Source organism: Coregonus lavaretus (assembly GCF_964263955.1).
Source record: "Coregonus lavaretus genome assembly, chromosome: 6".
Lineage (NCBI taxonomy): Eukaryota > Metazoa > Chordata > Actinopteri > Salmoniformes > Salmonidae > Coregonus > Coregonus lavaretus.
Genome location: NC_139993.1, coordinates 38,350,249 through 38,417,956, shown reverse-complemented (window position 1 = coordinate 38,417,956; position 67,708 = coordinate 38,350,249). Strand labels below are relative to the sequence as shown.

General features: G+C 44.8%; 2 protein-coding genes across 3 annotated transcripts in view; one reads left to right on the top strand and one right to left on the bottom strand.

Annotated features, from left to right (window-relative positions):
• The first annotated feature begins 7,106 nt into the window (after positions 1-7,106).
• On the top strand, positions 7,107-41,846 carry rgl1 (ral guanine nucleotide dissociation stimulator-like 1). Of its 2 annotated transcripts, none has more exons than XM_084162900.1 (17): positions 7,107-7,640; positions 23,031-23,141; positions 30,465-30,673; positions 31,001-31,075; positions 31,276-31,469; positions 33,002-33,135; positions 38,472-38,791; positions 38,902-38,986; positions 39,109-39,198; positions 39,348-39,434; positions 39,649-39,681; positions 39,803-39,924; positions 40,071-40,160; positions 40,409-40,595; positions 40,796-41,044; positions 41,162-41,276; positions 41,364-41,846. In XM_084162900.1, exons 1-17 carry the CDS (start codon positions 7,485-7,487, stop codon positions 41,549-41,551), a joined length of 2,445 nt encoding a protein of 814 aa, XP_084019026.1. In that variant the 5' UTR covers positions 7,107-7,484; the 3' UTR covers positions 41,552-41,846. The 2 variants fall into 2 exon arrangements, with proteins under 2 accessions (XP_084019026.1, XP_084019027.1); XM_084162901.1 differs by lacking the exon at positions 7,107-7,640 and adding an exon at positions 20,708-20,889.
• A 25,165-nt stretch (positions 41,847-67,011) lies between these two features.
• The window catches only part of LOC311131463 (alpha/beta hydrolase domain-containing protein 17A-like), a 7,661-nt gene continuing 6,964 nt past the window's right edge, over positions 67,012-67,708 (bottom strand). Inside the window, exon 5 of the mRNA XM_084164477.1 lies at positions 67,012-67,708. This exon is cut by the window's right edge and continues 2,003 nt beyond it. The gene's annotated coding sequence lies outside the window, so the exon portion shown is untranslated.

Below are 67,708 nucleotides of genomic sequence, written 5' to 3'. Positions count from 1 at the left end.
GGATGCCAGTTCACTAGAAGTCCAGAAGAAATCTGACTTTGGAAGCAACCAGGCTGACACTGCACGCTGTTCACTCACTATTCCTTCCTCTGTCATCTCATTCATGCAAGAACACATTGAACTCTGGCCACACTTATGTTAGTTCACTCTCATTGGGTGTGTCAACGTGAGTTCGGTAGAATGTACAACCCCTGTCATGTTCCCTCCAGTACTCCGAAATCAAACGGCAATAACACTACTAGGAAAGTTTAACTTCAATTATTCAGAGGTTACAGTTAGTGTGCTTCAGTGAAGTTGATGTTTTAGGGGATGGGGTTACACTAGCTAGCTAGGCCTTACTTCCACTACATGTGTCAGAAAATGTGTTGATGTGGATGCGGTGGGTGAGTCAATCGCAGGACACAGAGGATCAGTCAAAGCGACTTTACTGTACTTGTAAATAGACACAAAAAGAAACGGCCTCAAACACAGGAGGCGAACAAAATACGCGCAGTGCGTAAAACACTAAACTCAGACAAGGCACCGAACCTACAACACACGACATGTGGAACAATAACACACAACTACAAAACATAACACAGGGAAACTTATAGGTGACATAATCAGGACAGAATACGAAACAGGTGCACTAAACTAGACATGACCAAACAAACATCGAAAACATCAAACGGTGGCAGCTAGTACTCCGGGGACGACGAACGCCGAAGCCTGCCCGAACAAGGAGGAGGAGCAGCCTCGGCGGTATTCGTGACAGTACCCCCCCCAGCCGTGCGCCGACCCCGGCCTCGGGGACGGCCAGGAGGACGCGGAGCAGGGCGCGTGGGATGGTTACGGTGGAACTCCGTCAGGAGGGAGGGATCTAAGATGTCCCTCCTAGGCACCCAGCACCGTTCCTCCGGACCGTACCCCTCCCACTCCACGAGATATTGTAGACCCCCCATCCGACGTCTCGAATCCACGATGGACCGGACTGAGTACGCCGGAGCCCCCTCGATGTCCAGTGGGGGCGGAGGAGTCTCTCTTATCTCACTGTCCTGGAGTGGACCAGCTACCACCGGCCTGAGGAGAGACACATGGAACGAGGGGTTAATGTGATAATCATTAGGCAGTTGTAACTTGTAGCATACCTCGTTCAATCTCCCCAGGACTTTAAATGGCCCCACAAACCGCCGACCCAGCTTCCGGCAGGGCAGGCGAAGGGGCAGGTTTCGAGTCGAGAGCCAGACTCGATCTCCAGGTGCGTATACTGGACCCTCACTGCGGTGGAGATCGGCACTCGCCTTCTGTCTACGGATAGCCCGCGTTTGCAGCGTTTCACGTCTCCTCCGAGCGCCGAAACCACTCATCCACCGCAGGAGCCTCGATCTGGCTCTGATGCCATGGTGCCAGAACCGGCTGATACCCTAACACACACTGGAAAGGGGTCAGGTTAGTAGAGGAGTGGCGAAGAGAGTTCTGGGCAATCTCTGCCCAAGGGATATAACCCGACCACTCCTCCTGCCGGTCCTGGCAATACGATCTCAGAAACCTACCCACATCCTGGTTCACTCTCTCCACCTGCCCATTACTCTCAGGGTGAAAACCCGAGGTAAGGCTAACCGAGACCCCCAAACGTTCCATGAACGCCCTCCAGACTCTAGAGGTGAATTGGGGACCTCGATCGGACACTATATCCTCGGGAACCCCGTAGTGCCGGAAGACGTGGGTAAACAAAGCCTCAGCGGTCTGTAGGGCAGTAGGGAGACCCGGCATTGGGATGAGACGACAGGCCTTAGAGAACCGATCCACAACGACCAGAATAGTGGTATTCCCCTGGGAGGGGGGTAGGTCAGTGACAAAGTCTACCGAGAGGTGAGACCACGGCCGTTGTGGAACGGGCAGGGGCTGTAACTTCCCCCTGGGCAGGTGTCTAGGCGCCTTACACTGGGCGCACACTGAGCAGGAGGAGACATAAACCCTCACGTCCCTAGCCAATGTTGGCCACCAGTACTTAACACTAAGGCAGTGCACTGTCCGGCCAATACCTGGATGTCCAGAGGAGGGTGACGTGTGAGCCCAATATATGAGACGATCACGGATCTCGAGTGGCACGTACGTCCGCCCCACCGGACACTCTGGAGGAGTAGGGTCGGTGCGTAACGCCCGCTCGATTTCCGCATCGATCTCCCACACCACCGGTGCCACCAGACAAGATTCCGGCAGTATGGGAGTGGGCTCAATGGACCTCTCCTCTGTGTCATACCGCCGGGAAAGGTCGTCTGCCTTACCGTTCTGGGAGCCTGGGATGTAAGTAAGCTTAAAAACAAACCGGGTCAGAAACATGTTCCACCTAGCCTGACGAGGGTTCAGTCTCCTAGCTGCCCGGATGTACTCCAGGTTACGATGGTCAGTCAGAATGAGAAAAGGGTGTTGAGCCCCCTCAAGCCAATGCCTCCACACCTTTAGGGCCTGAACTATGGCTAGCAGCTCCCTGTCCCCTACGTCATAATTTCTTTCCGCCGGGCTGAGCTTTTTAGAATAAAAAGCGCAGGGCCGGAGTTTAGGAGGCGTGCCTGAGCGTTGAGACAATACTGCCCCAATACCGGCCTCTGACGCGTCCACCTCCACTTGGAACGCTAAAGCGGGGTCAGGATGCGCCAGCACCGGAGCCGAGGTGAACAGGTTCTTCAGTTTATCAAACGCCCTGTCCGCCTCAGCCGACCACTGCAAACGCACCGGGCCCCCCTTCAGCAGGGAAGTGATGGGAGCTGCCACCTGTCCAAAACCCCGGATAAACCTCCGGTAGTAATTGGCAAAACCCAAAAACTGTTGCACCTCTTTAACAGTGGTTGGAGTCTGCCAATTACGCACGGCTGACACACGGTCAATCTCCATCTCCACCCCTGACGTGGACAACCGATGACCCAAGAAGGAGATGGACTCCTGGAAAAACAGAAATTTCTCTGCCTTGACATACAAGTCATGCTCCAACAGCCTACCCAACACTCAGCGTACCAGGGCTACATGCTCGGCTCGTGTAGACGAGTACACTAGAATGTCGTCAATGTACACAACCACACCCTGCCCATGCAAGTCCCGGAAGATCTCATCCACAAAGGATTGGAAGACTGAAGGAGCATTCATTAACCCGTATGGCATGACGAGATACTCATAATGACCCGAGGTGGTACTAAATGCTGTCTTCCATTCATCTCCCTCCCTAATGCGCACCAAGTTGTAAGCGCTCCTGAGATCCAGTTTTGTGAAGAAACGCGCTCCGCGTAATGATTCCGTCATACTCGCAATCAGAGGAAGAGGATAACTGTATTTAACAGTGATCTGATTGAGATTGCGGTAATCAATACACGGGCGCAACCCTCCATCCTTTTTCTTCACAAAAAAGAAACTTGAGGACACAGGGGAAGTGGAGGGCCGTATGTATCCCTGTCTCAGAGACTCGGCTATGTAAGTCTCCATAGCCGCTGTCTCCTCTTGAGACAAGGGATACACATGGCTCCGTGGAAGTGCCGCACCTGCCAGGAGGTCTATCGCACAATCTCCCCGTCTATGAGGTGGCAATCACGTCGCCCTAGTCTTGCTGAACACGAGTGCCAAATCCTCATACTCGGGGGGGAATGTGCATTGCGGGCACCTGGTTCGGACTCTCCACCGTGGTCGCCCCTACGGAAACACCTAAACATCGCCCGACACACTGGTTAGACCACTCCTTGAGAGCCCTCTGTTGCCACGAAATGGTGGGATCATGGGCGATTAACCAAGGAAGCCCCAGTACCACGGGATACGCAGGAGAGTCGATCAGATACAACTGAATAATCTCTTCATGACCCCCCTGCGTCCTCATCTTAAGTGGCGCTGTGACCTCCCTAATCAACCCAGATCCCAACGGACGGCTATCTAGGGCATGGATAGGGAAGGGTGCATCAACGGGCAGGAGGGGAATCCCTAACCTCACACAAAAATTACGATCAATGAAATTCCCAGCTGCGCCTGAATCGACTAGCGCCTTATGCTGGGACTGAGATGCAACCTGAGGAAATACTACCCCTCATAGGACTGGCCACCCCTCATAGCCTGGTTCCTCTCTAGGTTTCTTCCTAGGTTTTGGCCTTTCTAGGGAGTTTTTCCTAGCCACCGTGCTTCTACACCTGCATTACTAGCTGTTTGGGGTTTTAGGCTGGGTTTCTGTACAGCACTTCGAGATATTAGCTGATGTACGAAGGGCTATATAAAATAAAATTGATTGATTGATTGAAATACTACAGGTATACAAAAGTGAACAACAGAGAGCTCTGGGTGAGTTGGGCGCCTACTCACCTGGAATGACTCCCCAGTGCGCGACCTGTTGCCTCGAACCCCTGGAGACCCTCCCCAGCACCTAGCCGCAGTGTGTCCTTTACGACCACAGTTGGTGCAGGGGACGGCCTCCCTCGGTATCTCTCTCCTCCTCTCTCTAGCGCCAGCACCCCCGAGCTCCATAGGGCTCGGCTCGGAGGTGCTGGGGGATGGAATGGACGGCCCCAACTCTGGACGTCCGCGGGTGGCCAGCAGGGTATCCAGACGGATTGACATGTCCACCAACTGGTCGAAGGTAAGATTGGTGTCCCTGCAGGCCAACTCTCGTCGAACGTCCTCACGCAGGCTACACCGATAGTGGTCGATGAGGGCCCTCTCATTCCACCCCGCATCCGCCGCTGGAGTCCGGAAGTCCAGGGTGAACTCCTGTGCGCTCCTCTTCCCCTGTCGAAGGTGGAACAGACGCTCCCCCGCCGCTTTACCCTCAGGGGGATGATCGAAAACAGCCCTGAAGCGGCGGGAGAACTCAGCGTAGCTGATGGTGGCGGCGTCTATTCCCCTCCATTCGGCATTGGCCCACTCCAACGCCTTGCCGGAGAGACAGGAGATGAGGGCGGAAACGCTCTCGTATCCCGAGGGCGCCGGGTGTATGGTTGCCAGGTAGAGCTCCACTTGAAGGAGGAACCCCTGACACCCGGCTGCGGTGCCATCATATGCCCTCGGGAACGAGAGCCGAATACCGCTGGACTCCGGAGCTGGTATGGTGGGGCTGGCCGATGGTGGTGGTAAGGTAGGAGGAGGTGTGGGCAAGCCTCCTCTCTCCCATCGGCGCAGGGTGTCCATTATCTCTTGCATGGCAGATCCGAGTTGCTGGATCCTGGCGTCCTGGCAGCTGACCCGATCCTCCAGCGACTCGGTTCTCGCCGCTGCTCCTGCTGACTCCATAGTAAAGAGGTGTGTTATTCTGTCAGAAAATGTGTTGATGTGGATGCGGTGGGTGAGTCAATCGCAGGACACAGAGGATCAGTCAAAGCGACTTTACTGTACTTGTAAATAGACACAAAAAGAAACGGCCTCAAACACAGTAGGCGAACAAAATACGCACAGTGCGTAAAACACTAAACTCAGACAAGGCACCGAACCTACAACACACGACATGTGGAACAATAACACACAACTACAAAACATAACACAGGGAAACTTATAGGTGACATAATCAGGACAGAATACGAAACAGGTGCACTAAACTAGACATGACCAAACAAACGAAAACATCAAACGGTGGCAGCTAGTACTCCGGGGACGACGAACGCCGAAGCCTGCCCGAACAAGGAGGAGGAGCAGCCTCGGCGGTATTCGTGACAACATGGTAGCACAGAGTGAATGGATATGTCAGATTTCACCAGATTGCACGTGAGTGTGTACGTAGTTGAGTTAGGAAACCCATACTAATTAGTGATGACTGGTGTGTGTACAGGGGTCTTTAGAGGGCTGCTCCGGATGTGTTGATGTTTATACAGTGGCTGCTGATTCACCTGAGGACAGGATGCTAGGCCTGAATCCAGAGCTTTGGCAACAATCCGAAGCAACTTTCCTCACGCTCTGTGTCCTATTAACTGTTGTAACCAGGCAGGGCGGTCTGAGCGTAGGCCTACGTGTGTGTGTGTTTGTGTGTGAGCGGTGCCTGGTCCCAGATAATCCTCCTCAGCAACGGCTGTGTTTTACACATGACTGACTCTCATCCCTACTGCACACGCTCACACACACACACTCACACACACACACACACACACACACACACACACACACACACACACACACACACACACACCCACACACACACACACACACATTGTCTTGTACAACTAACCTTGTGGGGACACAAAATTCAGTCCCATTCAAAATCCTATTTTCCCTAACCATAAACATAACCCTAACCCTAAACCTAACCCTAGCTCCTAAACCAAAAACGAACTCTAGCTCCTAACATTAATTCTAACCCTAACACTAACTCTAACCTTAAACCTAAACCCCATAGAAATAGCATCTGACCTTGTGGGGACTAACAAAATGTCCCCAGTTGGTCACATTTTTGTTAGTTTACTATTCTTGTGGGGACTTCTGGTCCCCACAAGTATAGTTAAACACATCCACACACATACACACACACACACACACACACACACACACCTACTCTCTCTCTCTCTCTCTCTCTCTCTTTCTCTGTCCCTATTCATTCCTATTCTTCAGCGTTATACATTTATGACCATTTGAACCTTGCCTCCAGTCTCAAAGGGCATCATCTGCCATGCTTTCTTGAGTGTTGGTTAACAAACCAGTAGAATTAGTAACTACTGAAGCATAGAGCAGTTAGGGTTGTACTGTTACTCTCAGATCTCTGGGACAACCCATACCTCTATCATACTTTACCATGCTCTGTGTTACTTTTCTCATAATGGCTGTGGCTGTGGCGCTGAGTGGTTTGAGTGGTGTATGTAATTTTGGCTCAGGTATCACAGAAATGGGGCCATCCAAGTTAACATCATGGAAAACATCCATTAGAATATATTGGAAATCCTGAAACCCCCCTTCTCTCTTTTCCCATATTTCATCAACATTTTTAGTCACTAGATAGTTAAGGGGCTTATCCTATGCTCCTCCCACTCTTGGCTGAGACAGAGAGAGCGAGGGAGCGAGGGAGAGAAGGAGAGATAGACAATAGAATTGAATCACTCATGTGGTTAGAGCTGGTAGGCTACAGCCAAGCTCCACACGCACTGAGAGGGGAAAAGAGAGAGAAGGAGTGTGAGTTTAAAGGAGAAGAGAAAGAGGAAACAGTGTCAGTTGGAGAGGAAGCCTCACTCACAACTCCAGGCTCACAGCGAAGAGGGAACTGCAAGACCGGGGACACAGCAACCTAGCCTGGGAGCAGGAGGACTGACCAGCCTACTGAACCACACAGGCACCTATAACAGAAAATATAACCGAGCCCTTTGGGTACAGAAGACCAGGGACAACAGCCACTCTGAGCCAGTGGACCCACAACAACATTCTACCACCCTGATCCAGACACTGAGGAACGAGAGACCCAGAGATCCAGAGGAACCCCCAACAGCACTCTCACGCTGCCTTCCAGAGTAGAGTATGTCCTGCCAGCCCAGCCAACCCTGCCGCTGAGCCGCTGGGGCACCATGATATCCCACTACCCCCTGGCCACACTGTTGCCCTGGCCCCACGGCCCCCACGGACACTGTTCCGACATGGAGGCCTCTCTGCTGGATGGGAAGGGAGGGGTGGCCCTGCAGAGGTACCAGGCTCGATCACCAGAGAGCAGCCCCCGACACTGGGTCAGTAACTACCGGAGTGGGTTTGTGTGTGTGTGTGTGTGTGTGTGTGTGTGTGTGCATGTGTGTGCATGTGTGTGTGTGTGTGTTTGAGCATGTGTGTGTAGCTGTCTTTCATGTACCTTTCACTGTGTGTCCCTATGTCAATCGGTCTGTCTGTCTCTATCTATGGTTGATAGTCTTTAATGTTAGGGAAACATTGTTTCACACTCTCTGGTGTGTCCTTACAGTATGATGGACTGGTCTTCTCATCTGAAGTGGGTCTATTCCTTTTCCTGCTCTGTCTCTCTGTCTGAGTTGTCTCTGTGTTCAATCTCTCTGTGATGCTGTGTTCAGGTCTGCAGGGCCTAATTCATGGAGATATGTTTTGGTAGTTTCATATTTGGGCTGAGGTGTGAGAGAGACACTGTACAAAGGGATTCAGGAAATTGACAGAAAAGTAGACAGTGGCAGACCATTCAATGTCCAACGTCTATAGTGTACTAGAAGGAACAGCCCAATGTGATTGTGTACAGTAGTGATGGTAGAGGGCAGACAGACAGGGGGACAGATCCACCTTCACAGAGAAGTGTGACCTGTAGTTCTGCTGAGCTCTGTTTATTCCTCAAAGGTCGGTCTGTGTGGTTGTGGTGATTCTGAGGAAACGGAGGAGGGAAAGAGGGGAGGAGAAGGAGGGGGGTGGTTGTTGAGCGGGAAGCGAAGCCTCGTCTCTAGCCCCCGTCAGCAGTTCTGCTGCACAGAAACATGCAGCCTGCGCTGACCGCTGGTAACACACGGTCACTCTCTCTGACCGCTCCTGACCGCTACTGACCTGCTGAGTGGTCATCCATCCATTCAGGGAACCTGTATCACTGCTGCCATCCACACAGTTCAAGTACCGACTACCAAGAAGTGGTTACATCAGAGTCTATCAGCCATGTAGCTGGAACATGAACCATGGTTGTGTTTACATGTGATGTGCTATTAGTGTGTGTTTATGGAGAGGTAATAACAGTTTATTAACCATGTCACTTTTAGTGTTTGCATGAGATAGATGTTTTGTGTACCTATTTGAGCCCTGAATCTTTTAAATCTGGCATTTACCTAAACATTGTTGATGTGGTGTCTAAGAATAGAGGTCTTTGGGTGGTCTGTGTATGTTCGACCAATACAGTGTAGATACGGCAACTATTAGTAGGTCTGTGGCCCAGTACTGAAGTACATACTGTTGATATGGTGAATATGAATGGAATCTGAATGGAGGTCTGTGTGTGCTAAGTAGATAGAGCGTGTGACATAGTGTATAGGGGTGGCAGGTAGCTTAGTGGTTAAGAGCGTAGTGCCAGTAACCGAAAGGTCGCTGGTTCTAATCCCTGAGCCGACTAGGTGAGAAATCTGTCGATGTGCCCTTGAGCAAGGCACTTAACCCTAATTGCTCCTGTAAGTCGCTCTGGATAAGAGCGTCTGCTAAATGACTCAAATGTAAATGTGTATGTTTGTGTTGTTCCTCCCCTGGTCCTCTTATCTGACTTCCTGGCTGACGTCTCTTCCCGACTCACTGGACAGTTTCCGCCCATTGTTCCCCGAACAGAGAGGCCAGGCCTCTCCCTCTGACCACTGCTCACACAGATTCCAAACATACAGATTTGTGATTTCACACAAACAGATAAAAATATAAATACACACACACAGATTTTGCGTACATACGCACGTGTACACACAATCACAGTGTGTAGGCTAATTGGCCTAAGCTAGTTTTGGCCTTGACACACCAAACAATGAGTCTGTTTGTGTTAAATGCAGTCTGAATGCTGTTTGTTTGATTGTTTATCAGGGAATGACCAACCTCACTGTACTGATAGCGCACTCTGTTTCCCTATAATGTTTACATATCTTGCATTATTCATCTCATATGTACAGTTGAAGTCGGAAGTTCACATACACTTAGGTTGGAGTCATTAAAACTCGTTTTTCAACCACTCCACAAATTTCTTGTTAACGGACTATAGTTTTGGCAAGTCGGTTAGGACATCTACTTTGTGCATGACACAAGTACTTTTTCCAACACTGTATCACAATTCCAGTGGGTCAGAAGTTTACATACACTAAGTTGACTGTGCCTTTAAACAGCTTGGAAAATTCCAGAAAATGATGTTAAGGCTTTAGAAGCTTCTGATAGGCTAATTGACATCATTTGAGTGAATTGGAGGTGTACCTGTGGATGTATTTCAAGGCCTACCTTCAAACTCAGTGCCTCTTTGCTTGACATCATGGGAAAATCAAAAGAAATCAGCCAAGACCTCAGAAAAGAAATTGTAGACCTCCACAAGTCTGGTTCATCCTTGGGAGCAATTTCTAAACGCCTGAAGGTACCACGTTCATCTGTACAAACAATAGTACGCAAGTATAAACCATGGGACCACGCAGCTGTCATACCGCTCAGGAAGGAGACACGTTCTGTCTCCTAGAGATGAACGTACATTGGTGCGAAAAGTGCAAATCAATCCCAGAACAGCAAAGGACCTTGTGAAGATGCTGGAGGAAACAGGTACAAAAGTATCTATATCCACAGTAAAACGAGTCCTATATTGACATAACCTGAAAGGCCGCTCAGCAAGGAAGAAGACACTGCTCCAAAACCGCCATAAAAAAACCAGACTACGGTTTGCAACTGCACATGGGGACAAAGATTGTACTTTTTGGAGAAATGTCCTCTGGTCTGATGAAACAAAAATAGAACTGTTTGGCCATAATGACCATCGTTATGTTTGGAGGAAAAAGGGGTTGGCTTGCAAGCCAAAGAACACCATCCCAACCGTGAAGAACGGAGGTGGCAGCATCATGCTGTGGAGGTGCTTTGCTGCAGGAGGGACTGGTGCACTTCACAAAATAGATGGCATCATGAGGAAGGAATATTATGTGGATATATTGAAGCAACATCTCAAGACATCAGTCAGGAAGTTAAAGCTTGGTCGCAAATGGGTCTTCCAAATGGACAATGACCCCAAGCATACTTCCAAAGTTGTGGCAAAATGGCTTAAGGACAAAGAAGTCAAGGTATTGGAGTGGCCATCACAAAGCCCTGACCTCAATCCTATAGAACATTTGTCGGCAGAACTGAAAAAGCGTGTGCGAGCAAGGAGGCCTACAAAGCTGACTCAGTTACACCAGCTCTGTCAGGAGGAATGGGCCAAAATTCACCCAACTTATTGTGGGAAGCTTGTGGAAGGCTACCCGAAACATTTGACCCAAGTTAAACAATTTAAAGGCAATGCTACCAAATACTAATTGAGTGTATGTAAACTTCTGACCCACTGGGAATGTGATTAAAGAAATAAAAGCTGAAATAAATAATTCTCTCTACTATTATTCTGACATTTCACATTCTTAAAATAAAGTGGTGATCCTAACTGACCTAAGACAGGGAGTTTTTACTGGGATTAAATATCAGGAATTGTGAAAAACTGAGTTGAAATGTATTTGGCTAAGGTGTATATAAACTTTCGACTTCAACTGTATATACTGTATTCTATAATATTCTACTGTATCTTAGTCCATGCCGCTCTGTCATTGCTCGTCCATATATGTATTCTTAAATTCCATTCCTTACTTAGATGTGTGTGTATTAGGTATATGTTGTGAAATTGTTAGATATTACTTGTTAGATATTACTGCACTGTCAGAGCTAGAACCACAAGCATTTCGCTACACCCGCAATAACATCTGCTAAACACGTATATGTGACAAATACAAATTGATTTGATTTGATATATTCGTTTCTCTCCTCCCTATCTATTTGAATGTCACAGGCACATTTAGTATTTCATATTTTTCCTCCTGTTATTGGTCACAGGAGAAACATTGTTCCAACTTTACAGACTACAGTTACATAACATTTATGCCTGTTATGCATTTAGTCCCGTGTAGCTCAGTTGGTAGAGCATGGTGTTTGCAACGCCAGGGTTGTGGGTTCGTTTCCCACGGGGGACCAATATGAAGAAAAAAAAAATGTATGCACTCTAACTGTAAGTCGCTCTGGATAAGAGAGTCTGCTAAATGACTCAAATGTAAATGTCCAGAAGAACTTTGAGACTTTGACTGTGCTGCTCCCTTGGCTTGTGAAGCTTTGTTGTAATGTAAACTATTATCTATCTGTATCCCTTCCTCCTCTCTTCTCCCCTTCTTCATGATCGGTTACGAAACCAGGCCAGCCATAAAGTAAAGCAGTGATTGAACTAATCTGTGTTTTAATGGCCCTGTTATGTGGTCCTGATGATGGGCGTCAGGTTCAAAGTGCAGGTCAGAGAGAGAGATGTAACGCTGAGGTGTCCCTGTTCCATGTTACTGGGCACTTAGAGCCTCATAAAGACAGATAGAGCTGCCTCCTAGTTCCTGGCTCCTGGAAGATGATACTGTGTTCTGTTCTCCCACTCACAGCCACAGAGAGTGTAACAGAGCAGCTTGGTGATAAAGCACGCAGGTCAATAAACTAGAATACAGGCAATATTCAGCAAAACCCAATGACTGGTAATAAACCCAGCAGGGCCATTCGATAGTGGGTCATCGAAATAGCAGAAGCAATAGCAGACCACGAGAGTAAATCCACAATGATGATGTGGTTTCCAAGGAAGAATAGAAAAGCTGACCAAGCAGTCCTCCTTCCCGTTTTTTTCTTATTTTCTTGTGCTTTTATTTTTATGTGACGTTCAAATGTTTCCTTTCTAGCTAACCTTTGATTTCTTGACAGTCATGTGCCATTATGACGCGACAATTGGGTTGGGTCTGTTATGGAGTGATTTATTATGGCACAGAGGAGAACTGAGGTTGTCTGTAAAACACTGCCATTTAATAAACCTCCCATTGCTACAGTCCGAGGAAGGAAACTGACACTTGATTGTCCTAAATAGAAATGTATTTCTGTGTTGACCCAAAAGTACAGAAAAACGCTGACTACTCCAGTCACATAATACAATGGTGAATCCGTATTGCCCCAGATACCAAATAAATGGGTCTGCAATATTTTCTTCAATGTAGACCTCTTTGCTGGCATCCTATTAATTTCACACTCTTGGGTGGCATCTTGCAAGTCTAGCTAGCTGCTCAATGGTTCATACTGTATTGTGGGTCCTGGACTAATTGGGGCAAAGGGAGAGTGTGATAGTGTGAAGAGTCAATGGTCAGGCTATTGTCCCTGTCATCCTCCTGTCCAGGCCTGGGCATCACACATCACACCAGAGGGTCAGATCACTCAACTGGGGCAGAAACACATCAGACCATAGGGGCAGAAGGCAATATGGTGCCCCCCTACTGGGTAACACACTTCTGAGTGGTTTTGATCACACACATTTGGATGGGCTTCAGGCTGTGGATGTTAGTGGCACAGTGGCTGTAAGCTGTATAAGCACGCTAACCTTTTTAATTCAAATGGACGCATGCACACACACACACACACACACACACACACACACACACACACACACACAAAAAAGCTGGACTGCACACCACAAAAACACCAGCCCCTGGCAGCTTGTGCAAGAGGACTGCGGTAAACAATGTGAGCCCCCTCCCCTCCCCACAACACCCCGGCCTGATCCCAGTCATGTGTCCCAGCTTACTGCATGTTCTGCCTGAGTGAGCAGAGGGTGTGTGTGTGTGTGTGTGTGTGTGTGTGTGTGTGTGTGTGTGTGTGTGTGTGTGTGTGTGTGTGTGTGTGTGTGTGTGTGTGTGTGTGTGTGTGTGTGTGTGGAGGAGAGGGTATAGAGGGGGCCGATGTCCAAGTGGGCAGTGCAGGAGGGTGTACTCAGGACAGTTATTAATATGAATGGTCAGCACTAGTGCAATCTGGCATGTCAGCATCTCACCCACTTGTAGTCTGAACCCTCAGGCCATAAAATGTTTGCAGATCTAGTGTGTCTATTTCTAGGCATTCAATATAGAACAGAGTCACATTTGGAGCCCTCAGTGGTTCTATGGATCCGTGGGTGTTTATCTCAGCAGAATTGGAGTGATCCAGTAGCTGTGAGAGACAGATGGCTCTGACTGTAACAGGAGGCCAGACAGGCAGACCCGTACTTCTTAATTAGGGCTTATAGGCAGGGGGTCAGGGGTGGGGATGGAGGGCTACTGGGGATACCCCAAGTTACCGTAATGTCTATAAGACACGGCAGTACAGTATGAGTCATAATAAAACACAGCCTAGAACTGAGGATTATGCTTGTTTTGGTGCCGAGGGCGGCTCAAGCCTATTGACCCCAGATGAACACTGGGGAACACTCCGGATCAGCCTGTAATATTGCCTCTCGGAAAGCTTTGGATAGGCCTATAAGTTGCCTTTAGGCACACATCTAGGATCAGCTTAGGTGGGGGGAAATGTAAAAACGACCTCAGTATCTAGGAGCCATGTCATCTTACTCTTCTCTGAGGCAGTTCTAGGATCAGTCTGTATAAGCCATGGTGTAATGTTGTCTGTGCTCCCAAAGACCTCTGTAAGACACTGCAGCCCCAGCTGGTGGCCATCCAGAGGGAGGGGAGGGGCTCTCTGTGTCTTAGTGGGGTTTACTGGCAGTGGTGATGATGTCATTCCTCTGGAGCCTGGCCGGCTGCATGAATCACTATGCTGATGAGGCCAGGAGGCCACTGTTAGAGCCTCACTTAGGGGCTCACAGGGTAACAATGGATCAGAGACCAGGAGGAGAGAAGAGGACAGAAGAAGAGGGAGAGAAAAATGAGAGGTGAGCCGAGAAACATGCACTACAGAGAGAGTGGGGGGAGACAAGAGAAGAGGGGGGAAACATGGGAAAGGGGGGCAACTCAAGAAGATAGGGAAATAGGGGAGAAGCATGAGGGAGAGGGTAGAAACATGGAGGACGGATATAAATAAGTAAATAATGCCATTTAGCAGACGCTTTTATCCAAAGCGACTTACAGTCATGCGTGCATACATATTTTTTTTTGGTGTATGGGTGGTCCCGGGGATCGAACCCACTACCTTGGCGTTACAAGCGCCGTGCTCTACCAGCTGAGCTACAGAGGACCACAGGATATGAAGAGAGATGAGCAACATGAGCAAGAGAGTGGAAACTGTAATTTGCATGATGTGGTCCTCTGTAGCTCAATTGGTAGAGCATGGCGCTTGTCACGCCAGGGTAGTGGGTTCGATCCCCGGGACCACCCATACGTAAAAATGTATGCACACATGACTGTAAGTCGCTTTGGATAAAAGCGTCTGCTAAATGGCATATTATTATGATATTATTATGATTGAGAGGTCACAGAGGTTCATCCTGTTAGTGGGCACTGACTGTGCCCTTGGCCTTGGACGAGGAGCAAGACATTTAAAGCTCCAATATGTAACTTCTTGGGCGACTCGACCAAACTCACATAGAATTGTGAGTTATAGATCTGTCATTCTCATAGAAAGCAAGTCTAAGAGGCAGTAGATATGTTATATGTGTGCTATTTCTATGCTTCCTGTTCTTAAGTTTCGTTTTTGAGTCTTTTACTTTCAGTTTTGTACACCAGTTTCAAAAAGATGTAAATACAATATTTGTTGTTATGGAAAACATATTTCACAGCAGTTTAGATGGTACTATGATTCTCTACACTATGCATTGCTTATTTTGTCACATAAACTGAAATTAGGCTCTTGCACATTGCATTGGCAAACCCAACACTGATTATGGAGAAATTCACCATCTTACATATACAGTCGTGGTCAAAAGTTTTGAGAATGACACAAAATATTAATTTTCACAAAGTCTGCTGCCTCAGTTTTTATGATGGCAAATTGCATATACCGGTACTCCAGAATGTTATGAAGAGTGATCAGATGAATTGCAATTAAAAAAACATTTCCATTGCATTTCAGATGCCCTGCCACAAAAGGACCAGCTGACATCATGTCAGTGATTCTCTCGTTAGCACAGGTGAGAGTGTTGACGAGGACAAGGCTGGAGATCACTCTGTCATGCTGATTGATTTAGAATAACAGACTGGAAGCTTTAAAAGGAGGGTGGTGCTTGAAATCATTGTTCTTCCTCTGTTAACCATGGTTACCTGCAAGGAAACACGTGCCGTCATCATTGCTTTGCACAAAAAGGGCTAAACAGGCAAGGATATTGCTGCTAGTAAGATTGCACCTAAATCAACCATTTATCAGATTAGCAAGAACTTCAAGGAGAGAGGTTCAATTGTTGTGAAGAAGGCTTCAGGGCGCCCAAGAAAGTCCAGCAAGCGCCAGGACCGTCTCCTAAAGTTGATTCAGCTGCGGGATCGGGGCACCACCAGTGCAGAGCTTGCTCAGGAATGGCAGCAGGCAGGTGTGAGTGCATCTGCATGCACAGTGAGGCGAAGACTTTTGGAGGATGGCCTGGTGTCAAGAAGGGCAGCGAGGAAGCCACTTCTCTCCAGGAAAAACATCAGGGACAGACTGATATTCTGCAAAAGGTACAGGGATTAGACTGCTGAGGACTGGGGTATCTGGGGTATCATTTTCTCTGGGGTATCATTTTCTCTGATGAATCCCCTTTCCGATTGTTTGGGGCATCCGGAAAACACCTTGTCCGGAGAAGACAAGGTGAGCGCTACCATCAGTCCTGTCATGCCAACAGTAAAGCATCCTGAGACCATTCATGTGTGGGGTTGCTTTTCAGCCAAGGGAGTGGGCTCACTCACAATTTTGCCTAAGAACACAGCCATGAATAAAGAATGGTACCAACACATCCTCCGAGAGCAACTTCTCCCAACCATCCAAGAACAGTTTGGTGACGACCAACGCCTTTTCCAGCATGATGGAGTACCTTGACATAAGGCAAAAGTGATAACTAAGTGGCTCGGGGAACAAAACATCGACATTTTGGGTCCATGGCCAGGAAACTCCCCAGACCTTAATCCCATTGAGAACTTGTGGTCAATCCTCAAGAGGCGGGTGGACAAACAAAAACCCACAAATTCTGACAAACTCCAAGCATTGATTATGCAAGAATGGGCTGCCATCAGTCAGGATGTGGCCCAGAAGTTAATTGACAGCACGCCAGGGCGGATTGCAGAGGTCTTGAAAAAGAAGGGTCAACACTGCAAATATTGACTCTTTGCTCTCTAAACTTAATGTAATTGTCAATAGAAGCCTTTGACACTTATGGAATGCTTGTAATTATACTTCAGTATACCATAGTAACATCTGACAAAAATATCTAAAAACACTGAAGCAGCAAACTTTGTGAAGACCAATACTTATGTCATTCTCAAAACTTTTGACCACGACTGTACACTGCTCCCTACTGGACAGTGTGGTAAAAACACAAACACACGCACACACTGATCTGCATGCGCAGACAGTGTAAATCACACACAGACACATACACACAAGCACAAAGTGTACCGGTCACAACGTAGTAACAATAGTGACAGTAGCAGTGGGAGTAGAGGCTTCGGGGAAGTGATCCCTCCCCGTGTCAGTCAGTCAGTCAGTCAGTCAGTCAGTCAGTCAGTCAGTCAGACAGACAGACAGACAGACAGACAGGCAGGCAGGCAGGCAGACAGACAGACAGACAGACAGACAGACAGACAGACAGACAGACAGACAGACAGACAGACAGACAGACAGACAGACAGACAGACAGACAGACAGACAGACAGACAGACAGACAGACAGACGATCTTCCTAGTACTCTTTGTTTTGCAATGATGCAACGACAGAGTTTCCACTGGAGTCTCTGGCTCTAACTGCTGCCAATACTTTAATAGTGAGGATGAATCTTCTTTTTTGCTCATATCAGGCTAATGAAAGGCACGTAGTGCTATTCTTTCCATCCAGCCTGATGTCCAAAATATAATAATTATTCCTACGTTCCCTCTGAATTCCACTGACGACACTGTTATTGTTTTGGGCTTGATCTCTTCTGGCTTAAATGGCTTCTCTATGAGCTCCTGACCTTGCTGTGAACTCTCTATGACCCGAGCATATGCGCTCACACACACACACACACACAATCACACACACACACACACACTCACACACACACACACACACATGCGCACACAGCTCTGACAACACCCACTAAACGGCCTGTTCTCCAACAGTACAGTACACTTTCTCTGACACTGACCTCTTGATCCTCTTCACTTAAACAGAGCAGCTTCAAACCATCCTGCACAGTCTGGCTGTCTGATCTGTAAAACCCTCTGGGCTCTGAGATGGATAGTTATATCCCTATAGTGCTGTACTGAGTGTCTCCTCTCTTCTCTCTTTAAGGGAGTGTTCTGTTGCAGTCCTGTCCCCTTTATGTAGAGTTTTATGGTTCCTCCACTTTCCTTTCCTTTCATCTCCTGTCCTCTCCTGTCCTCTCCTGTCCTCTCCTCCCTGTCCCTCTGTAGCAGTAGTAGCGTTTTATGTCTCTAGCCCAGCCAGCCCCACCCGTCATGTATGAGGATAGCAGGCTCTGTGGAGTCGGGAGGCTGCAGGCAGGAAGTGGGAGATTTCCTGGAATGTGCCTTTTTCCCCACAGTGGTGCAACAACAGCGTCGTGCTCCTCCTGTTTTTGTCCCGCTCCACTCCGCGCTGCAGCTCCCTGTCCTGGTTTTGTTGCAGGGAGACAGAGGGGAGGACGGGGGGAAGGCTGGAGGCCAGGTGTCCAGGGGTCCAGCCAGGGGGAGAGCTGACCCCTCTGTGCAGTCCCCCAGTCTGTGCTGTGATATTTGAGATATATTTTATCTCAGATCTCAGGAAGAACAGCCCCCCTCCTCCGCCCCCCTAGACAAACAAACCTCCTTTTCCATAGAGACTTGCTCTGGACTATAAGATCTGTTGGAGCAGCAGTAGTATCTTAGTACTGTAAATCAACCAGATATATGGCTTTATTTATTATCCCCAGCAGCTGGCGCAATACAAACAGTCTCTTATTTCATCTGAACACTACAGCGCCAAACTCTGTCGTTTGCACCATAGATCTTAGCCCTCTCTCCCTGCATCCCAAACCAACTCCTTGTGAAATGGGAGATGTGTGTTCATCGGTCCAGTAGAGTTGAGCCGTGCCTGTCACATTTGTCAGAAGGAGTATTGCTGCACAGAAGGATGACATCACTCTCCTCTGAGAGCAGCACAACAGTCCCCGGGGGAGAGCCAGGGGTCACAACCTTTCCCACTGCCTGTCGATGCTTCCCAGAGCCCTGGAGACTGATGTGAATGGTGGGGCAAGCCAGCCTGGGAACTGGCCTCCAGCCAGGCTACACAGGGCTTCCCTGGACCCCTGGCCCTCCAGGCAGGCAGCCTCTGGCCTCTGGCCCGGCCTGCAGCCAACCTGGACTGGGCTGTTTGTGGGGCAGTGACACCATGGCTGGCTTATACGTCTGTGGGCACCGACTGACACTGTGTGTGACGTTTGGTGTGATGCTGTGTGACGTTGTGTGTTACATGGGCCAGTGTATGAGAGTCAGAGGACATGGGTCAAGGCATGGCCAGCCTACTCTCGGACAGAGGGCTCCCATTGTCCACTGGAAGTCTAGTCCTACTGGTGCAGTACATGACACACAATGCATTGTGTGGGCCTTGGTGGCTGAAGTTATTACATGAGACATGTTATTGATCATCCTAATAGCTTCGTAATAACTCTCTAAATGTTTGACCACCTGCTGATTTCTATCTCTCCACTGACTCAGACAAGTGGTTGACCGTGGTGGAAAAAGTACTCAACTGTCATACTTGAGTAAAAGTAAAGATACCTTAATAGAAAATGACTCAAGTAAAAGTGAAAGTCACCCAGTAAAATACTACCTGAGTAAAAGTCTAAAAGTATTTGGTTTTAAATATACTTAAGTATCAAAAGAAAGTGTAATTGCTAAAATATACTTAAGTATCAAAAGTCAAAGTAAAAGTATAAATCATTTCAAATTATTATTATTATTTATTTTAAAAATTTAGGGATAGCCAGGGGCACACTCCAACACTCAGATATCATTTACAAACAAAGCATTTGTGTTTAGTGAGTCTGCCAGATCAGAGGCAGTAGGGATGACCAGGGATGTTCTCTTGAGAAGTGTGTGAATTTGACAATTTTCCTGTCCTGCTAAGCATTTAATATGTAACGAGTACTTCTGATTGTCCGGGAAAATGTATGGAGTAAAAAGTACATTATTTTCTTTAAGAATGTAGTGGAGTAAAAGTAAAAGTTGTCAAAAATATAAATAGTAATGTAAAGTAGAGATACCCCAGAAAACAACTTAAAGTAGTACTTTAAAGTATTTTTTACAAATACATACACAGTGGAACAGTTGTTGACTATTCTCACACACATACCCTATTCACATAAACAATACACAGTAGTGACTGCATCTCCAGCCTTCTTGCATTGTCTCACTGGAACTTGGACAATCTGGCTTAAAGGGCCAATCCTTAGTTGAAACAATAACAAAGCGTAACCCTGCCTCTGTTTTGGTTAAAAGGTAAAGGGTGGGCCTGGAGAAATGTAACCACTCAAATTCATGGACAGAGCTAGGACTGACCATCCAAGATATCAAAATGATAATTTCAAGCATGTTTTGAGGCTATGTAGTGTTTATTTACAATGTTTACAAACACTGGAGTAAAACAAGCTTATATTTGGAGTTCTGATATGGTTTGACAGTTGAACTAAGGTCATGAGGCAATTATAAATTATATTCTTCAAGAATCAATATGTATATATTATTAATTAAAGTCCAAAAATGGATGTAGGAACTGCAGATTGACCCTTTAAGCTTTACATTTACGTCATTTAGCAGACGCTCTTATCCAGAGCGACCTACAAATAGGTGCATTCACCTTATAGCCAGTGGGATAACCACTTTACAATGTTTGTTTTTTTTGGAGGGGGGGGGAGCATTCATGCGTAATATCAACGTAAATCTCGACGGGCACTAAATTACTATCTTAAATTTGTTGTCAGGTTGTATCTTTCACATGATGTTCTCACTGAAAATGAAACATTTCAAGAAAATGGAAACGGGAGGAGTTATGGGGAGGACCGCGAGTTCAGTGGGCAGGGCTCAGCCATTCAACGGGGGACGGAGGAAGAGAGGAGATTGAAAGAGAAGAGGAGGATTGAGAGAGGGGGAACAACACAGACAAGAGAGCTGTGACGGATTGTCTCTGTGTAGTGAAGAAAATATTTTACAGAGCAGGAACGCTGGGGACTGGAAACATTTCTTGCCTGGGTTGACTGTTTATACCGTGTTCTGATGCAGTCCCCGGATTATGAGAGAAGCGCTGACCATGAGATTCGCCTGGAAAGCTAAGATGGTAAAAAAAAAAAGTTCCTCTGTTTTCCGTGCTGCAGACTGTTGATTTTGTGGTTTGAGAGTCAGCTTTCAGAGAGCCTGGAGAGGGAGGGGGTATGCTTGGGAAAGTAGCGGATAAAGGAAAGGAAGAGGGGGGGGGCGGCGGGGGATACATTTGAACAGTGAGTTTTAATTGTTTTCTCTCCCTCGACGCTCTCGTGGTGCACTTTAAATGGTCTGTATCGCCTACGCGTAAACGTTTTGCGTAAAGACGCGGGCGCGCTCTGGAAATGTAACTCGTGGCCGAATTTTTTTTACCGTTAGTTTTTCCCAATAGAAATGAAAAACGTTTGTCTCTGAGCCGAGAGTGAAATGGGAGAACAATTGCCTTGGCCCTGGGGTGAGCGCTCCTCCACAGGTCCCTGCAGCTGCGTCTGGAGCAAGCACAAAGCCTACGGATCAGCCCAAAGACTATCTTGAGCGTATTGTTTTCACTCGGCTCAACACCAGTGTTTTGTGATGTCAGCAGAAGGTGGTCGGAGACAGACTACTGTTATTTGCCCGAGCAAATAGTCAATTCTGTAGTCAGCATCCCCCTCCAATAAATTGGAGCATCCTTCCAAACCGAAGCCTGTCCAGCAAGTCTGAACTTGGAGTTAGTAAACAAGCCATCTCCTGTTTATATCCTGGGGTCATTTAATATGCCATGTAGTCTCTGAACTCATTCCTATTCACAACCGTGTTTATCTCAGCTTTTGTATTATAGGCCTATTAGATGACACACTGAGCTGGGTCCTTTTAGAGGCTAAAATGTCCCCTGTGACATAATAACTTGTTTGATCTCTCTTTTTATAATTTTCGCCTGGGGCCTTTGGTACACCATAAGCCCCATCTTGGTCCACAAAGCAGGCAGGCCTTTAAACCCCAGTCTGAAAAACATTTATGCCTGGCACAAAGAGCAGGCTCTGTGCACAGACTGTGGACTCAGCAGGCTGGGCCACAGAGCAGAAATACCTCCTGCTATTGTTTTGGAGTGGACTGGACTGCATAACTCACTGAGTGAAGTATTTATCTCTCAGGCAGGCAGAGAGGTAGCACTGTACAGGAAACGGATGGAAAATACAGACATGCTGGCCTGTTTTATCTCCTGCACTCAGTTACTCCTCTGTGGCCCTCTTTCTCTCTCCACCAGAGCCCATTGCCACCACACAGTTTATCAGTGCCTGACTGTGATTGTTTGGGGTGGGTTCCCTGCCTGGCCCTCTGTGCTGTGTTTTTGTTACAACCCAAACAGCCACCCACAACAGTCTCGGGCTAAGTGCCACTGGCCTTCAGAGCTGGTCTTTGAGCCTGTTAACGGCCAGTCGTGACCTTTGACTCTAGCTGCCACCACTCTGTGTGGGGAGGGAGTGGATTTTGCCATTGTCCTGTTATGGTGGCAGTGAAAAGTGAGAGTGTGGACTTGGCTGGAGTGCTTCTGTCCTCTAAACAGCTCCTCTTTATGGGATTGAAATGAGCTCTGGTTGCAGTCACTGCATGTGGCTGCCTTCCTCCTTGACTCGGCTGATTTTTTTTAATTTGAGAGTAAACTGCAGATCTGTGTCTGTGTGCTCTGCATAGCTGAGAGGCAGTATGCCGCCAATATGGATTCAGAGCCACAGAGTAGACTGCATTGTGAGGAGCAGTGAGAGTGTATATGTGGAGCAGTGAGCGTGTGAGTGTGTTTGTGTGTGTGTGGCGCAGTGAGCAGTACATGTACTGTATTTCCACCAGCTCCAGGCTCCGGGAGGGAGGTTTCAGGTTGAGCCAGTCTCAACCAGACAGGCAGGGGATCTTTTATTGTCTTTAGTCTACAGACAATTCTCAGCTTTAGTTCTCATCTCCAGTGGCCTTCTTCAGCTCTCAGAGAGGGCGAAAGGAGTGGGGGTGGTGGAGACAGTCTCTCTCCTACTCTGTGGAGCTCTGCTCAGTCTAATTCTCTTTCTTTCTTTCCCTCTGTCATTGAGTCATAACAAAAGTACTCCTCTTTTGTTTCTAGACACACTTCAATTCTTTTTAAATGTGATACATTTAGCTACAGTTTTGGTTTGTTCAGCTTTGTGGTCCTGTGTACTAGAGGATGGTTTGTCTGTGTGTCAACAGCTCATTATGTCTCTCCCACAGAGCTCAGTGCAGGACTGGGGGGAGGAAGTGGAGGAGGGAGCAATATACAACGTGACACTGAAGAGGGTCCAGATCCAGCAGGCTGCCAACAAGGGAGCAAGATGGTTGGGGGTGAGTGGACCACTCTGCTCTTTCACTACAACACACTGATTGAAAGCACACAAACTTGAGAACTTGTGAGAGACCTTGTCAGGCTCAAACAATAACTCTGCTGAATGAGTTATATCTATAGATGTGGTCCTCTGTAGCTCAATTGGTAGAGCATGGCGCTTGTAACGCCAGGGTAGTGGGTTCGATCCCCGGGACCACCCATACGTAAAAATGTATGCACGCATGACTGTAAGTCGCTTTGGATAAAAGCGTCTGCTAAATGGCATATTTAAAAAAAAAAAAATTTATAGACAGATTTAGTCTTTCCATTGGAGAATTCATGAAACAATCACTAGTTGAACATGGCAACATTGGACTGATTGTATTACTTTGCGGAGTTATTGTAAGTCTATAGTTCTTTGTGAAAGGAGAGGTGTATAATAATAGTTTTGTGGATAGAGCTTGGCAGCTTCATTGTAAGATATACAGTAATGCCAATTTGCAATCACAGGGCGTCTCACAGCATTGTGTTGAAGGTCTGTTGTTTTAACATTTAAACTATTGAATTTTCCCATTTTTGCCAACACCCTGCGCAGGCCGTATAAAAACAACTTTTTCACAAGTAGCCTACTCAACTGTTTGTCTAAGTCATGTGATTTCCTGATTTGCCAGTTCGATAGAGAGAGAGGACTCTAGTGCCCAAAAGCCTGTTTTAGCATGGGCAGCGCCATTGAGGACTTTCACCATTTTGAAGTAGTCAACTGGGAGGGACTTCCTATGGGTTAAGGAAGGATCACAAATTCCATCCACATCATCAAGAGGGATCAGCCAATGAATTATACTAATTAATTATACTCACATTGCATAACTGCAGGTGGTAGTAAAATGCCAACCTTGGCTTTATACTTGTTCAAAATGCACCCTTTCAGTTTGTTTACCAACTCATAGAAGTAGTAGAATAATAAAATGTACTACTGCAAAATGGAGATGGCCTCAATGGTGCTGCCCTTGCTCTCACAGATGCCATAATGGGACAGGTGCAATGTTGCATCCTCTAACTATCTCTGTGCGGTTATAACTAGGTCATTCCATGTCATTTCAGCAAGCCTTGACACCCACAATCTCAGATTATTCTTAAATTGTTTCTGTAGTTAGAAATAGATAAGACAAGCATTCCAGAAACATTATTTTGTTGAAATATGATTTGATCTCTGAGATTGCACCTAAATTGTCAATTTTAATTTATAGGATCAATATAATATTCAATAATTATAGTACCTAACATATGATTTGGACCAAACCTTTTTCTAACAATGAGTAAGACATGAGGAATCCAACAAAATGGTCAAAAGCCATCCACGGACCCCCCAACATCTCACGCCAATCCCACCCCAACAACGAGTATACAGTGCATTCGGAAAGTATTCCGACCCCTTGACTTTTTCCACATTTTGTTACGTTACAGCCTTATTCTAAAATGGATTAAATTCTTTTTTCCTTACATCAATCTACACACAATACCCCATAATGACAAAGCAAAACGTTTTTTAGAAAATTTTGCAAATTTATAAAAAATAAAAAGCTGTAATATCACATTTAGATAAGTATTCAGACCCTTTACTCAGTACATTGTTGAAGCATCTTTGGCAGCGATTACAGCCTCAAGTCTTCTTGGGTATGACGCTACAAGCTTGGCACACCTGTATTTGGGGAGTTTCTCCTATTCTTCTCTGCAGATCCTCTCAAGCTCTGTCAGGTTGGATGGGGAGCGTCACTGCACAGCTATTTTCAGGTCTCTCCAGAGATGTTAGATCGGGTTCAAGTCCGGGCTCTGGCTGGGCCACTCAAGGACATTCAGAGACTTGTCCCGAAGCCACTCCTGCGTTGTCTTGGCTGTGTGCTTAGGGTCGTTGTCCTGTTGGAAGGTGAACCTTTGCCACAGTCTGAGGTCCTGAGCGCTCTGGAGCAGGTTTTCATCAAGGATCTCTCTGTACTTTGCTCCGTTCATCTTTGCCTCGATCCTGACTAGTCTCCCAGTCCCTGCTGCTGGAAAAACATCCCCACAGCATGATGCTGTCACCACCATGCTTCACCATAGGGATGGTGCCAGGTTTCCTCCAGACGTGATGTTTGGCATTCAGGCCAAAGTGTTCAATCTTGGTTTCATCAGACCAGAGAATCTTGTTTCTCATGGTCTGAGAGTCTTTAGGTGCCTCCAAGCGGGCTGTCATGTGCCTTTTACTGAGGAGTGGCTTCTGCCTGGCCACTACCATAAAGGCCTGATTGGTGGAGTGTTTTGCAGAGATGGTTGTCCTTCTGGAAGATTCTCCCATCTCCACAGAGGAACTCTGGAGCTCCTTCAGAGTGCCCATCGGGTTCTTGGTCACCACCCTGACCAAGGCCCTTCTCCCCCGATTGCTCAGTTTGGCCAGGCGGTTGGCTCTAGGAAGAGTCTTGGTGGTTCCAAACTTCTTCCATTTAAGAATGATGGAGGCCACTGTGTTCTTGTGGACCTTCAATGCTGCAGAAACTTTCTGGTGTCCTTCCTCAGATCTGTGCTTCGACCTAATCATGTCTCGGAGCTCTACGGACAATTCCTTTGACCTCTTGGCTTGGTTTTTGCTCTGACATACACTGTCAACTGTGGGACCTTATATAGACAGATGTGTGCCTTTCCAAATCATGTCCAATCAATTGAATTTACCACAGATGGACTCCAATCAAGTTGTAGAAACATCTCAAGGATGATCAATGGAAACAGGATGTACCAGAGCTCAATTTCGAGTCTTATAGCAAGGGGTCTGAATACTTATGTAAATAAGGTATTTCTTTTTTTTTCTAAACCTGTTTTCGCTTTGTCATTATTGGGTATTGTGTGTAGATTGTGGAGGAAAAATATTTACTTAATCCATTTTATAATAAGGCTGTAACGTAACAAAATGTGGAAAATGTTAAAGGGTCTGAATACTTTCGGAATGCACTGTATAGTATCTGTTCTCTATGTTTGATGACTAGTATGGAACTGCGGCTCAGAGTATTGTTTTTTCATCCTATGTAATGTATTCTCAGTGAATTTGGTGTCTAAGGTCAGTTAAGATCACCACTTTATTTTAAGAATGTGAAATGTCAGAATAATAGTAGAGAGAATGATTTATTTATTTCAGCATTTCTTTCTTTCATCACATTCCCAGTGGGTCAGAGGTTTACATACACTAAATTAGTATTTGGTAGCATTGCCTTTAAATTGTTTAACTTGGGTCAAATGTTTCGGGTAGCCTTCCACAAGCTTCCCAAAATAAGTTTGGTGAATTCCAGCCCATTCCTCCTGACAGAGCTGGTGTAACTGAGTCAGCTTTGTAGGCCTCCTTGCTCGCACACGCTTTTTCAGTTCTGCCCACACATTTTCTGTAGGATTGAGGTCAGGGCTTTGTGATGGCCACTCCAATACATAGACTTTGTTGTCCTTAAGCCATTTTGCCACAACTTTGGAAGTATGCTTGGGGTCATTGTCCATTTGGAAGACCCATTTGAGACCAAGCTTTAACTTCCTGACTGATGTCTTGAGATGTTGCTTCAATATATCCACATAATTTTCCTTCCTCATGATGCCATCTATCTTGTGAAGTGCACCAGTCCCTCCTGCAGCAAAGCAGCCCCACAGCATGATGCTGCCACCCCCGTGCTTCACGGTTGGGATGGTGTTCTTTGGCTTGCAAGCTACCCCCTTTTTCCTCCAAACATAACGATGGTCATTATGGCCAAACAGTTCTATTTTTGTTTCATCAGACCAGAGGACATTTCTCCAAAAAGTACGATCGTTGTCCCCATGTGCAGTTGCAAACCGTAGTCTGGCTTTTTTATGGCGGTTTTGGAGCAGCGGCTTCTTCCTTGCTGAGTGGCCTTTCAGGTTATGTCGATATAGGACTCGTTTTACTGTGGATATAGATACTCTTGTACCTGTATCCTCCAGCATCTTCACAAGGTCCTTTGCTGTTGTTCTGGGATTGATTTGCACTTTTCGCACCAAAGTACGTTCATCTCTAGGAGACAGAACGCGCCTCCTTCCTGAGCGGTATGACGGCTGCGTGGTCCCATGGTGTTTATACTTGCGTGCTATTGTTTGTACAGATGAATGTGGTACCTTGAACCAGATTTGTGGAGGTCTATAATTGTTTTTCTGAGGTCTTGGCTGATTTCTTTCGATTTTCCCATGATGTCAAGCAAAGAGGCACTGAGTTTGAAGGTAGGCCTTGAAATGATGTCAATTAGCCTATCAGTAGCTTCTAAAGCCATGGCATCATTTCCTGGAATTTTCCAAGCTGTTTAAAGGCACAGTCAACAAAGTGTATGTAAACTTCTGACCCACTGGAATTGTGATACAGTGAAATAATCTATCTGTAAACAATTGTTGGAAAAATTACTTGTGTCATGCACAAAGTAGATGTCCTAACCGACTTGCCAAACAATAGTTTGTTAAAATGAAATGTGTGTAGTGGTTGAAAAATGAGTTTTAATGACTCCAACCTAAGTGTATGTAAACTTCCGACTTCAACTGTACATCCAACAAATTCAATGACAAATTTATCTGAACAGGGGGAAAGAAATCATCACAAAATTCACTGAGAAATCATTACATAGGATTAAGAAACAATACTCCGAGCTGCAGCGGCATACAACTTGTCAAACATAGAGAACTGATACAATATACTCGTTGTTGGCGTGGTATTGGCGTTGCGTGTCAGTGGATGGATTTTGACCACTTCTTTGGATTCCATGTCTTACTCATTGTTAGAAAAAAGTTTGTTCCAAATCGGATGTTGGGTACTATCAATTTTGAATATTTATATGAATCCTATAAATTAAAATGGCCAATTTGGGTGCAATCAATCAGCTTAATTTCTCAGAGAACAAATGTATATTTCAACAAAATAACATTGCAGGAATGCTAATTTGATCTGTTTCTAACAACAGAAACGATTTCAGAACAATCTGAGATGGTGGGTTTTGAAATCGTCTTTCATGTGCTTTTTGAGATGGAACGATCCAACTGCCACCATAATTCTTCTTTCCCTGCATGTTGCATCCCGTAAAAGCAAAGCATATAGAGGAGAACAACTACTCCACATTATAACATGACAGTACAAATTTGGAGTACTTGTTTATTGTGGCATTATCCAGCCCCTGAGTGGGAGTGAGTGGGAGTTCTGTATATGCGTATGTATGAGTAAGCCAGTGAAAACAAGACATTGTCTGTTCTGTTGGTTGTCTCTCTGTGGTTGATGGTGATTGTAATCCCCCCATTTCTTTAGTGGGAAAGCAAGATAATGTAAACAGCAAGCCACAGTGCCACACTGGTGCTTTGTTTACTGTTGTGGCACTGCCCATAGAGTGCCATCCGAAGAAATGCTATACAAATGTAAATAAAATTTGAACGTATACAGTACCAGTCAAAAGGTTGGACACACCTACACATTCCAGGGTTTTTCTTTTCTTTTTACTATTTTCTACATTGTAGAATAATAGTGAAGACATCAAAACTATGAAATAACACATATGGAATCATGTAGTAAAACAACAAAATGTTAAACAAATCAAAGTATATTTTATATTTGAGATTCTTCAAAGTAGCCACCCTTTGCCTTGATTTAACAGGTGTGCCTTCTTAAAAGTTAATTTGTGCAGTTTCTTTCCTTAATGCGTTTGAGCCAATCAGTTGTGTTGTGACAAGGTAGAGGTGGTATACAGAAGATAGCCCTATTTGGTAAAAGACCAAGTCCATATTATGGCAAGAACAGCTCAAATAAGCAAAGAGAAACGACAGTCCATCATTAATTTAAGACATGAAGGTCAGTCAATCCGGAAAACATCAAGAACTTTGAAAGTTTCTTCAAGTGCAGTCGCAAAAACCATCAAGCGCTATGATGAAACTGGTCTCATGAGGACCGCCACAGGAAAGGAAGACCCAGAGTTACCTCTGCTGCAGAGGATAAGTTTTAATTAGAGTTAACTGCACCTCAGATTGCAGCCCAAATAAATGCTTCACAGAGATCAAGTAACAGACACATCTCAACATCAACTGTTCAGAGGAGACTGTGTGAATCAGGCCTTCATGGTCGAATTGCTGCAAAGAAACCACTACTAAAGGACACCAATAATAAGAAGAGACTTGCTTGGGCCAAGAAACACGAGCAATGGACATTAGACCGGTGGAAATGTGTCCTTTGGCCTGAAATCTCCAAATTGGAGATTTTTGGTTCCAACCGCCGTGTCTTTGTGAGATGCAGAGTAGGTGAACGGATGATCTCCGCATGTGTGGTTCCCACCGTGAAGCATGGAGGAGGAGGTGTTATGCTGTGGGGGTGCTTTGCTGGTCACCCTGTAAGTTATTTATTTAGAATTCAAGGCACACTTAACCAGTATTGCTACCACAGCATTCTGCAGAGATACGCCATCCCATCTGGTTTGGGCTTAGTGGGACTATCATTTGTTTTTCAACAGGACAATGACCCAACACACCTCCAGGCTGTGTAAGAGCTATTTGACCAAGGAGAGTGATGGGGTGCTGCATCAGATGGCCTGGCCTCCACAATCCCCCAACCTCAACCCAATTGAGATGGTTTGGGATGAGTTGGACCGCAGAGTGAAGGAAAAGCAGCCAACAAGTGCTCAGCATATGTGGGAACTCCTTCAAGACTGTTGGAAAAGCATTCCTCATGAAGCTGGTTGAGAGAATGCCAAAGGGGTGGCTACTTTGAAGAATCTAAAATATATATCTTTATTTGTTTAACACTTTTTTGGTTACTACATGATTCCATATGTGTTATTTCATAGTTTTTATGTCTTCACTATTATTCTACAATGTAGAAAATAGTAAAAATAAAGAAAAACCCTTGAATGAGTAGGTGTGTCCAAACTTTTGACTGGTACTGTATGTTTGGTACTTGACAGTCAGGTCATTTGTGGCTAGATTTTTGCAAGAGAGCAGTGCTGACTATGAGAGTAGAGAGCTACTGTGTGTTGGAGTTGGACTGAGTCTGCTGTCCTCTTTGCCGCCCTCTCTTAGCCAGAGGACTGGGTGGAGGAGGGGCGCTCTGCTCCGTTATTAGAAGCAGATTGGAGAGTTTCCTGTTTTAGCGTGCTAGCAGCACCAAGGTCTCTCTCTCTCTCCCTTTTTCTCTCTCCCCTAATTCTTCTCCCAGCAGACACAATACTCGGACACATCTGCTTAAGAATTAAAAATAGCATGCCTTTGTCTCAACACCTCTCCGTCTCTCCCTCCATTTCTCTCTCCCCCGCTCTCATCGTTCTAATATCCTTGGTTCTTCACATCTTGTCCCATCACAGGCGGAGGGGGACCGGCTGCCCCCTGGCCACACAGTGAGCCAGCTGGAAACCTGTAAGATCCGGAGTATCCGGGCGGGAACGCTGGAGCGGCTGGTGGAGACCCTGCTGACGGCGTTCGGGGACAATGACCTCACCTACACCAGCATCTTCCTGTCCACGTACCGCGCCTTCGCCAGCACACACACCGTGCTTAAGCTGCTGTTAGATAAGTACGTCTGGGTCTGGGGGCCATGGTGGCTGTAGTGTACAGCAGAGGCTGACAACTCCTGGTCCTGGTGGGTCCAATGTGTGCAGGCTTTTGTCACAGCCATAGTGCTATAACACCTGGTTCAAATAATCAGCTAATCATCATGATTTTTATGAGGTGAATTGTATGTATAAGTGTTGGGCTGGGACACACTGTGGCTGGAGAACAATGGCTGAGGAACACTACTGCTCTACATTGAGAGGCTAAGGAAACGTATTGGTCTCACTTCTTTTACAGACTGATGGTAGACGTTGGTGCTGAAATGTTATTTTCTTGGTATTTTTCTCAGATATGGAATTGCAGAGGATAGTGAAGGACAGATGGAACGATGTAGACCCTCTGAAACCAAAGGAGCCGTTCGAACGTAAGATTTCTCAACATCTCCTACTTACTTAGTCTGTCTGTCCGTCTGTCTGTCTTTGCTTGCTTTCCATATGGATTCAAGCGGAGTTGTTGCTGAGTTGTTATTGTGTAGCTCCCCAGTCTGCCTTTCCCTCTGTCAGCAGCAGCTTGCTCCCAGCAGCCTTCCCTGACTTTCTCTCTGCCCTCCCTCCTCCCCCTCAGTGCCCTGGCCTCCATCCTGCGAGTCTGGCTGGACCAGTGTCCAGAGGACTTCCAGGAGCCTCCATCTTACCCCTGCCTCCACAGGGTCATGGCGTATTTACAGAGGGCCCTGCCTGGATCGGAGCCCATTCGTAGAGCCCAGAGTCTACTGGAGCAGCTGCAAGCCGAGGCCAGTCTGGATCCAGACTCCGAGGGTGGGTGAACAATCTAAGATATCTAGTTCATTAGTACTCTATCCTCCCTCAATTCTGTAGTCTTCTTATCTTTGTCTCTATCCCTCTGCTTCTGTTGTCTATCTCTCTCTCTTCTTAATTTCTCTCTCTATTTACTTATATCTCCATCTATTTCTCTCCATCACAGTGCTGCCAATTCTCACGCATTGGCATGAGACACACAGATTTGACCCTCTTCACACGCCACACCTCTTATTTCTCACGCATTGAAAAAAGTAGGCCTGCTGCTTTTCTTTTCTGATGAATACAGTGTATGTTCAGTGCGTTAACTTTTCAATTGATCCATAATTTTCCTGCCACCGCACTGTGAACCGCAGCAGATTGAAGATGGCGATTGGTTTAGTGAGGGTCCAGGACCAAGGTGATTGGATGCGCGTTTGTAAAGAAATGTCCCTCACGATTACCGTTGAGCAGCCTTTCTATGGGAGCAGCCACGGCAGACAGGACAGGCACGTTCGTTCTCCGCTGATCAAAGTTTATGAACTAAATGTTCAGAAGAGCAGCATGGCAACTTGAAGCTGTTTTGTACACATAACTGTCAAAAAGTGCATTTGCTGTCACTCCTGTCCCTGTCGCAGAAATACATTGAAAGATAATTTGGGTTTGGTGTAGGGGCAGATTTAGGCGAAGTCATCTTGTCTTCAGGAGATTTTATTATCTGTTTAATTTATTTGGTCTTTCACAATAGATTATGTAAGTCATTAGAACAATTACCATCCCCTACAATGGGCTAGAATATAGACTAATTAGTGTGCTTATTTCAGCAAGAACACTAATGTTATTCCCCAGACTTTTATTTTTTCACTTCTTAACAATGTTGCTGGTGTAATTAGGCTATTTTAAATCTGATATGCCAACTTGTCTTGAATAAATAAATAAAGTGAAATGAGGGCTATGCATTTATGGACAGTGTTGAATATAGGCTAAACTATAAAATGAGAATAGGCTATATTGAAATGCCCCTTGCCTCATATCCTGTTTTGTCATTTTAGTATTGTGCACAAGATCTTACCCATGTAGAGTAAGATGATGGCAAGGTTTTGCAAATCAGCCTCAACCACCTGAAAATTGATATTCATTCGATTTTTCTTGAATGTGGAGTACTGTGTAGAAATCAAAAGTCACATGAATATATTCAAACCTCCATTTTTACTTTTAGAATGTATTTATTTTTTGTGGGGATTGATCAGCTTTAATATTGCAGATAGATTGTAGCTTCCATCAATGTAATTGTCAGCATTACTTCCAATCCCGCATATATTTTTGACAGTACCAGTCAAAAGTTTGGACACACCTAACCATTCAAGGGTTATTCTACAATGTCAAAATAAAGAAAAACCCTTGAATGAGTAGGTGTGTCCAAACTTTAACCCTGGCTAGGGGTGGAGCCAATGACATTCACTCGAGAGATCTCACTCGAATCTATCTTCAAAAGTTGGCAGCCCTGCCATCAATAATGAAATCATTCATCTGATCATTACTCCTCTTGGTAGGTTTCTCTGGCGGTTTCCATGGCAACAGCTCCTTCTGCTTGGGTGAGGATGAGGAAGTGGAGATTGAGGTCCAGGAAGACTTCCTGTCATTTGATGCAGATTTGGTTGCTGAGCAGCTAACCTATATGGATGCGGTAAGAGAAAGGCTGAGGGAGGCTGGGTTGGAGTATGGATTTCCAGGTGGGATTTGAACAATACAGGATAAATATACGTTTTAAAGTAACTGTCCAGTGTTACCATATTTCTATGAAATATGACCTATAATTAATTACAATATGAGTGAAGTAGTTTTCCTTTAAAACAATGATAATTAAATATGTTAAAAAGCAGCTTTTCTGTGTTCGAATGATGTGTGCGTACCCCAACAGAATGGTCATAATTTAAAATATTAATGCGAGTAGACCGCTGATTTGGCCAGCTCAGCCAATGAGCCAACATGACATCATGTTCTATGAAGAAATAGCAAGCATTTTTAAGATACAAGTTTGAGGTGGGGGTTTTTCTCCAACTTATGCTTTGGCCACAAATACGATATAGGACGAGTCAACAACAATATTTGGGTAGGTAAGCGTTAACAGAATATTATGTTTTTTTTAAGTCATATTTTCACTGGACAGTTACAGTTGAAGTCGGAAGTTTACACACACTTAGGTTGGAGTCATTAAAACTCGTTTTTCAACCACTCCACAAATTTCTTGTTAACAAACTATAGTTTTGGCAAGTCGGTTAGGACATCTACTTTGTGCATGACACAAGTAATTTTTCCAACAATTGTTTACAGACAGATTATTTCACTTATAATTCACTGTATCACAATTCCAGTGGGTCAGAAGTTAAAATTCACTAAGTTGACTGTGCCTTTTCCAAACGAGCTTGGAAAATTCCAGAAAATGATGTCATGGCTTTAGAAGGTTCTGATAGGCTAACTGACATAATTTGAGTCAATTGGAGGTGTACCTGTGGATGTATTTCAAGGCCTACCTTCAAACTCAGTGCCTCTTTGCTTGACATCATGGGAAAATCAAAAGAAATCAGCCAAGACCTCAGAAAAATTATTGTAAACCTCCACAAGTCTGGTTCATCCTTGGGAGCAATTTCAAAACGCCTGAAGGTAGCACGTTCATCTGTACAAACAATAGTACGCAAGTATAAACACCATGGGACCACGCAGCCGTCATACCGCTCAGGAAGGAGACGCGTTCTGTCTCCTAGAGATGAACGTACTTTGGTGCTAAAAGTGCAAATCAATCCCAGAACAACAGCAAAGGACCTTGTGAAGATGCTGGAGGAAACAGGTACAAAAGTACAGTGGCTAGCGAAAGTATTCACCCCCTTGTCATTTTTCCTATTTTGTTGCCTTACAACCTGGAATTAAAATTGATTTTTTGTGGGGTTTGTATAATTTGATTTACACAACATGCCTACCACTTTGAAGATGCAAAATAAAAAAAATTGTGAAACAAACAAGAAATAAGACAAAAAACTGAACTTGAGCGTGCATAACTATTCACCTCCCCAAAGTCAATACTTTGTAGAGCCACCTTTTGCAGCAATTACAGCTGCAAGTCTCTTTGGGTATGTCTCTATAAGCTTGGCACATCTAGCCACTGGGATTTCTGCACATTCTTCAAGGCAAAACTGCTACAGCTCCTTGAAGTTGGATGGGTTCCGCTGGTGTACAGTCATACCACATATTCTCAATTGGATTGAGGTCTGGGCTTTGACTAGGCCATTCCAAGACATTTAAATGTTTGCCCTTTAACCACTTTAGCAGTATGCTTAGGATCATTGTCCTGCTGGAAGGTGAACCTCCGTCCCAGTCTCAAATCTCTGGAAGACTGAAACAGGTTTCCCTCAAGAATTTCCCTGTATTTAGCACCATCCATCATTCCTTCAATTCTGACCAGTTTCCCAGTCCCTGCTGGTGAAAAACATCCCCACAGCATGATGCTGCCACCACCATGCTTCATTATGGGGATGGTCTTCTCGAGGTGATGAGAGGTGTTGGCTTTGCGCCAGACATAGCGTTTTCCTTGTTGGCCAAAATGCTCAATTTTAGTCTCATCTGACCAGAGTACCTTCTTCCATATGTTTGGGGAGTCTCCCACATGCCTTTTGGTGAACACCAAACGTGTTTGCTTATTTTTTTCTCTAAGCAATGGCTTTTTTCTGGGCACTCTTCCGTAAAGCCCAGCTCTGTGGAGTGTACGGCTTAAAGTGGTCCTATAGACAGATACTCCAATCTCCGCTGTGGTGCTTTGCAGCTCCTTAAGGGTTATCTTTGGTCTCTTTGTTGCCTCTCTGATTAATGCCCTCCTTGCCTGGTCCGAGAGTTTTGGTGGGCGGCCCTCTCTTGGCAGGTTAGTTGTGGTGCCATATTCTTTCAATTTTTTATAATGGATTTAATGTTGCTCCGTGGGATGTTCAAAGTTTCGGATATTTTTTTCTAACCCAACCCTGATCTGTACTTCTCCACAACTTTGTACCTGACCTGTTTGGAGAGCTCCTTGGTCTTCATGGTGCCGCTTGCTTGGTGGTGCCCCTTGCTTAGTGTTGTTGCAGACTCTGGGGCCTTTCAGAACAGGTGTGTATATACAGTGGGGAGAACAAGTATTTGATACACTGCCGATTTTGCAGGATTTCCTACTTACAAAGCATGTAGAGGTCTGTAATTTTTATCATAGGTACACTTCAACTGTGAGAGACGGAATCTAAAACACAAATCCAGAAAATCACATTGTATGATTTTTAAGTAATTAATTTGCATTTTATTGCATGACATAAGTATTTGATACATCAGAAAAGCAGAACTTAATATTTGGTACAGAAACCTTTGTTTGCAATTACAGAGATCATACGTTTCCTGTAGGTCTTGACCAGGTTTGCACACACTGCAGCAGGGATTTTGGCCCACTCCTCCATACAGACCTTCTCCAGATCCTTCAGGTTTCGGGGCTGTCGCTGGGCAATACGGACTTTCAGCTCCCTCCAAAGATTTTCTATTGGGTTCAGGTCTGGAGACTGGCTAGGTCACTCCAGGACCTTGAGATGCTTCTTACGGAGCCACCCCTTAGTTGCCCTGGCTGTGTGCTTCGGGTCGTTGTCATGCTGGAAGACCCAGCCACGACCCATCTTCAATGCTCTTACTGAGGGAAGGAGGTTGTTGGCCAAGATCTCGCGATACATGGCCCCATCCATCCTCCCCTCAATACGGTGCAGTCGTCCTGTCCCCTTTGCAGAAAAGCATCCCCAAAGAATGATGTTTCCACCTCCATGCTTCACGGTTGGGATGGTGTTCATGGGGTTGTACTCATCCTTCTTCTTCCTCCAAACACGGCGAGTGGAGTTTAGACCAAAAAGCTCTATTTTTGTCTCATCAGACCACATGACCTTCTCCCATTCCTCCTCTGGATCATCCAGATGGTCATTGGCAAACTTCAGACGGGCCTGGACATGCGATGGCTTGAGCAGGGGGACCTTGCGTGCGCTGCAGGATTTTAATCCATGACGGTGTAGTGTGTTACTAATGGTTTTCTTTGAGACTGTGGTCCCAGCTCTCTTCAGGTCATTGACCAGGTCCTGCCGTGTAATTCTGGGCTGATCCCTCACCTTCCTCATGATCATTGATGCCCCACGAGGTGAGATCTTGCATGGAGCCCCAGACCGAGGGTGATTGACCGTCATCTTGAACTTCTTCCATTTTCTAATAATTGCGCCAACAGTTGTTGCCTTCTCACCAAGCTGCTTGCCTATTGTCCTGTAGCCCATCCCAGCCTTGTGCAGGTCTACAATTTTATCCCTGATGTCCTTACTCAGCTCTCTGGTCTTGGCCATTGTGGAGAGGTTGGAGTCTGTTTGATTGAGTGTGTGGACAGGTGTCTTTTTATACAGCTAACAAGTTCAAACAGGTGCAGTTAATACAGGTAATGAGTGGAGAACAGGAGGGCTTCTTAAAGAAAAACTAACAGGTCTGTGAGAGCCGGAATTCTTACTGGTTGGTAGGTGATCAAATACTTATGTCATGCAATAAAATGCAAATGAATTACTTAAAAATCATACAATGTGATTTTCTGGATTTTTGTTTTAGATTCCGTCTCTCACAGTTGAAGTGTACCTATGATAAAAATTACAGAACTCTACATGCTTTGTAAGTAGGAAAACCTGCAAAATCAGCAGTGTATCAAAAACTTGTTCTCCCCACTGTATATACTGAGATCATGTGACACTTAGATTGCACATAGGTGGACTTTATTTAACTAATTGTGTGACTTCTGAAGGTAATTGGTTGCATCAGATCTTATTTAGGGACTTCATAGCAAAGGGGGTGAATACATATGCACGCACCACTTTTCCGTTATTAATTTTTTTGAATTGTTTGAAACAAGTTCTTTTTTTCATTTCACTTCACCTATTTGGACTATTTTGTGTATGTCCATTACATGAAATCCAAATAAAATTCCATTTAAATTACAGGTTGTAATGCAACAAAATAAGAAAAACGCCAAGGGGGATGAATACTTTTGCAAGGCACTGTATCTATATCCACAGTAAAACGAGTCCCATATCAACATAACCTGAAAGGCCGCTCAGCAAGGAAGAAACCACTGCTCCAAAACCGCCATAAAAAAGCCAGACTACAGTGGACAAAGATCATACTTTTTGGAAAAAATAGAACTGTTTGGCCATACTGACCATCGTTATGTTTGGAGGAAAAAGGGGGTAGCTTGCAAGCCAAAGAACACCATCCCAACCGTGAAGCACGGGGTGGCAGCATCATGCTGTGGGGCTGCTTTGCTGCAGGAGGGACTGGTGCACTTCACAAAATAGATGGCATCATGAGGAAGGAAAATTATGTGGATATATTGAAGCAACATCTCAAGACATCAGTCAGGAAGTTAAAACTTGGTCGCAAATGGGTCTTCCAAATGGACAATGACCCCAAGCATACTTCCAAAGTTGTGGCAAAATGGCTTAAGGACAACAAAGTCAAGGTATTGGAGTGGCCATCACAAAGCCCTGACCTCAATCCTATAGAAAATGTGTGGGCAGAACTGAAAGCGTGTGCGAGCAAGGAGGCAAAGAAATAAAAGCTGAAATAAATCATTCTCTCTACTATTATTCTGACATTTCACATTCTTAAAATAAAGGGGTGATCCTAACTGACCTAAGACAGGGATTTTTTTACTAGGATTAAATGTCAGGAATTGTGAAAAACAAAGTTTTTAAATGTATTTGTCTAAGGTGTATGTAAACTTCAGACTTCAACGGTACTTTAAAAGTTTTAATGTGGTCCTCTGTAGCTCAACTGGTAGAGCACGGCGCTTGTAACGCCAAGGTAGTGGGTTCGATCCCCGGGACCACCCATACACAAAAATGTATGCACGCATGACTGTAAGTCGCTTTGGATAAAAGCGTCTGCTAAATGGCATATTATTTAATACTAATAGTCTCATTGTTTGTCCGTTTCCAGTTGTTGTTCAAGAAGGTTGTTCCTCATCACTGCCTGGGCTCCATCTGGTCCCAGAGGGATAAGAAGCAGAACAAGCACAGTGCTTCCACCATCCGTGCCACCATCACCCAGTTCAATGCTGTGGCAGCATGTGTGGTCAGTACCATACTGCACCGACGCCAGATCCGCCCACACCTCAGGGCACGGGTCATCCAGCGCTGGATAGACGTCGCTCAGGAGTGTCGCATGCGTAAGAACTTCTCCTCGTTGCACGCCATCGTATCTGCACTGCAGTCCAACCCACTCTACAGACTGAAGAGGGCCTGGTCCTGCGTGCACAAGTGGGTCTTTCACAAGCTGAATGCATATGAATTGATTAGTCACAACTCATGTGATGTAGTTCCTATGCATTCCCAATTAGTTCTAACCTTTCTCTATGTCATTTCCACAGAGACAGCATGTCTACGTTCGAGGAACTATCAGACATCTTCTCAGATCACAACAACTACCTGACCAGCCGAGAGCTGCTGATGAGGGTGAGACTCTTCCCTGGGAATACCATAGACATTGTGGATGTTGAGGAAGTGGTTGATTGATGATTAATTGATTGATTCAAGTAGTGATTTGATATTTACACAATCTACTCTTTCCCCTACAGGAGGGCACCTCTAAGTTTGCCAATCTGGAAGGCTGTGCTAAGGATCACCAGAAACGCACTCACAAACGACTCCAGCTGCAGAAGGAAATGGTGAGAGATGGAGCAAGCTACAAGTCACTGGCACAATGAGTTTGCGGCCCTGTTTGTTTCCGTTTCAGGAAAGGGGTAAAAGTGAGATGCTTGGCTGTGCCTGCTGATGTATTGGGATGGTTTAACCTATGTGTTGTCTCTCCTCCCAGGGTGCCATGCAGGGGACGATACCTTACCTGGGCACATTCCTGACAGACCTGACCATGCTAGATACTGCTCTGCCAGACCTAGTAGAGGTGAGCCTTACTATCATCCTACTCACTCATTATGTGTGGTTGTAGAGACTCCTTGTGTGTTGTGACCACTGTTTGCAACTAGAGGATGAGTTTCCATGAGTATGTGAGGAATTTGTTTGGCAGTTTTTGGAGAAGTCCACCGCTGTTTGTCTTGGCAGCCCAGCGTGGTATGAAAGTTCAATCTTTCACAGTGTCCTCTTTGTGTCTTCTGCAGGGTGGGCTCATCAACTTTGAGAAGAGGCGAAGGGTGAGTGTAATTTTCAACCTGTTCTAAACCACTCATTAGGTGATTAGGAAAAGTAATTCATGTTAGTAGTGTCAGCTCAATTGACATGACTGACATTGATCTCTCTCTCTCTCTCTTTCAGGAGTTTGAGGTGATAGCTCAGATCAAGCTGCTGCAGTCTGCATGTAACAGCTACTGTCTGAGTGCTGACGCTGCCTTCCTGCGCTGGTTCAAGAGCCAGCCCCAGCACAGTGAGGAGGAGAGGTACAAACATCATCAATCATTCACACTATATATATCACTACATCAGCTCTCTCTATCCGCTGCTCTATCTTTCTTTCTGATTGTTTTACTCAGGCTAAGTGGACTGGTAGCAGTGATGTCATGATTATTTTTGGTTTCTCTTGCAGCTATGCCATGTCTTGTGACATTGAAGGAGTGGGAGACAGCAGTCCTACTTCACCCAAACCTCGCAAGAGCATGGTCAAGAGACTTAGCCTGTAAGTACACTCTGGAGGAATTATAACATATACTGTACTTGACATTTAGATTTAAAAGAAATCTACCCTGAATAATAGACATTATTGTAATGGTGTAGAATTCATCTGACTACAATCAGTTTTGGAACCTTAGCCTTTGACATAATATTGATGTTTTAACAGGAATCTATTAAATCATTGTTTATATTAGATCCATCTGACCGATGTGTTCCTTTTTTTTTTTTTACCTGTCTTTTTTTCTCTGTCAGACTGTTTCTGGGTGTAGACTCCTCGGCAGTGAGTTCCCCGGTGAGGGAAACACCTCAGTCGCCCCCTACTGGCAGCTCTGGGGAGAGCATGGACTCAGTAAGCGTGTCGTCCAGTGATTCCAGCCCTTCAGAAAGCGAGGGCCTGGCCATGACACCTATACACACCTCCGACACTCAGCAGAACAAGGTATGGCACTAAGATACTTGTGTTGTATTTTTGTTGTATTTAGTTGGTGGGGGTTTTGCGCAAGCCCTATTGTTTTTTTTCTTTCTATTCTGTATTTTGTTTACCAATGTGTGCAAATAAAGTTATAATTATATCCAAAAGGTTGGCAATATGGAGGTCGTTTGTGTGCTAACTACTATGCGTCATCTGTGTGTCTCCAGTTGTCCGAGTCTTCCTCCTGTACTTCTCTCCACTCCATGGACACCACCTCGTCCTCAGCCAGTGTTCCAGTGACCCCGGCCTCTCCCTCTCTCCCCGGGCCACCCTGCATGCACCGTCGCTCTGTCTCCCTGACACCCATGTCCCCCTCCTCCCCCCTGCCCCCGGCCTACAACACCCAGGCCCAGGACGCCTGTATCATCAGAGTCAGCCTGGAGCAGGGCAACGGCAACCTCTACAAGAGCATCCTGGTACGTCTCATGTTAAGATGTGTGATTATGATTGTGAAAATGTCTCTAAAGGTGGTTCAAAAGTGACGATTCACACTGATTTTGATATTAAAATATGTTGTGTTGTTTCCTCCCCAGTTGACGAGTCAGGATAAGACTCCAGCAGTGGTCTCTAGAGCTGTGGCCAAACACAACCTGGAGAGTGAGCCTGGGGAGGGATACGAGCTGGTGCAGGTCATCTCTGACGAGAGAGGTACAAACATTCTCCCTGACACTCTTTTTAGCCTCTGAGTTTTGATAATATTGTGAAAAAGTCATTTAAAAAACCTTCCTTTTTCAGAGCTGGTGATTCCAGACAACGCCAACGTCTTTTACGCCATGAACACCTCAGCCAACTTTGACTTCCTGCTGCGTGTGCGAGGCACTGCGGGGAGGCCGGTCCAGCTGAGAAGTCGCTGCGCCTCCACACTCCCCCGCGCCCAGCAGCGCTCCAGCCTGTCTCTGCGCCTCAGCAAGGTCACACTGTGACTCCCAGGACAAGGGCATGAGGCCTGGAGGGACCCCAGACTGGAGGGGGTGGGAGACTGAGAAGGACCAGGCATGGGGGAATGAGTTGAAGTCAATGAGATGATAGACTCTGAATACCCTATTCCCAAATCCCCTGTCCCCAATCGGACCCCCACCTCTCAGTACTCACACACATCCCCCAACTCCAGTAGCAGCCTGTGGCCTTCCAATCCCTGTCACCCCCCAACCCCTATGGACTATTATGGATGTGTAGTGGGACTGCAGTGCCATATAGAATATAGATGCCTTTGGCAGAGCGAGACAGTGCCCCCCCCCCCCCCCCCCCCCCAACCTGCCTCTCTCCACATGAAGAGGTTTTGCACACGCAGGAGGAGTGACTCCTGCCCTCCATCAGTATTCAGCTTTTTTTATCCACTCTTTTCTTTCCTGTGATGTCTGTGTTATGTGTCCCATTCAGAGGGAGATGGGAGCATGGAAGGAGAGTGAGACTGAGATGTCCAGTCCTGTTGCCTTTATTAATGATGATGAATGATGAACTCTTGTGTCAGTGTTAATCTGGGTGATTGATTGACAGGAGCTGTGTGATGTCATTATGTTCCTTCTTTGTTTCCTTCACATCATTGTGTGCACTGTGTGTAACACACCGGACTGCGCCTCTCATATTGTGAGCTGTGTGACGAATGCCATTATAGAGGCATTCTGATAGGTTCCTACTTGGTTTTAACAAGTCCTTTCTTTTTGAACTTGCTTAGCTGTCCTATCTCATCTGTATGGTGTAGTGACACATAGGATGGGTCTCTATGTGAGGCCCGGATTGAGCTGCCTGCCGCACTGATTAGCAGTCCTAATAGAGATGCACTTGTTGGTGGCTAGGTGACGTCAGGAGGTGGAATGAGTGACCTACTCTCATCTCATCTTCTTATTTTCACCTCTGCACAAAATGAAGTATAGTTTTGTTTTCCTCTGATTTGTTTTTTTACAGGGCAGAAGAAAGAAAAATATGTATCAACAAACTTGGAGAGGGTTACAAAGGACGATGTTCTTAAATTATATGTGAATTCAGATTGTCAGAAAAAAGCCAGTGCCAGATTTGCTGTGCTGCATTTGGAATCGTGACAGAGGGACAGACTGCCACTCTAGTGCTCAGTGGGTGCACATTACATTAATGAGTACTGGGGTTTATTCAGGAGGGTGCATGGTTAAGGTCTATCTACAGAACACTCCGTCACTTACCATGTGCACTTGGGTGGAGTCACATTTTTTAGAGCAACGCGCACCTTTTGGTAACATGATACCCTCGCCGGTCCATGTGTTCCTAGACCCCCGATTTATAAACATTCACAAGGCGGCGATAGCAGAGATTTTCTTGTTGTCTTCCCATTTGTGATTAAACGAAGAATCACGTTGAAAACTACCACTGTTGGCTAATTTAAAAGAAAACCAACTGCATTTTTGAATAATAGCTACATGTAATGAAAGTTTCGGTTTGTTTTACAGTACCTCATTTTGTGCCTGCCAGTTGGCTGTAGGCTAAAAACAGCAAGCAAGCTAGCCTCCGATATCTTCCCCATGTGAAATAATCAGAAATATAATTAAATAAATGCCCTGGCAAATATTATTATACTTGCCAGTGTAACCTACAACATTATTCCAGTTTAATATGCTGCTTGAATGTATTCGCTCCCATATCAGCTAAAGATAGAATGTCATCATTTTTGCTCATGGAGAAAAAGCACATGGCTAGCAGCAGTTTTTACCATTTAAAAATAGCCACGAAATACAAGTAGTTATTACTTCTAAACAAAATGCCTTTTGTGGGGGGGGGGGGGGGGGGGGGGGGGGGGGGGGGGGGGGGGGGGGGGATTCTAATAAGGCTATAATACTGTTGTTTGGTTTATTGTTTGAACAGTCGCTGAGATTATATTTAGTTATCAATGCAAAATAGGCTACTTTGGTTCATAGCATCAGATCAAGGAACAGCGTTTATACTTCCATCACTTTTGTTTTCACGGATTTATAGCAACACTGGTGCTGATTTTTAGAGCAAATTGATAGATGTAGACTTAATTATTTCGTGAAACCAGTGGTGTAGTGAAGGGTAACGTTTTGCGGAAAAATGTATTGAAAGTATAAAGAGCTTTACTTTTCGCACCACGACTGGCGATAAGTTTACCCACACCCACACCCCCTTCCCATATTATTATTTTTGTACCACTACATCAGTGTGTGAAACAACTTTGTGCCAAAAGAGAAAGGAACAAAATCTATTTTTTGGGGTTCCATTTCAACCAAGTGAGTTTGGTGGTAAAATACAGCCTCATTATCTACACAACAGTGCCCCCACCCTCACACAAGGAATAATACATTGCATTTCCACATTTTGGTGGAGAAAATCTGCGTAGCAAGCAACTGGGCAGGCTTACGTTCTAAAAAGAGCCGCCGATTTTGTGATGAAAAACGACATTCAAGTTCTGCGTTTCGCTCCGTTTGAGTAAACGTTCAGATGGAAATGTACTGTGCAGAACAGACTGTCATTCAGAATAGGCAGTCATGTCTGCTCTTACATTACAACATTCTGAACATTGCAGCCCCCTGTGCACCGAGCTTCAGCCAATCACTCACTCCCAATAGTTTGAGTCACAGACGATATTTTTAAAAAAATCACACTAGCCCACACTATGACACTAACTCATTTCCTCCTGTGCCCAGGCCTCTACACACACACACCTCCCACTAACAGAATCCCATACCGGCTCCCACACACTGCCTAACCAGCATTAACACCACCACCCCATCTGCCACACACACACAGAATGCTGTCCCTACTGTGCCATATACACTCCTCTTTTTCATACCTATTCTCTCCATCACACTGTGGTTATGGCTAGAACACTCGTTCTCTAATACTGACATTCTGGCCATTTCACTGAGAGCAGTGCACTGGTCTGTTATTGGTCCTATTAAAGGCTAGGCAAGGTTTACTCTGTGGGCGATTTCCCCCTGTCTTGATTCTCATTAAGCACTTGTGATTTTTCTCTCATGAACTTTCTGTGTACTTCTTCACTGCCAAAGAATTCTCTACCTAAATAAATTATTATCATTACTATGATTGACTTTTGTTTGTTTGACCTTGAACAAACGTATAAGATTTCCAGAGTTAAACGATACTTCCAATTATTATTCTGGTACAAACAATGGGTTATAACTGTGTTATTACCATTGAACGATATACAGTGCCTTGCAAAAGTATTCATCCTCCATGGCGTTTTTCCTATTTTGTTGCATTCCAACCTGTAATTTAAATTGATTTTTATTTGGATTTCGTGTAATGGACATACACAAAATAGTCCAAATTGGTGAAGTGAAATGAAAAGAATAACTTGTTTCAAAAAATTATAAAAAAGAATTAACAGAAAAGTGGTGCATGTATATGTATTCACCCCCTTTGCTATGAAGCCCCTAAATAAGATCTGGTGCAACCAATTACTTTCAGAAGTCACATAATTAGTTTGATTGCACTCAGGTGGACTTTATTTGAGTGTCACATGATCTCAGTATATATACACCTGTTCTGAAAGGCCCCAGAGTCTGCAACACCACTAAGCAAGGGGCACCACCAAGCAAGCGGCACCATGAAAACCAAGGAGCTCTCCAAACAGGTCAGGGACAAAGTTGTGGAGAAGTACAGATCAGGGTTGGGTTATAAAAAAATATCAGAAACTTTGAACATCCCACGGAGCACCATTTTTAAATCCATTATTTAAAAAATGGAAAGAATATGGCACAACAACAAACCTGCCAAGAGAGGGCCGCCCACCAAAACTCTCGGACCAGGCAAGGAGGGCATTAATCAGAGAGGCAACAAAGAGACCAAAGATAACCCTGAAGGAGCTGCAAAGCTCCACAGCGGAGATTGGAGTATCTGTCCATAGGACCACTTTAAGCCGTACACTCCACAGAGCTGGGCTTTACGGAAGATTGGCCAGAAAAAAGCCATTGCTTAGAGAAAAAAATAAGCAAACACGTTTGGTGTTCACCAAAAGGCATGTGAGAGACTCCCCAAACATATGGAAGAAGGTACTCTGGTCAGATGAGACTAAAATTGAGCTTTTTGGCCATCAAGGAAAACGCTATGTCTGGCGCAAACCCAACACCTCTCATCACCCGAGAACACCATCCCCACAGTGAAGCATGGTGGTGGCAGCATCATGCTGTGGGGATGTTTTTCATCGGCAGGGACTGGGAAACTGGTCAGAATTGAAGGAATGATGGATGGCGCTAAATACAGGGAAATTCTTGAGGGAAACCTGTTTCAGTCTTCCAAAGATTTGATACTGGGACGGAGGTTCACCTTCCAGCAGGATAATGACCCTAAGCATACTGCTAAAGCAACACTCGAGTGGTTTAAGGGGAAACATTTAAATGTCTTGGAATGGCCAAGTCAAAGCCCAGACCTCAATCCAATTGAGAATCTATGACTTAAAGATTGCTGTACATCAGCGGAACCCATCCAACTTGAAGGAGCTGGAGCAGTTTTGCCTTGAAGAATGGGCATAAATCCCAGTGGCTAGATGTGCCAAGCGTATAGAGACATACCCCAAGAAACTTGCAGCTGTAATTGCTGCAAAAGGTGGCTCTGCAAAGTATTGACGTTTTGGGGGGGGGGGGTGAATAGTTATGCACGCTAAATTTTTCTGTTTTTTTTTCTTATTTCTTGTTTGTTTCACAAGAAAATATATTTTGCATCTTGTGTAAATCAAATGATACAAACCCCCCAAAAATCAATTTTAATTCCAGGTTGTAAGGCAATAAAATAGGAAAAATGCCAAGGGGGGTGAATACTTTCGCAAGCCACTGTACTTGGTAATTTCTTTACAATAAAATAAAATGTTTCAATGAGATGACAAGTAACTATAAAGTCCTATAAAGCCAGTGCACCATATAATTTGTGGGCTTTGTAAATCATTCAAGTTATTTTGCTGAGTTGAATACATTTTTACTGACTTCAATGCAGTCATGACCTATCCTCTCTTGAAGCTACATCCTGCTCATGTGCAAATTCATAGAAATTCATTGACAAACGTGTTTTAAAGCATTTTGAGCAAACAATTTAACCCTGAGAAAACATACATAAATACCCCAGAGCCAAGTCGATAGAGTATACATGGAAATCTAATATACAGTATTTTTGTTGAAGTCATCAGCTAATAAGGCAATCGAGTGAACATATTTTCATTGTTGAGATCGCCTCCATGAAAAATAAATATGCTTTATTTTGAAATCAGTTGCATATGTTCAGAAAAAGATGTGTAGAAACAACAGGTGAATGTTTGTTCAACAGAAACTGATTGTTCAGCGGCATGTCAGCCTTTCATCACAGATAAACCAATACATCTAATCTGCACACATTTCTATCAATATCAACCCCTCATTGTAGTAGAGTAATGACATCACACCTACTGTCTGGCCCATAATTATTGACACCCTTGATAAAGATGAGCAAAAAGGACTATAAAATAAATAATGCAAATACTGAGTTCTGTTGTATGCTCATAACATTTGGACAAATATACTGAACAAAAATATATACGCAACATGCAACAATTTCAATGATTTTACTGCGTTACAGTTCATAGTAGGAAATCAGTCAATTGAAATAAATTCATTAGGCCTTAATCTATGGATTTCGCATGACTGGGAATACAGACATGCATCTGGTCACAGATACCTTAAAAAAAGGTAGGGGTGGGGATCAGAAAACCAGTCAGTATCTGGTGTGACCACCATTTGCCTCATTCAGCGCTACACATCTCCTTCGCATAGAGTTGATCAGGCTGTTGATTGTGGCCTGTGGAATATTGTCCCACTCCTCTTCAATAGCTGTGCGAAGTTGCTGGATATTGGCGGGAACTGGAACACGCTGTTGATCCAGAGCATCACAAACATGCTCAATGGGTGACATGTCTGGTGAGTATACAGGCCATGGAAGAACTGGGACATTTTCAGATTCAGGAATTGTGTACAGATCCTTGCGACATGGGGCTTTGCATTATCATGCTGAAACATTAAGTGATGACGGCGGATGAATGGCATGACAATGGGCCTCAGGATCTTGTAACGGTATCTCTGTGCATTCAAATTGCCATCGATAAAATGCAATTGGGTTCATTGGCCGTAACATATGCCAGCCCATACCATAACCCCACTGCCACCATGGGGCACTCTGTTCACAATGGTGACATAAGCAAACCACTCGCCCACACGACGCCATACACATGGTCTGCGGTTGTGAAGCTGGTTGGATGTACTGCCAAATTCTCTAAAATAAGCTTTTTGTGCGTATGAAATTGTTTTGGGAACTTTTATTTCAGCACATGGAACCAACACATATATTTATATTTTTGTTCAGTATATATTATTTTATACTAATACAATTGCTCAGAGAAAGATATTTTGTTTAAATCTGAAGCATGGTGGTGGCAGTATACTGTGGGGATGTTTTTAAGCGGCAGGGACTGGGAGACTAGTCAGGATCGAGGGAAAGATGAACGGAGCAAAGTACAGAGTATCACTGCACAGCTTTTTTCAGGTCTCTCCAGAGAAGTTTGATCGGGTTCAAGTCCGGGCTCTGGCTGGGCCACTCAAGGATATTGAGAGGCTTGTCCTGAAGCCACTCCTGCGTTGTCTTGGCTGTGTGCTTAGGGTCGTTGTCCTGTTGGAAGGTGAACCTTCGCCCCAGTCGGAGGTCCTGAGCGCTCTGGAGCAGGTTTTCATCAAGGATCTCTCTATACTCTGTTCATCTTTACCTCGATCCTGACTAGTCTCCCAGTCCCTGCCGCTGAAAAACATCCCCATAGCATGATGCTGCCACCCCCATGCTTCACCGTAGGGATGGGGACAGGTTTCCTCCAGACGTGATGTTTGGCATTCAGGCCAAAGAGTTCAATCTTGGTTTCATCAGACCAGAGAATCTGTTTTTTTCTGGTCCCTGACCAAGGCCCTTCTCCCCCGATTGCTCAGTTTGGTAGGGCGGTTAGCTCTAGGAAGAGTCTTGGTGGTTCCAAACTTCTTCCATTTAAGAACGATGGAGGCCACCGTGTTCTTGGGGACCTTCAATGCTGCCGAAATTTTGTTGTAACCTTCCCCAGGTCTGTGCCTCGACACAATCCTGTCTCGGAGCTCTATGGACAATTCCTTCGACCTCATGGCTTGGATTTTTCTCTGACATGCACTGTCAACTGTGGGACCTTTATATAGACAGGTATGTGCCTTTCCAAATCATGTACAATCAATTGAATTTACCACAGGTGGACTCCAATCAAGTTGTAGAAACATCTCAAAGATGATCAATGGAAACAGGATGCACCTGAGCTCAATTTCGGGTCTGAATACTTACTTTATTTTTAATAAATTTGCAACACTTTCTAAAGACCTGTTTTCACTTTGTCATGATGGGGTATTGTGTGTAGATTGATAAGATACATATATATTTTAATCCATTTTAGAATAAGGCTGTAACGTAACAAAATGTGGAAAACGTCAAGGGGTCTGCATACTTTCCGAATGCACTGTATATTACGCATTCTGACATTGCTCGTTATGATATTTCTTTCTTTTTTACTTTTTGGATTATCTGTGTACTGTTTTCTATTACTGCACTGTTGGAGCTAGAAACACAAGCATTCTGCTACACCTGCGATAACATCTGAAAATCTGTGTACGTGACAAATAAATGTTGATTTGATTTTAATACCTCACCAATCCAGACTCCCTAATAGCAACATTCACAAGGGAGTGACAGAGGTTTTCTTGTTGTCTTCTCATTTGTTTTGAAAGCAAAATAAGTGTCTCTCTTGGCTTGTCTTCCCTTGCTAGCAAGTTGGCTAAACACTGCAAGCTTGCTAGCCTTTTAGCTTCCACATTGCCATGTGAAATAATCAAGGCTCATCGTTCTTTCCTGGGGTTACTGAATTACTACGGATGCTTTATTCAGAGTTTAGCAACGAAGCTGAAGCCGCTGCATCAGTTGCTTTGTCAGGACAAAACATGTAAATGGAATGAACAATGCGAGGAAGCATTCGTGAAAACCAAGGAAACACTCATGAAATCTGAGGCACTGACACACTTCGACCTGTCATTGTCCATCCAACTAGCTTGTGACGCTTGTCCGTATGGTATGGGAGCAATCATGTCCCAGATCATGCCTTCCGGTGAAGAGGCCAATTGCTTTCGCATCTAGGACATTGAACAAAGCAGAAAGTAACTACCCACAGATAGAACGTGAAGCCCTAGGCATCATTTTTGGAGTGCGTTTCACCAGTACTTGTATGCGAGGAAGTTCACCCTTCTTACAGATCAGCATCGCTACTCATGATGAGCTATGCACAAGCTTCAACCTACTCAAACCTCTGAACGCAATGGAGACAGTGTGACGTCAACAGGAGATTCAAGTCAAATGTCGTGAACTGAGAGCAAAGGACAGCGCTTTCAATTCTGGAGAAACTGTCCGAATACCATACTTGCGTCCTAAATAGTAGACCGTTTGAATATGCTAGAAATAAGAAAGTTTAATAGTAGGTGACATTCCGGAAATCTAGTATACTTTAAATGTCCGGATGCCATACTCATTTTGGCTTTGACAACAGCTGATCAATTAGATATGGGGATGTGCTATCGAAATCAACGAATAGCGGGAAACAACGCAATCGCACATGACACAATCTCACTATGCAAAAATATAACGTTTTATCTGAATTTTCAAAAATCTAACATGCTTTAAATGCCAAGATGTTATACTCATTTCGACTTTTCATCTAGTAGAATTCGCTACACACTTCTCTTCAAGTAAACAACAAAAGAACTTGGAAGATGGCGATTAGCGAAGCTTCTGCCGTGGTGTTCAAATGTAAGTCGTTTTTGTTCTCCTTAAAATTATCACGACTATTTCATCGTAATGTTAAATCTGAAAACGGATGTGCAGCCTGCTGCCTGCTGTGCCTTTAGCTAGCTACGTGCTAGTAACATTAGCTACAGGGTTTCTTGCTTGCTGTTGAGCGACAACGTCATATTTAACATTAGCCTAGTTAGCTAGCTAGCTACTTGTTGTAAGAATGGCGCCGAAGGAGATGGCTGCTGTTTTACAGGCTCATAACCAATTGTGCTATTGTGTGTGTTTTTTCGTGTTATTTGTAACTTATTTTGTACATAATGTTTCTGCCACCGTCTCTTATGACCGAAAATAGCTTCTGGATATCAGGACAGCGATTACTCACCTCGTACTGGATGAAGATTTCTTTTTTTAACGAGTCAGACACCCGACAAGGGCCAAATCCCTGTCATTCGCATGAGAAAGAGACAGAGATATCGGGGACGTAGGTAGGGGTGCCTTGTAAGGATCTGACGGTGAACGCGTAATCTGCCTCTACCATCAGTCCTATTAGCCAACGTACAATCATTGGATAACAAAATAGACAAACTACGATCACGGATATCCTACCAACGGGACCTTAAAAACTGTAATATCTTATGTTTCACCGAGTCGTGGCTGAACGACGACATGGATAACATACAGCTGGTGGGATATACGCTGCATCGGCAAGATAGAACAGCTGCCTCCGGCAAGACAAGGGGTGGCGGTCTGTGTATATTTGTAAACAACAGCTGGTGCACGAAATCTAATATTAAGGAAGTCTCAAGGTTTTGCTTGCCTGAGGTAGAGTATCTCATGATAAGCTGTAGACCACACTATTTACCAAGAGAGTTTTCATTTATATTTTTCGTACCTGTCTATTTACCAACACAAACCGATGCTGGCACTAAGACCGCACTCAACTAGCTGTATAAGCCTCCCGAGTGTTGCAATGGTCTAAGGCACTGCATCTCAGTGCTTGAGGCATCACTACAGACCCCCTGGTTCGATTCCAGGTTGTATCACAACCGGCCGTGATTGGGAGTCCCATAGGGCGGCGCACAATTGGCACAGCGTAGTCCGGGTTTGGCCAGTGTAGGCCGTCATTGTAAATAAGAATTTGTTCTTAACTGACTTGCCTAGTTAAATAAAGGTAAAAAAATTAATTTAAATTAATAAAATAAGGCCATAAGCAAACAGGAAAACGCTCATCCAGAGGCGGCGCTCCTAGTGGCCGGGGACTTTAATGCAGGGAAACTTAAATCTGTTTACCTAATTTCTACCAGCATGTTAAATGTGCAACCAGAGGGAAAAAAACTCTAGAGCACCTTTACTCCACACACAGAGAAGCGTACAAAGCTCTCCCTCGCCCTCCATTTGGCAAATCTGACCATAACTCTATCATCCTGATTCCTGCTTACAAGCAAAAACTAAAGCAGAAAGCACCAGGTGACTCTGTAAATAAAGAAGTGGTCAGATGATGCAGATGCTAAGCTACAGGACTGTTTTGCTAGCACAGACTGGAAGATGTTCCGGGATTCTTCCAATGGCATTGAGGAGTACACCACATCAGTCACTGGTTTCATCAATAAGGGCATTGATGACGTCATCCCCACAGTGACCAGAAGCCATGGATTACAGGCAACATCCGCACTGAGCTAAAGGGTAGAGCTGCCGCTTTCAAGGAGCGGGACTCTAACCTGGACGCTTATAAGAAATCCCGCTATGCCCTCAGACGAACCATCAAACAGGCAAAGCGTCAATACAGGACTAAGATTGAATCGTACTATACCGGCTCCGACGCTCGTCGGATGTGGCAGGGCTTGTAAAACTATTACAGACTACAAAGAGAAGCACAGCCGCGAGCTGCCCAGTGACACAAGCCTACCAGACGAGCTAAATTACTTCTATGCTCGCTTTGAGGCAAGCAACACAGAAGCATGCATGAGAGCATCAGCTGTTCCGGACGACTGTGTGATCATGCTCTCCGTAGCCGATGTGAGTAAGACCTTTAAACAGGTCAACATTCACAAGGCCGCAGGGCCAGACGGATTACCAGGACGTGTACTCCGAGTATGCGCTGACCAACTGGCAAGTGTCTTCACTGACATTTTCAACCTGTCCCTGACTGAGTCTGTAATACCAACATGTTTCAAGCAGACCACCATAGTCGCTGTGCCCAAGAACACTAAGGTAACCTGCCTAAATGACTACTGACCCATAGCACTCACGTCTGTAGCCATGACGTGCTTTGAAAGGCTGGTCATGGCTCACATCAACACCATTATCCCAGAAACCCTAGACCCACTCCAATTTGTATACCGCCCCAACAGATCCACAGATGATGCAATCTCTATTGCACTCCACACTGCCATTTCCCACCTGGACAAAAGGACACCTATGTGAGAATGCTATTCATTGACTACAGCTCAGCGTTCAACACCATAGTGCCCTCAAAGCTCATCACTAAGCTAAGGACCCTGGGACTAAACACCTCCCTCTGTAACTGGATCCTGGACTTCCTGACGGGCCGCCCCCAGGTGGTGAGGGTAGGTAACAACACATCTGCCACGCTGATTCTCAACATGGGGGCCCCTAAGGGGTGCGTGCTCAGTCCCCTCCTGTACTCCCTGTTCACCCATAACTGCATGGCCAGGCACAACTCCAACACCATCATCAAGTTCACTGACGACATGACGGTGGTAGGCCTGATCACCGTCGACAATGAGCCAGCCTACAGGGAGGAGGTCAGAGACCTGGCCGTGTGGTGCCAGGATAACAACCTCTCCCTTAACGTGATCAAGACAAAGGAGATGATCGTAGACTACAGGTAACGGGGGGGCGATCACGCCCCCATCCACATCAACGGGCGGCTTCAAGTTCCTTGGTGTCCAAATCAGTAAAGACTTAAAATGGTCCAAACATACACGCACAGTACTGAAGAAGGCGTGACAGTGCCTCTTCCCCCCCAGGAGGTTGAAAAAGTTTTGCATGGGCCTTCAAATCCTCAAAAGGTTCTACAGCTGTACCATTGAGAGCATACATGTATTGACTGGCTGCATCACTGCTTGGTATGGCAATAGCACCGCCCTGGATCGCATGGTGCTACAGAGGGTTGTAGATCACTGGGGCCGAGCTCCCAGCCATCCAGGACCTCTATATCAGGTAGTGTGAAAAGAAAGCCCGGAAAATCATCAAAGACTCAAACCACCCAAGCCATTGACTATTTTCTCTGCTGCCGCATGGCATGATGTAACTGTGCATCAAGTCTGACACCAACAGGCTCTTGAACAGCTTCTATCCCCAAGCATTGTCTGATAGATAGCTAACAAAATAGCTACACGGACTATCTGAGTTAACCTTGTATCTTTATTGACCTTTTATTTCAATGTTTGCACTGTCTCTAAGCATACTCACAGGCACCTACACACTCACACACTGTCACTCCAACACAAACACTCATTCCATAATTTGCTCACTCACACATAATATGCACATACATTTATACTGACTATACACACACCCACTCACATACAAGCTGCTGCTACTCTGTATATGTTATATCCTGTTGCCTAGTCCCCATACCCCTGTACATATCTACTTCCATCACTCCAGTATCCCTGCAAATATGGTATTGGAACGGACTTTTTCAATATTTCCTGTATATGGTATGCTTACTTACTTACATACTTTATTGTGTATCTCATATCTCCTATTCTTATTTCTCAAGTGTTTTTTTATATGAATACATTGTTATTGATTATTGCATTATTGGGTTTTGAGTTTGCAAGAAAGGCATTTCACTGTACTTGTGCATGTGACATTAAAACTTGAAACTTGTGTTCAAATTTGTTACAGGGTCTGATGACAATATCAGGTATTTAATTCAGTGGTGAACACAGCAGGAGAAATGCCGCAAAAAAATATGTTGGTAGGTCATGTGGCCATAGATAGTTATCTTGCCAACTGCACTATGCACTGCCACTAGCTATAGCTAGCTAATGTTAGTAACGCAGTAGACTGCATTCCTGTTTTCCACATCGGTGCTGGTCCCAACACTTCTCTTTTCTTCTAGTTCTCCTGATTTGTCACGTCGGTTTATCTGTATTGAGTTGATTGTAATGTTCATGCTATGCCATATTAGTTTCTACCTGAACGGTTACAGCCTGAATGGGTCTAGTTTCATTGCACATAACCTGTTATGCCAGTGAAAGTAATGTCGTGCAGACAGGAATGAAGAACTCTCCGGGAAGAAGAAAGGCGGTGGTGTATGTTTCATGGTGTGATTGTGATAACATACAGAAACTCAAGTCCTTTTGTTCACCCGACCTAGAATACCTCACAATCAAATGCCGACCGTATTACCTCCCAAGAGAATTATCTTCGGTTATAGTCACAGCCGTGTATATTCCCCCTCAAGCCGATACCACGACGGCCCTCAAGGAACTACACTGGACTTTATGCAAACTGGAAACCACATATCTTGAGGCCGCATTTATTGTAGCTGGGGATTTTAACAAAGCAAATTTGAGGAAAACACTACCAAAGTTCTATCAACACATTGACTGTAGTACTCGCTCTGGAAAAACACTAGACCACTGCTACTCCCCCTTTCGAGATGCCTACAAGGCCCCCCCCGCCCTCCCTTCGGTAAATCAGATTACGACTCCATTTTGCTCCTCCCTTCCTATAGGCAGGAACTCAAACAGGAAGTACCCGTGCTAAGGTCTATTCAACGCTGGTCTGACCAATCGGAATCCATGTTTCAAAATTGTTTTGATCACGCGGACTGGGATATGTTCCGGGTAGCCTCTGAGAATAAAATTGACGTATACATGGACACGGTGACTGAGTTCATCAGGAAGTGTATAGGGGATGTTGTTCCCATGGTGACTATTAAAACCTACCCAAACCAGAAACCGTGGATAGATGACAGCATTTGCGCAAAACTGAAAGTGCAAACCACCGCATTTAACCATGGCAAGGTGACTGGGAATATGGTCGAATACAAACAGTGTAGTTATTCCCTCCGCAAGGCAATCAAACAGGCAAAATGGCAGTACAGAGACAAAGTGGAGTGGCAATTCAACGGCTCAGACACGAGACGTATGTGGCAGGGTCTACAGACAATCATTGATTACAAAGGGAAAACCAGCCACGTCACGGAGACCGATGTCTTGCTCCCGGACAAGCTAAACACCTTTGCCTGCTTTGAGGATAAAACAGTCTACAGGGAGGAGGTGAGGGCCCAGGAAAATAACCTCTCCCTCAACGTCAACAAAACGAAGGAGCTGATCGTGGAGTTCAGGAAACAGCAGAGGGAGCATGCCCCTATCCACATCGACTGGACCGCAGTGGAGAAGGTGGAAAGCTTAAAGTTCCTCGGTGTACACATCACTGACAATCTGAAATGGTCCACCCACACAGCAAGTGTGGTGAAGAAGGCGCAACAGCGCCTCTTCAACCTCAGGAGGCTGAAGAAATTCGTCTTGGCCCCTAAGACCCTCACAAACTTTTACAGATGCACAATTGAGAGCATCCTGTCGGGCTGTATCACCACCTGGTACGGCAACTGCATCGCCTGCAACCGCAGGGCTCTCCAGAGGGTGGTGCGGCCTGCCCAACCTATCACCGGAGGCACACTACCTGCCCTCCAGGACACCTACAGCACCCGATGTCACAGGAAGGCCAAAAAGATCGTCAAGGACATCAACCACCCGAGCCACGGCCTGTTCACCCCGCTATCATCCAGAAGGCGAGGTCAGTACAGGTGCATCAAAGCTGGGACCGATAAACTGAAAAACAGCTTCTATCTCAAGGCCATCAGACTGTTAAATAGCCATCACTAGCCGGCTACCACCCGGTTACGCAACCCTGCACCTTTGAGGCTGCTGCCCTATATACATAGACATGGAATCACTGGCCACTTTAATAATGGAACACTAGTCACTTTAATCATGTTTACATACTGCTTTACTCATCTCATATGTACAGTTGAAGTCGGAACTTTACATACACTTACTTAGGTTGGAGTCATTAAAACTAGTTTTTCAACCACTCCACAAATGTCTTGTTAACAAACTATAGTTTTGGCAAGTCGGTTAGGACATCTAATTTGTGCATGACACAAGTAATTTTTCCAACAACTGTTTACAGACAGATTATTTCACTTATAATACACTGTATCACAATTCCAGTGGGTCAGAAGTTTACATACACTAAGTTGACTGTGCCTTTAAACTGCCTGGAAAATTCCAGAAAATGATGTCATGGCTTTAGAAGCTTCTGATAGGATAACTGACATCATTTGTGTCAATTGGAGGTGTACCTGTGGATATATTTCAAGGCCTACCTTCAAACTCAGTGCCTCTTTGCTTGACGTCATGGGAAAAACAAAAGAAATCAGCCAAGACCTCAGAAAAGAAATTGTAGACCTCCACAAGTCTGGTTAATCCTTGGGAGCAATTTCCAAATGCCTGAAGGTACCACGTTCATCTGTACAAACAATAGTACGCAAGTATAAACACCATGGGACCACGCAGCCATCATACCGCTCAGGAAGGAGATGCGTTCTGTCTCCTAGAGATGAACATACATTGGTGCGAAAAGTGCAAATCAATCCCAGAACAACAGCAAAGGACCTTGTGAAGATGCTGGAGGAAACAGGTACAAAAGTATCTATATCCACAGTAAAACTAGTCCTATGTCGACATAACCTGAAAGGCCGCTCAGCAAGGAAGAAGCCACTGCTCCAAAACCGCCATAAAAAAGCCAGACTACGGTTTGCAACTGCACATGGGGACAAAGATCATACATTTTGAAGAAATGTCCTCTGGTCTGATTAAACAAAAATAGAACTGTTTGGCCATAATGACCATCGTTATGTTTGGAGGAAAAAGGGGGGCTTGCAAGCCGAAGAACACCATCCCAACCGTGAAGCACGGGAGTGGCAGCATCATGTTGTGGGGCTGCTTTGCTGCAGGAGGGACTGGTGCACTTCACAAAATAGATGGCATCATGAGGAAGGAAAATTATGTGGATATATTGAAGCAACATCTCAAGACATCAGTCAGGAAGTTAAAGCTTGGTTGCAAATGGGTCTTCCAAATGGACAATGACCCAAGCATACTTCCAAATGTGTTGCAAAATGGCTTAAGGACAACAAAGTCAAGGTATTGGAGTGGCCATCACAAAGCCCTTACCTCAATCCTATAGAAAATCTGTGTCCAGAACTGAAAAAGCGTGTGCGAGCAAGGAGGCCTACAAACCTGATTCAGTTACACCAGCTCTGTCAGGAGGAATGGGACAAAATTCACCCAATTTATTGTGGGAAGCTTGTGGAAGGCTACCCGAAACGTTTGACCCAAGTTAAACAATTTAAAGGCAATGCTACCAAATACTAATTGAGTGTATGTAAACTTCTGACCCACTGGGAATGTGATGAAATAAATAAATGCTGAAATAAATCATTCTCTACTATTATTCTGACATTTCACATTCTTAAAATTAAGGGGTGATCCTAACTGACCTAAGACAGGGAATTTTTACTAGGATTAAATGTCAGGAATTGTGAAAAACTGAGTTTAAATGTATTTGGCTAAGGTGTATGTAAACTTCCGACTTCAACTGTATATACTGTATTCTATTCTACAGTATTTTAGTCAATGCCTCTTCGACATTGCTCGTCCTAATATTTATATATTTCTTAATTCCATTCTTATACTTTTAGATTTGTGTATTGTTGTGAATTGTTAGATACTACTGTACTGGTTGGAGCTAGGAACACAAACATTTCGCTACACCCACAATAACATCTGCTAAATATGTGTATGTGACCAATAACATTTTATTTTATTTGGTCCAGAACGGTTACTGGGTGACAACCTGACCCAACAGTCGTCACCTAGGGGCTCACAGTCACCTTCCCAGGACAGTTGTTCCTAATGGGGACAATTTAAGTCAGAGGGGAGGAGATGAGGGTTCCCGTGTGGCGCAGTGGTCTAAGGCACTGCATCGCAGTGCTAGCTGTGCCACTAGAGATCCTGGTTCGAATCCAGGCTCTGTCGTAGCTTGCCGCGACCGGGAGACCCATGGGGCGGCGAACAATTGGCCCAGGGTAGGGGAGGGAATGGCCGGCAGGGATGTAGCTCAGTTGGTAGAGCATGGCGTTTGCAACGCCAGGGTTGTGGGTTTGATTCCCATGAAAAAATGTATGCACTAACTGTAAGTCGCTCTGGATAAGAGCGTCTGCTAAATGACTAAAATGTAAATGTATGTGGTGTATTGGGGTTGTGCCACAGAGCATCATGGGAGTTGTGTGTGTTGAGATGAGCACATTGTAGATAAATGGTTGAACTGATTCCCGTCTCCCATCTCATCATTATTGAATTGTTATGAAGACGTGGTTATGAAACAAACCCACCAGACATAACACTAACAGCCATAGGTTAATCAGACAACACCTATTAAGAAAGTGAAATTGTTGGAAAATGGCATGTCTCAGAGCTCAATTTAAGAGTTAAACATCTCTATAGTACAGTACCAGCAGTTAGATTCACTAATATAAGGACTATTCCATAAATAATTGCTATCTATTCTACAGCAATATTACTATTTACTCCAGTATACCAAACGCTATAAACTTACAAAAGTTAGAAACAACTGAGGTTGACATATATATTATCCTTGCATTAAAGGTCCAGTGCAGTCAAAAACGTGATTTTCCTGTGTTTTATATATATTTCCACACAATGTTGGAATAATACTGTGAAATTGTGAAACTTATGATGCTCTTTTAATGTAATAGCTGTTTGAAAAGACCGCCTGAAATTTCGGCCTGTTTTGGTGGGATGGAGTTTTCACCAGGCAGTAAATTAATTAATATACCAATAAGAAAGAGAGTTCCAAACCTGTCTGCCAATAAAAGCTAGTTTTCAGTTTTCCCCTCCCCACTCAGACCACTCCCAGACAGTCCTAGGAAATTGCTCTTTGCTCTTTGCTAAGAAGCTTTTTTTGTTGTTGACCATTTTAATTTAAAACAATCACAGTAAGGTACTTAATTGTTACCCAGAAATTATTTGATATTGACATAAAAACAGCTGCATTGGACCTTTAACAAAACACTCAATTACAACCAGTGTGTATTGTTCAATAACACAAAAAATAAGTTCTCTGAGAAGGGCTCAGTGAGGTAGGCTACAGTAGTGGGCCCATCTGTAGTATGTGTGCTTTAGCCAACTCTGCTGTACAGTGTGTGGTCCTTGTCAAGCCAAACATACAGTATATGTATGGATTCATGACAACAACAGAGGAGTTGTCTTAAGATAGGTCTGGGAGCAGGGTATGGCTACAGAACCTCTTCCTCTCCTATTCCGCACCTCTGCTTCCCCACAGTGGAGATCCAGTGATCCAATGGTCTGACCCTACTCCCCCTTACAGCTGACCATGGACGGTTCGAAGCAAAGTTGTTGGTGGGCATGCTTAAAAAATAAAGAAAATAACTTCAAGTTGGATATAGAGACGTTGACAACAGAACAACATCCCCAGTCGGACATGCTTGAGCAGGTGGTCGCTTCGCATGAAGCGCATGTCAAACAGTGGGCACTGGAACTGTTTCTCCCCTGTGTGAGTCCGCAGGTGGCGCGTCTGTTCGTCAGAATGGCAGAACTTCTTGTCACAGTCGGGCCAGGTGCAGGAATAGGGCTTCTCACCTGGGATGAAGAAAACAAAGTTATTCACAACCAACATGTACTTGCTACTCTGTATGCACACACACATACACCATTTCTAAGCTTCGCATAGCCTCTATTGCTCGGTCGTCCATTACATTGGACGACCTAGAATGGAGGCTAAGCTACACATATACAGTGGGGGAAAAAGTATTTAGTCAGCCACCAATTATGCAAGTTCTCCCACTTAAAAAGATGAGAGAGGCCTGTAATTTTCATCATAGGTACACGTCAACTATGACAGACAAAATGAGGGAAAAAAATCCAGAAAATCACATTGTAGGATTTTTAATGAATGTATTTGCAAATTATGGTGGAAAATAAGTATTTGGTCAATACAAAAGTTTCTCAATACTTTGTTATATACCCTTTGTTTGCAATGACACAGGTCAAACGTTTTCTGTAAGTCTTCACAAGGTTTTCACACACTGTTGCTGGTATTTTGGCCCATTCCTCCATGCAGATCTCCTCTAGAGCAGTGATGTTTTGGGGCTGTCGCTGGGCAACACGGACTTTCAACTCCCTCCAAAGATTTTCTATGGGGTTGAGATCTGGAGACTGGCTAGGCCACTCCAGGACCTTGAAATGCTTCTTACGAAGCCACTCCTTCGTTGCCCGGGCGGTGTGTTTGGGATCATTGTCATGCTGAAAGACCCAGCCACGTTTCATCTTCAATGCCCTTGCTGATGGAAGGAGGTTTTCACTCAAAATCTCACGATACATGGCCCCATTCATTCTTTCCTTTACACGGATCAGTCGTCCTGGTCCCTTTGCAGGAAAACAGCCCCAAAGCATGATGTTTCCACCCCCATGCTTCACAGTAGGTATGGTGTTCTTTGGATGCAACTCAGCATTCTTTGTCCTCCAAACACGACGAGTTGAGTTTTTACCAAAAAGTTCTATTTTGGTTTCATCTGACCATATGACATTCTCCCAATCCTCTTCTGGATCATCCAAATGCACTCTAGCAAACTTCAGACGGGTCTGGACATGTACTGGCTTCAGCAGGGGGACACGTCTGGCACTGCAGGATTTGAGTCCCTGGCGGCGTAGTGTGTTACTGATGGTAGGCTTTGTTACTTTGGTCCCAGCTCTCTGCAGGTCATTCACTAGGTCCCCCCGTGTGGTTCTGGGATTTTTGCTCACCGTTCTTGTGATCATTTTGACCCCACGGGGTGAGATCTTGCGTGGAGCCCCAGATCGAGGGAGATTATCAGTGGTCTTGTATGTCTTCCATTTCCTAATAATTGCTCCCACAGTTGATTTCTTCAAACCAAGCTGCTTACCTATTGCAGATTCAGTCTTCCCAGCCTGGTGCAGGTCTATAATTTTGTTTCTGGTGTCCTTTGACAGCTCTTTGGTCTTGGCCATAGTGGAGTTTGGAGTGTGACTGTTTGAGGTTGTGGACAGGTGTCTTTTATACTGATAACAAGTTCAAACAGGTGCCATTAATACAGGTAACGAGTGGAGGACAGAGGAGCCTCTTAAAGAAGAAGTTACAGGTCTGTGAGAGCCAGAAATCTTGCTTGTTTGTAGGTGACCAAATACTTATTTTACACCATAATTTGCAAATAAAATCATAAAAAATCCTACAATGTGATTTTCTGGAAAAAAAAATCTCAATTTGTCTGTCATAGTTGACGTGTACCTATGATGAAAATTACAGGCCTCTCTCATCTTTTTAAGTGGGAGAACTTGCACAATTGGTGGCTGACTAAATACTTTTTTCCCCCACTGTACCTGTGTGTGACCTTATATGCGACTTCAGGTGAGAGAATTTCTCATTGGCCCTGACACAGCCATCAAACGCATAAACATGTTGCTTCTTTGTAACAACTGGAGAGTGCGATAGTTCGTGTTGCTCACCAGATGGCATAGGCGATATGCGTGTGATTATGGATACAGACGTCGGTCTGGCATTTGGGGTAATGTTAAGGGTTGCATTGGTGGAATCGGACATTGTGGTGTAGCCGCTTTCCCGCATGAGATGTAGATGTCTGTATCAGTACCTCCAAATTAAGAATTACTCTCTTCCTCCAAGGCCGTCAAAGGCTGAAACCGTCCATACCCGTCAATAATTCCAGCAAAGGCTATGACCCTTTCAGCACCATAGACTTAGATAGACGTCACATAATTGTATCTGTCCCATTATGGCGCCTGTGAGAGCATGGGCAGTGCCATTGAAGCCATCTCCATTTTGAAGTAGCCCATTTTATTATTCTACTACTTCTATGAGTTGGCAAACAAACTAGTGTTTGTTGGTTGGCAATTTACTCCCACCTGCACTTATGGAATGTTTCCTTACCATTATAATTAATTGGCTGATCCCTCCTGGTGACCTGGATGGAATTATGTGATCCTTCCTTAACCGATTGGAAGTCCAACCAAGTTGACTACTTTAAAATGGTGAAAGTCGTCAATAGCGCTGTCCATGCTAAAACTGGCTTTTGGGCACTAGAGTCCTCTATCCATCTCTATGTTCAGCACAGACAAAAGCATGCAGCGTTTCGCGCACTTACGTGTCTTTGCTCGATCCCCTCCCTGTCCTGAGGGGAGAGCAAGTCCCCAGCGAAGATGGGCCTTTTCTCATTTGGAAAAAGTCAGTCCTCCACCCTCTCTCCTCCGTCCGCTCTCCTCCGTGACCTGGAGACCGATAAGTGGTCGAGGAAATGACAATTCGTTAGAAGGTGAACGGAAGAGTGTCCTCCCCTCCTCGATAGCCACCTTTCATCGAGGATAGTCATGTGTATCCTAACTGAGTTTTGAAATCTGCCACACCCCCTTTGAATCAGATTGTGTTTTGTTGGAGGAGAAAAGCACGCACACGTTTAAAAACAATATGCTACTTATCATTTTATCTATTAAATGTCTTGCACAACTAACTTCATTTGTTTTTATCACTTCACCCATTTACTTTGGGTTCTCATTTCATACAAGCGCATTTTCGTCCACGTTCTCTTTCCTCGCTTCCTCTCCTTGATTACCTTGACCATCGAGAGCATCTTGACTGGCTGCTTCACCGCTATGGCAAACGCAGCGTCCTTGACCGCACAGCCCAGTACATCACATCCAGGACCTCTATCAGGCGTTGTCAGAGGAAGGCCCGAAAAATTGCCAGACTCCAGCCACCCAAGCCATAGAATGTTCACTCTGCTACTGTCCGGCAAACGGTAGTGGAGCATCAGCTCTCGGACCAACAGGCTCCGAGACAGCTTCTACCCCCAAGCCATAGACCTGCTAAAAAGCCAGATTGCTAAATAGTCCGGGTACCATTCATTGGCTATCTGCACTGACTCTATCTTGCACTGACCCTACGCACACTCACTAGACTCTCCGGTGCATTCGGAAAGTATTCAGACCCCTTGACTTTTTCCACATTTTGTTACGTTACAGCCTTATTCTAAAATTGATTAAATAGTTACCCCCCCATCAATCTACACAAAATACCCCATAATGACGAAGCAAAAACAGTTTTTTTCTAATTGATAATAAATTAAAAAACGGAAATATCACATTTACATAAGTATTCAGACCGTTTACTCAGTACTTTGTTGAAGCACCTTTGGCAGCGATTACAGCCTCGAGTCTTCTTGGGTATGACGCTACAAGCTTGGCACACCTGTTTTTGGGGAGTTTCTCCCATTCTTCTCTGCAGATCCTCTCAATCTCTGTCAGGTTGGATGGGGAGCGTCGCTGCAGAGATGTTAGATCGGGTTCAAGTCTGGGCTTTGGCTGGGCCACTCATGGACATTCAGAGACTTGTCCCGAAGCCATTCCTGCCTTCCTTGGCTGTGTGCTTAGTGTCGTTGTCCTGTTGGAAGGTGAACCTTCGCCCCAGTCTGGGATCCTGAGCGCTCTGGAGGAGGTTTTCATCAAGGATCTCTCTGTACTTTGCTCTGTTCATCTTTCCCTCGGTCCTGACTAGTCTCCCAGTCCCTGCCGCTGAAAAACACTCTACATATCTGCACATAAAATTCAGGAATGTAAACTCCTACTCCTGTGTCCACTATCAGGATCATTGGAACCATCTGTAAAAACTGGTAAATAAGCATATAATCTTCTACTAATGTAATTTTCAACCAGTTACCCTATATGACTGATTTCTGACCAATCTTTTCTCTTTTCCACCAAGGTTAAATAAAAACAGGTGCTAAAAAAATTACAAATACCACTGATATAGAACAATAGCAGTGGGAGTGCCAATCTCACAGCCTTTCTGTCTTACCCAATATGCTAGTGACAGTTTTCTACGACATGTCCAAAGGCATTTCATCTGCCTCAACTAGTAAGGCACTTACGGGTTTTGACTTGAATGATGGTGAGTGATAAAGTAGCATCCACATTAATGTAGAAGTGTTTAGAAACATATTCTATTCTTATTTACAATAAGAGTGACTCCAAAATGACACAGTACATTATTTACCATTCATTTCTATTGGCCACAAAATATTCTGAAACACAACCAAAACAAACAGCAAATGCATTCAACAAGTTTGTAGTCACAAGCTTGATGTAATCATTGTGTGCTAGGAATATGGGACCAAACTTTTGACTACTTTAATACACATAAGTGAATTTGTCCCAATACTTTTGGTCCCCTAAAATGGGGGGATTATGTATAAATAGTGCTGTAATTTCTAAACGGTTCACCCGATATGGATGAAAATACCCAAATTAAAGCTGACAGTCTGCAGTTTAACCTCATAGTCATTGAATCATTTCAAATCCAAAGTGCTGGAGTAGAGCCAAAACAACAAAATTGTCACTGTCTCAATAATTACGGAGGGCACAGTATACGATGTCATATTCCGGGTCCTGACTTTTATACACATTTTGTGCTGAAGACCTTTGCTCTACGTTTTTGCCCATTGTATACCATTCAAAAAGTCTACAAAAGTTAAAACACTACAAGTCTACTTCCTGGACAATGACGAGTCACTTTAATATATACAGTGCCTTCGGAATGTATTCAGACCCCTTGACTTTTTCCACATTTTGTTACGTTACAGCCTTATTCTAAAATGGATTAAATTGTTTCCCCCTCTCATCAATCTACACACAATACCCCATAATGACAAAGCAAAAACAGGTTTTTATAAATTTTTGCAAATTACAAATAAAAAACGGAAATATCACATTTACATAAGTATTCAGACCCTTTACTCAGTACTTTGTTATAGCACCTTTGGCAGCGATTACAGCATTGAGTCTTCTTGGATAGGACGCTACAAGCTTGGCACAGCTGTATTTGGGGAGTTCCTCCCATTCTTCTCTGCAGATCCTCTCAAGCTCTGTCAGGTTGGATGGGGAGCGTTGCTGCACAGCTATTTTCAGGTCTCTCCAGAGATGTTAGATCGGGTTCAAGTCTGGGCTCTGGCTGGGCCACTCAAGGACATTCAGAGACTTGTCCCGAAGCCACTCCTGCGTTGTCTTGGATGTGTGCTTAGGGTCGCTGTCCTGTTGGAAGGTGAACCTTTGCCAGTCTGAGGTCCTGAGTGCTCTGGAGCAGGTTTTCATCAAGGATCTCTCTGTACTTTGCTCCGTTCATCTTTGCCTCGATTCTGACTAGTGTCCCAGTCCCTGCCGCTGAAAAACATCCCCACAGCATGCAGAAATGTTTTGGTACTCTTCCCCAGATCTGTGCCTCGACACAATCCTGTCTCGGAGCTCTACGGACAATTCCTTTCGACCTCATGGCTTGGTTTTTGCTCCGACATGCACTGTCAACTGTGGGACCTTATATAGACAGGTGTATCTGATGTGCTCTGCAACAGGGTGGGCTGTGGCTCAATAATTTAAACTTGCGTCCATAATCCTTTCCTTGTGTCCTTTCCTCTATGAGCGTTGATCTGGCAGAATATGCCAGGTGGCAGCAAGATGGTGGAAACCTATCCAGTCTATTCGGCCATCAGTGTCAGTGACATTGAAGGAAAGTATTGAGACACAGCCTATAGGGACTTAATAAAACTACATAAATTCATGGAAGACGTTTGTTAAGATTTCCTAGAATGTATGAACAGTTCTGGCTGCTCTGTCTAGCAAAAAGGACACACTTACTATTTGCAACAGTAGTAGCAGTACTATTACTAGTAGCAGCCTGCTAGTTGCATGTCTAAGTTAACATGGATGAATGAATGGTCCATGTAGACTGTATAAGTGCAAGGCGGTGACAGTGGAAGTGATTGTGCTGCTACAGTGGGTCACTCAGTCTCTAACTTCCGATTGTGCTGTCTGCAGCCTGGCAGAAGGGGAGTGCTGTTGCATCTGCCTTAATCTCTGTGTCAAGCGATAAGAGCATTTGTGTGAGAGAGACTGTGTGTGCTCATGTATGTAGCCCATTGAGAAGAGTTGGGAGAAGTGTGTGTGTGTGTGTGTGTTTGGGGGGAGGGGGAGCAGTACTTAAGACCCATCTGGCAGTGCTACATCCCACTACCCTTCGTCCTAGCCTGTGAAGAGAGGTTGGACAGACTGGAAGGGCTTGTACTATAAAAATAAAACAGACAGATCATTTGAATCTTTTTGTCACAGATAATAGCTAAGCCTATTTTGCTGGGCTCTCCATTCCCCAATACCATGCCCTCTAATCTGGTCCCCCACTATACCACTATACACTATACTATACGTATAGCAGCTGGTAGACTAGTCCTCTGAAACCTGATCCAACACTCATTCTGCGCTTTCTTTACGGCATGCCAAAGCTGAATCACAGAGATGAAAGGGAAACTGGTGTATTGAGTGGACTTAACCTTTACTTTACATAGAGCTGTGCTACACCAATGGGGTAAACATAATAGGAATCAAGACAGACATGGAAGGCTAATTTGATCAATTCATTCTTTTATTTTCTAAGATGTTGTTGTTTTTTGGGGGGGGGGGGGTTGAGGAAAAAAATATTTTAAACTAAATATAACAAAGTTGTAAATAATAAACAATGCATAACTGGATACAATAATAACATCCCAACCCCCATCATCCAATTGGATCCCAACACTCAGCAAAAAATAAACAATCTGCAAACAATGTAGTATAGTACATACATAAAAAAATACATTTATATAACTTAGTTTCTTTAAACAAAAGCTCTGAATGTGTCTGTCTGGAACTCCTCTCACACTCCAAGTACAGTCCATCACCTGCCACACACACATGCTCCTATCTCAGGCCACCCAGACACAAATATGTTGTATTGCTTGTATTCTCCATACAATCGTCCATAATAGGGAGTAAACACGCTTAAGCTGTCCCAAACCAAACTATAAGCAGCATGAACAAGAGCATATCCTGGCTGATTCAGGGCGCACAACTTTTGTTCCCTATCTGTTTGTGGTGACTGACAAGAAACCTAAGTACTATGGGTGATGTGAAGGACCTTTTCTTTGGTTCTGATGAACATACCAATAGAACAGGTATGCTTTGTTCTAGACAGAACATTTACTGTTAAAATTTGGTTGCTGTGTACAAGTAATCCTGACTCCCCCAAAACAAAGGACCTCCACTATCTTGTGAGTGGTGGTGGACCCT

Coding starts and splice junctions, on each gene's coding strand:
- rgl1 (XM_084162900.1), top strand. CDS start 7,485: ATGATATCCCACTACCCCCTGGCCACACTGTTGCCCTGGCCCCACGGC. Junction 39,199..39,347: donor TCCAGCTGCAGAAGGAAATG/GTGAGAGATGGA, acceptor CTCTCCTCCCAG/GGTGCCATGCAGGGGACGAT. Junction 40,161..40,408: donor ATGGTCAAGAGACTTAGCCT/GTAAGTACACTC, acceptor TTTCTCTGTCAG/ACTGTTTCTGGGTGTAGACT.